Raw genomic sequence first — 60,693 nt, 5'->3', positions numbered from 1 at the left:
TTAGCTTGCTTGCTCTTTAGTATTATATCATGATTATTGATTATTAGAAAAGCAAATTACGGACTCCTCTTTAAATCTGCGTATTCCTTCAAAGCTCAGTTGTCCTGAGTCTGCACAACTCTGCCAGGACCTAGGATCAAGAGAGACGCTCAAGTGTTTTAGTACTATATCTCTTGACACAATGATGAAAATAATCATGGCCTCTAAACCTTCTAGCTGCATACTGGACCCTATTCCAACTAAACTACTGAAAGAGCTGCTTCCTGTGCTTGGCCCTCCTATGTTGAACATAATAAACGGCTCTCTATCCACCGGATGTGTATCAAACTCACTAAAAGTGGCAGTAATAAAGCCTCTCTTGAAAAAGCCAAACCTTGACCCAGAAAATATAAAAAACTATCGGCCTATATCAAATCTTCCATTCCTCTCAATAATATTAGAAAAGGCTGTTGCGCAGCAACTCACTGCCTTCCCGAAGACAAACAATGTATATGAAATGCTTCAGTCTGGTTTTAGGCCCCATCATAGCACTGAGACTGCACTTGTGAAGGTGGTAAATGACCTTCTAATGGCATCAGACCGAGGCTCTGCATCTGTCCTCGTGCTCCTAGACCTTAGTGCTGCTATTGATGCCATCGATCACCACATTCTTTTGGAGAGATTGGAAACCCAAATTGGTCTCCACGGAAATGTTCTGGCCTGGTTTAGATCTTATCTGTCGGAAAGATATCAGTTTGTCTCTGTGAATGGTTTGTCCTCTGACAAATCAACTGTAAATTTCGGTGTTCCTCAAGGTTCTGTTTTAGGACCACTATTGTTTTCACTATATATTTTACCTCTTGGGGATGTCATTCGAAAAACATAATGTTAACTTTCACTGCTATGCGGATGACACACAGCTGTACATTTCAATGAAACATGGTGAAGCCCCAAAATTGCCCTCGCTAGAAGCATGTGTTTCAGACATAAGGAAGTGGATGGCTGCAAACTTTCTACTTTTAAACTCGGACAAAACAGAGATGCTTGTTCTAGGTCCCAAGAAACAAAGAGATCTTCTGTTGAATCTGAAAATTAATCTTAATGGTTGTACAGTCATCTAAAATAAAACTGTAAAGGACCTCGGCGTTACTCTGGACCCCGATCTCTCTTTTGAAGAACATATCAAGACCATTTCAAGGACAGCTATTTTCCATCTACGTAATATTGCAAAAATCAGAAACTTTCTGTCCAAAAATGATGCAGAAAAATTAATCCATGCTTTTGTCACTTCTAGGTTAGACTACTGCAATGCTCTACTTTCCGGCTACCCGGATAAAGCACTAAATAAACTTCAGTTAGTGCTAAATACGGCTGCTAGAATCCTGACTAGAACCAAAAAATTTGATCATATTACTCCAGTGCTAGCATCCCTACACTGGCTTCCTGTCAAGGCAAGGGCTGATTTCAAGGTTTTACTGCTAACCTACAAAGCATTAAATGGGCTTGCTCCTACCTATCTCTCTGATTTGGTCCTGCCGTACATACCTACACGTACGCTACGGTCACAAGACGCAGGCCTCCTAATTGCCCCTAGAATTTCTAAGCAAACAGCTGGAGGCAGGGCTTTCTCCTATAGAGCTCCATTTTTATGGAATGGTCTGCCTACCCATGTAAGAGACGCAAACTCGGTCTCAACCTTTAAGTCTTTACTGATGACTCATCTCTTCAGTGGGTCATATGATTGAGTGTAGTCTGGCCCAGGAGTGTGAAGGTGAACGGAAAGGCTCTGGAGCAACGAACCGCCCTTGCTGTCTCTGCCTGGCCGGTTCCCCTCTTTCCACTGGGATTCTCTGCCTCTTACCCTATTACAGGGGCTGAGTCACTGGCTTACTGGGGCTCTTTCATACCGTCCCTAGGAGGGGTGCGTCACTTGAGTGGGTTGAGTCACTGATGTGATATTCCTGTCTGGGTTGGCCCCCCCCCCTTGGGTTGTGCCGTGGCGGAGATCTTTGTGGGCTATACTCGGCCTTGTCTCAGGATGGTAAGTAAATTGGTGGTTGAAGATATCCCTCTAGTGGTATGGGGGCTGTGCTTTGGCAAAGTGGGTGGGGTTATATCCTTCCTGTTTGGCCCTGTCCGGGGGTGTCCTCGGAGGGGGCCACAGTGTCTCCTGACCCCTCCTGTCTCAGCCTCCAGTATTTATGCTGCAGTAGTTTATGTGTCGGGGGCAGTTAGGGTCAGTTTGTTATATCTGGAGTACTTCTCCTGTCCTATTCGGTGTCCTGTGTGAATTTAAGTGTGCTCTCTCTAATTCTCTCTTTCTTTCTCTCTCTCGGAGGACCTGAGCCCTAGGACCATGCCTCAGGACTACCTGACATGATGACTCCTTGCTGTCCCCAGTCCACCTGGCTGTGCTGCTGCTCCAGTTTCAACTGTTCTGCCTTATTATTTTTTGACCATGCTGGTCATTTATGAACATTTGAACATCTTGGCCATGTTCTGTTATAATCTCCACCCGGCACAGCCAGAAGAGGACTGGCCACCCCACATAGCCTGGTTCCTCTCGAGGTTTCTTCCTAGGTTTTGGCCTTTCTAGGGAGTTTTCCCTAGCCACCGTGCTTCTACACCTGCATTGCTTGCTGTCTGGGGTTTTAGGCTGGGTTTCTGTACAGCACTTTGAGATATCAGCTGATGTACGAAGGGCTTTATAAATACATTTGATTTGATTTGATATTATAGAAACCCTTTGTTGGCACATTTAGCTACTGTATACTAAATATTGCAGAACTTTAACTTTTATTTGTCAGTTATGTCTATCCTAAATAGCACTTGATATAACCTGAATATACAAAACATCATGGCATAGATTGACCAGGTAAATCCAGGTGAATCCAGGTGAAAGCTATGATCCCTTGTTGATGTCACTTGTTAAATCCACTTCAATCAGTGTAGATTGAAGTGGATTCCCCTTGGTCATTCATGTGAAGAGGAACCCCTATGCGTCCCTTGTGTCACGGACCTCCCCAACTGGAGAGTAACGGGGTGCTTCTGACAATGTCAGTTTACTGTACCTATGGGTGGTGTACCCCTAACCCGGCCCAAACTCTTCAGCCATCAGCTCCCTCTGGTGTTGGTCCACCCACACTGCAGCCTCTGGGAGTAGATTCTCCGCGATCCTGCTGCAGTTTTAATTCTGCCACTTCTTCTCACATTGTTATTACTATTGTAAATGGTGCATCAGCTCTGTAATGCTGAGCTTGTTGTGAAGGCGAGGGTGGACTGGGAGCCCTCAGCAAGGCCTCACGGGGTGATTGTCAGCGACACGGTGTACCAGAGAGACACGGCCCTGCCCGCAACACACCGCTTCCTGTATGACCCAGAACACAGCGCCTTCTCTGGCCGCTCCACCACACTGCAGGAGCTCACATCCTACCACAGGTCAGTCACACTAACTAACTGACATCTAACCTCTAGCCACAGGTACACAGAGAGAGAGAGATGTTTAGAAACCCTTTATTGGAACATTTAGCTACAGTACATACACAGCTAAATCAAGAGAGAGGGGCACAGAGAGAGAGGGAGGAACAGAGAGAGGGGCACCGAGAGAGGGGCACAGAGAGAGAGAGAGAGAGAGAGAGAGAGAGAGAGAGAGAGATAGAGAGAGAGAGAGAGGTGATGGAGGGGAACAAAGAGAAAGAAAGGAGTTATGGAGAGGAGGGAAGGAGGGAAGGAGAAAGAGAAAATTCGGGATAGAGTTAGACAACAGGGGGACCTGAATAAGTCAAAGGGAGGGAGGGAGGGAGGGAGGGAGGGAGGGAGGGATTCAACCTTGAGGGAGGGGTCTTGTCTCCATCTCTCTTTCCCTGTCCCAGACAAAGGCAGTCGGTCAGACAGAGGGCTCTGTGTGTGTTGTGAGTGTGAGCATGGGAGCGTGTGTGTGCGCACTCATGTGTGTGTGCGTGTGTGTGTAAGGTGAAATACTGATAAGAGCCAGATAATAAAAGCTCATCAGCTTTATCATCTACAGATCATCAGCACGCCTCTCCGCTGACCTTCTCCCTATTCTACTCCTCTCTCTCTCTCTCTCTACCTCTCTCTCTCTCTCCCTCCTTTCTTTTCCTATTTCCCTCTCTCTAAAAGCACTGCATGACAAATACAGAATGACAACATTTATGAGGAAATATGTGTAATATTGAAATATTGAATAATGTGTCATAATTAAGGGTGTGTGTGAGTGTGTATATCTCTGTGTATCTGTTTTTCTATATCAGGTATGAGGTGAGAGTGGAGGCGTGTACAGAGTTGGGCTGTGCCTCTAGTGACTGGGTCTCAGTGCTTCTGGTTAGACCATGTCTTCCTACTCTCCTGGTCCCCCCCGGCTCAGCCGAATGGTAGAGTCCTGCACAATGAGGTCTATAGAAGTACGGGTCAGAACACTGAGGTCCGCGGGGTGTGTAGGAATGTAGGAGTGCTGATGTGTAGGAATGCATCCACAACGTGTCGTGATGCCAGTCTCCTGCCCTACACTGATTACCAATCAGTACCAGGTACAGATAATACACAGTCTGTCCAGCACAGGGGTGGGGAACCACAGTCCATCCAGCACAGGGGTGGGGAACCACTGTCTGTCCAGCACAGGGGTGGGGAACCACAGTCTGTCCAGCACAGGGGTGGGGAACCACAGTCTATCCAGCACAGGGGTGGGGAACCACAGTCTATCCAGCACAGGGGTGGGGAACCACAGTCTGTCCAGCACAGGGGTGGGGAATCACAGTCTATCCAGCACAGGGGTGGGGAACCACAGTCTGTCCAGCACAGGGGTGGGGAACCACAGTCTGTCCAGCACAGGGGTGGGGAACCACAGTCTGTCCAGCACAGGGGTGGGGAACCACAGTCTGTCCAGCACAGAGGTGGGGAACCACCGTCTGCATTGTGTGTACATTTTTAATCCAGCCCACCACTAACAGAATCAGACTGGTAAAAGCTCTGTACATTCTATCGGTACTAAAGTTGTTATTGCTCATCCTCTCACACTCAAACGTACACACCCACGCACCACACACACACACACACACACACACACACACACACACACACACACACACACACACACACACACACACACACACACACACACACACACACACACACACACACACACACACACTGTACTTTACACACACCAACATATACATTACTTTAGACACACACACACCTCCCTCACACTCAGACCCAATCAGACAGGTGTTGTAATGCTAGTCAATATTAATGTGGTGGTTTGTGTGTTGTCGGTAATTGACAGGCTACCCTTTAGAGCACAATAACATTAGCATCCTGCCTGTCAGCTACGCTAGGCGAGGGCAAAGCCACGCTCTAATTGATTGAGTTTGCCTGATTGTTCCGTCTTATTTACCAGCCGTTATTTATGACGGGGGGAGGTGGGGCTGAGAGATGACGGGCGGGCGACAAAGCCATTAATCATTGGCAGACAGAGTGCCCCGTCATTACCATCCGGCCAATCGAATTAACCACTTACACCCCGTATACAGACTTGTATCAGAAAGACCTTTTAATGTGTGGGTCCACAAGGGAGTTGGGGGGGGGAAGGGGTGAGAGAGATTGGGGGTGCTTCTACACTAAAGTTGATGTTGTGTGTTTCACTACTAGCCTATATGAAGTGTTTATGTTCATGTACAAATACTGTTTGTGCGTAATCCCCATTCATCAAATGAGAGAGGAGAGAGAGTGTGAGAGGTAATTTCTCCCCAGCAACACAAGGAAGGGCAGAGTCCCACCACAGTACAGAGGGAGATCAAATTAGCTTAATTAGCCAGGGTCTTCACGTTATATTGACAGGTTTATGCCAGCCTTTAATTACCGCCCACTTTCACACAACTTACCCTCCGACCCCCGTCTCTACAACGATGACACATCTCCGATAGCCAATCGGAAGAGCTCGAACCGAGTCCGTCTGGCGCCACGCTTCAGCTGACCAATCAGAGGACTCGGACCGAGTCCACGCGGCTCGGGTAGATTTTTTGTTGCCATGGCCCCAAAGATGCCATATCTTCTCTGTAATAACCTGGACTAGATATCTCAGTATGCACGCGGTGTGGAGGCCGTAAAATGTCTGTCGCTCACACAAGGACACACAGATATATCTCTCAAGGCAAGACCTCGCTTGTCTGTATCGGGGTGGAAATGGCCTATTGAAGACACACAGTGGCAGAGAAGTTGCTTTGATCTCTGATCGCATGTACATCTCAACAGTGCTCGTCTTCTTGTCATGTGTTATTAAATGCAAACACACGGCACCGGTGAAAGGATGTTGGATGTGTGTTACGCTACCTGGAACTAAAGAAAGTGGCCACAACACGGCGCGTTAACAAAGGCACAGCTGATTTCATCCCTCATGTTAAAGAGGCAGGTCGGCAATTGCCACATCCATTTTTTTTTTTTTTTACGTTTAAATTGGCGATTTACACCGACTGTACGAAACAGGATCACCTTCCTAGTATTGAGTTGCGCCCCTTTTGCCCTGAGAACAGCCTTAATTAGTTGGGGTATGGACTCCACAAGGTGTCGAAAGCGTTCCACAGGGATGCCGGCCCATGTTGACTCCAATGCTTCCCACAGTTGTGTCAAGTTGACTTGTTGTCTTTCAGGTAGTGGGCCATTCTTGATACACACAGGAAACAGTTGAGCCTGTAAAACCCAGCAGCGTTGCAGTTCTTGATACACCCAAACCGCTGTGCCTGGCACCTAATACCCTGTTCAAAGGCACTTCAATCTTTTGTCTGGTCCATTCACCCTCTGAATGGCACACATACACAATTCATGTCTCAATTGCCTCAAGGCTTAAAAATCATTCTTTAACCCGTCTCCTCCCCTTCATCTACAATGACTGAAGTGCATTTAACAAGTGACATCAACAAGGGATCATAGCTTTCACCTGGATTCACCTGGTCAGTCTACGTCATGGAAAGAGCAGGTGTTCTTAATGTTCCTGATGTTTTGTACACATAACCCATTGATTCTTGAAGACCATAACTTAGAAATGTCTCATGTGGACACACCTTTAAGTTTTGCATGTGAGTTATGTTAGTTATGACAGAAACCTCATATCCATGTTACACACAGCAATCCCCCCACCACCCCCTTGACCTTTTCTCCATCTAGGTGACAGGATGACCTTTGACAGAGCCCCCCACCCTCACCCACCCACCCCTCCTCTCTCCTTCCAGGATGCTGACACTCAGGGAATGGTGTGCGTTGGAATTTGAAATGCGTGTGATCCTCTCTTCTGCTATCCTTTCTCAGTCCGCCTGCATCTCCTCTCAGATCTATCATCCTGATTGATCACGGGGTAATTGGCTATTATTGAGGCTAATTTAACCCTCTCCGCCGCAGCATCCATCTGCCACCTCCACTGCTCCTGACAATCTACAAATGACTTACCCATGCAAATCTCCACCTGCCTGACCCTGAGCTGTGTTCCCCTGTAATTACACTAACACTGCCAGGGAAACAAGATTAGCCTGGTGTGTGAGAGTGTGTGTTGTGTTGTGTTGTGTTGTTTTTTGTGTGTGTGTGTGTGTGTGTTGCTCCTTGATGAAGGTGAAATGTAATTGTCATGTAGATGCGTAGAGAGAGGCTGCGTTGGTGAGTACTGAGGTTTGTCTCATTACTGACGACTTTGACTGATGGATGGATCTTGGTTAGAGAGAGGGACGGACAGAGAGGGGGGATAGAGGGTAGTGAGGAGGGAGAGAGTTCTTTTGAAACTTTTGTGAGTGTAATGTTCACTGTTTATTTCTGATTGTTCGTTTCACTTTTGTTTCTGATCTATTTCACTTGCTTTGGCAATGTTAACATACACTATATATACAAAAGTATGTGAACACCCCTTCAAATCAGTGGGTTTGGCGATTTCAGCCACACCCGTTGGTGATAGGTGTATAAAATTGAACACACCACCATGCCATCTCCATAGACAAACATTGACAGTAGAATGGCCTCACTGAAGAGCTCCGTGACTTTCAATGTGGCACTGTCACAAGTCAGTTCACCGTCATTGAACTCTGGAGCAGTGGAAACAACAGGTAGCCTAGTGGTTAGAGCGTTGGACCAATAACTGAAAGGTTGCTCGATCGAATCCCCGAGCTGACAAGGTAAAAATCTGTCGTTCTGCCCCTGAACAAGGCAGTTAACCCACTGTTCCGAGGCCTTCATTGTAAATAAGAATTTGTTCTTAACTGACTTGCCTAGGTAAATAAAACATGTTCTCTGTAGTGATGAATCACGCTTCACCATCTGGCAGTCGGAAGGATGAATCTGGGTTTGGCGGATGCCAGAATGCTACCTGCCCTAATGCATAGTGCCAGCTGTAAAGTTTGGTGGAGGAGGAGTCTAGACAATTCTGTGTTTCCAACTGTGTGGCAACATGAACATGCCCCTGTACACGAAGCGAGGTCCATACAGAAATTGGTTTGTTGAGATCAGTGTGGAAGAACTTGACTGGCCTGCACAGATCCCGGACTTCAACCCCATCGGGATGAATTGGAATGCTGCCTGTAAAAGCCAGGCCTAATCGCCCGACCTCACTAATGCTTTTGTGGCTGAATGGAAGCAAGTCCCTGCAGCAATGTTCCAGTATCTAGTAGAAATCATTCCCAGAATAGTGGAGGCTGTTATAGCAGCAAAGGGGGGACCAACTTCATATCAATGCCCATGATTTTGGAATGAGATGTTGGTTGAGCAGGAGGTGTAGTGTATGTTTCCCAAGCCAATTTCTCTTTTCTCTACACCAGCATTCACAGCTACCTTTATATACCATGCACCTCAGTGAAGAGTAACCCCCCCCGGTGACTGCCCACAGGGAATGATGCAGTCTGGCAGCGTGGTGGAACCGTTGAGAAGAGCATGTAATGGCTTTGTTTGGTGAGAGCACATGGCCAAAATGGAGTTGGAATGGTGAAATAGAAGGCATGAAGAAATGCTTGCCTGCCTGCTGGACTGTGTTGCTTCCTGCGACCCTTTTTGTTTGGCTAGTTGTATTTTAAATGGGTTGTAAAACTTAAAGTGTTAAATGATACGAAGTCTCAATGACTTGCAGAACTGAAATACGAATGTGAACCAAGAATGTGCTTGAACTTTGATTTCAACTTGTGGAGAGAGCCATGTCTTCAGGGAAATAAATGTGAACTGTCCTCTTGTCCTCTTCACTCCTGCCTGTTCAAACCAGACCTAGGACCTGTCACTATACACCCCGTGACAGACTCAAACCAGACCTAGGACCTGTCACTTTACACCCCGTGACAGACTCAAACCAGACCTAGGACCTGTCACTTTACACCCCGTGACAGACTCAAACCAGACCTAGGACCTGTCACTTTACACCCCGTGACAGACTCAAACCAGACCTAGGACCTGTCACTTTACACCCCGTGACAGACTCAAACCAGACCTAGGACCTGTCACTTTACACCCCGTGACAGACTCAAACCAGACCTAGGACCTGTCACTTTACACCCAGTGACAGACTCAAACCAGACCTAGGACCTGTCACTTTACACCCAGTGACAGACTCAAACCAGACCTAGGACCTGTCACTTTACACCCCGTGACACACTTAACACCTGTAACTCCACCTCAGGTGTAAGTCGCCACGCACACCTTTAGTTTGGGTTTCAGATATCTACCCCAAGCTACACACCTCCACACACTCCTTTCTTGTACTGTAATTTTGTTCTGTTGCACTTTAGTCTCGTGGCAAGTGGAGAAGTCCCATGTATGTACTGATGCCCTCTGACTTTGAAAAGCTTTTATGGGAAACTGCTACCCGAGTCACTGTTTCTGTACATGTGATATCTGGTTGACTCAATGTTTCCTGGTCATTTCAACCGAAAAGATCTTGAGATAAATCAACGTAAGGACATTTGGCTTTTTTTTTTCTTCACCCAACTATTTACCTACACTACTGGTCATACGTTTGAGGAGACCGACTCATTCAAGGGTTATTTTTTTACCATCTGTTGTAGAATAATGACATCAACTATGAAATAACACATGGCATTGTATAAACTCAGCAAAAAAAGAAATGTCGCTTTTTCAGGACCCTGTCTTTCAAAGATAATTTGTACAACTTCACAGATCTTCATTGTAAAGGGTTTAAACACTGTCCCATGCTTGTTCAATAAACCATAAACAATTAATGAACATGCACCTGTGGAATGGTCAATAAGAAAATAACAGCTTACAGACGGTAGGCAATTAAGGTCACAGTTATGAAAACTTAGGACACTAAAGAGGCCCTTCTACTGACTCCTCTGAAAAACACCAAAAGAAAGATGCCCAGAGTCCCTGCTCATCTGTGTGAATGTGCCTTAGGCATGCTGCAAGGAGGCATGAGGACTGCAGATGTGGCCAGGGCAATAAATTGCAATGTCCGTACTGTGAGACACCTAAGACAGCGCTCCAGGGAAACAGGACAGACAGCTGTCTCCATGTAGACCATGTGTAACAACACCTGCACAGGATCGGTACATCTGAACATCACACCTACAGGACAGGTACAGGATGGCAACAACAACTGCCCGAGTTACACCAGGAATGCACAATCCCTCCATCAGTACTCAGACTGTCCTCAATTGGCTGAAAGAGGTTGGACTGAGGGCTTGTTGTAAGGGAGATCCTCACCAGACATCACCGGCAACATTGCCTATGGGCACAAACCCACCGTCACTGGACCAGACAGGACTGGCAAAAAGTGCTCTTCACTGACGAGTCGCGGTTTTGTCACACTAGGGGTGATGGTCGGATTTGCGTTTATTGTCAAAGGAATGAGCGTTACACTGAGGCCTCTGGAGCGGGATTGATTTGGAGGTGGAGGGTCCATCATGGTCTGGGGTAGTGTGTGTCAGCATCATCGGACTGAGCTTATTGTCATTGCAGCCAATCTTAACGCTGTGCGTTACAGGGAAGACATCCTCCTCCCTCATGTTATACCCTTCCTGCGTGCTCATCCTGACATGACCCTCCAGCATGGCAATGCCACCAGCCATACTACTCGTTCTGTGCGTGATTTCCTGCAAGACAGGAATGTCAGTGTTCTGCCATGGCCAGCGAAGAGCCCGGATCTCAATCCCATTGAGCACGTCTGGGACCTGTTGGATCAGAGGGTGGAGGCGAGGGCCATTCCCCCCAGAAATGGGGTAACATCTCACAGCAAGAACTGGCAAATCAGGTGCAGTCCATGAGGAGGAAATGCACTGCAGAATTTAATGCAGCTGGTGGCCACACCAGATACTGACTGTTACTTTTGATTTTGACCCCCCTTTGTTCAGGGACACATTATTCCATTTATCTTAGTCACGTGTCTGTGGAACTTGTTCAGTTTGTCTCAGTTGTGGAATCTTATGTTGATACAAATATTTACACATGTTAAGTTTGCTGAAAATAAGTTTAGTAACCAAAAGTGTTAAACAAATCAAAATATCTTTGAGATTCTTCAAAGTAGCCACCCTTTGCCTTGACAGCTTTACACACTCTTGGCATTCTCTCAACCAGCTTCATGAGGAATGCTTTTTCAACAGTCTTGAAGGAGTTCACTGATTTTCCTTCACTCTGCGGTGCGACTCATCCCAAACCATCTCAATTTGGTTGAGGTCGGGGGATTGTGGAGGCCTGGTCATCTGATGCAGCACTCACTCTCCTTCTAGGTAAAATAGCCCTTACACAGCGTCTCACAAAGACACAGCGGTTGGAACCAAATATCTCCCATTTGGACTCCAGACCCAAGGACGGATATCCACCGGTCTAATGTCCATTGTTTGTGTTTCTTGGCCCAAGCAAGTCTCTTCTTATTATTTATGTCCTTTAGTAGTGATTTCTTTGCAGCAATTTGACAATGAAGGCCTGATTCACACAGTCTTATCTGAACAGTTGATGTTGAGATGTGTCTGTTACTTGAACTCTGAAGCATTTATTTGGGCTGCAATTTCTGAGGCTGGTAACTAATGAACTTATCCTCTGCAGCAGGTAACTCTAGGTCTTCCATTTCTGTGGCCGTTCTCAGGAGAGCCAGTTTCATCATAGCGCTTGATGGTTTTTGCAACTGTACTTGAAGAAACTTTAAAAGTTCTTCACATTTTCCGGATTGTGTGACATTCATGTCTAAAGCAATGATGGACTGTTGTTTCTCTTTGCTTATTTGAGCTGTTCTTGCCATAATATAGACTTAGTCTTTTACGAAATAGGGCTATCTTCTGCATTACCACCCCTACCTTGTCACAACACAACTGATTGGTTCAAACACATTAAGAAGGAAAGAAACTCCACAAATTAACTTTTAAGATGACACACCTGTTAATTGAAATGCATTCCAGGTGACTACCTCATGATGCTGCTTGAGAGAATGCCAAGAGTGTGCAAAGCTGTCAAGGCAAAGGGTGGCTATTTGAAGAATCTTTGGTTATTACAGTGCCTTGCGAAAGTATTCGGCCCCCTTGAACTTTGCGACCTTTTGCCACATTTCAGGCTTCAAACATAAAGATATAAAACTGTATTTTTTTGTGAAGAATCAACAACAAGTGGGACACAATCATGAAGTGGAACGACATTTATTGGATATTTTAAACTTTTTTAACAAATCAAAAACTGAAAAATTGGGCGTGCAAAATTATTCAGCCCCCTTAAGTTAATACTTTGTAGCACCACCTTTTGCTGCGATTACAGCTGTAAGTCGCTTGGGGTATGTCTCTATCAGTTTTACACATCGAGAGACTGAAATTATTTCCCAATCCTCCTTGCAAAACAGCTCGAGCTCAGTGAGGTTGGATGGAACAGCAGTTTTCAGTTCTTTCCACAGATTCTCGATTGGATTCAGGTCTGGACTTTGACTTGGCCATTCTAACACCTGGATATGTTTATTTTTGAACCATTCCATTGTAGAGTTTGCTTTATGTTTTGGATCATTGTCTTGTTGGAAGTCAAATCTCTGTCCCAGTCTCAGGTCTTTTGCAGACTCCATCAGGTTTTCTTCCAGAATGGTCCTCCATCCATCTTCCCATCAATTTTAACCATCTTCCCTGTCCCTGCTGAAGAAAAGCAGGCCCAAAACATGATGCTGCCACCACCATGCTTGACAGTGGGTATGGTGTGTTCAGGGTGATGAGCTGTGTTGCCAAAAAGTTCAATTTTGGTTTCATCTGACCAGAGCACCTTCTTCCACATGTTTGGTGTGTCTCCCAGGTGGCTTGTGGCAAACTTTAAACAACACTTTTTATTGATATCTTTAAGAAATGGCTTTCTTCTTGCCACTCTTTCATAAAGGTCAGATTTGTGCAATATACGACTGATTGTTGTCCTATGGACAGAGTCTCCCACCTCAGCTGTAGATCTCTGCAGTTCATCCAGAGTGATCATGGGCCTCTTGGCTGCATCTCTGATCAGTCTTCTCCTTGTATGAGCTGAAAGTTTAGAGGGACGGCCAGGTCTTGGTAGATTTGCAGTGGTCTGATACTCCTTCCATTTCAATATTATCGCTTGCACAGTGCTCCTTGGGATGTTTAAAGCTTGGGAAATCTTTTTGTATCCAAATCCGGCGTTAAACTTCTTCACAACAGTATCTCGGACCTGCCTGGTGTGTTCCTTGTTCTTCATGATGCTCTCTGCGCTTTTAACGGACCTCTGAGACTATCACTGTGCAGGTGCATTTATACGGAGACTTGAATACACACAGGTGGATTGTATTTATCATCATTAGTCATTTAGGTCAACATTGGATCATTCAGAGATTCTCACTGAACTTCTGGAGAGAGTTTGCTGCACTGAAAGTAAAGTTGCTGAATAATTTTTCACGCCCAATTTTTCAGTTTTTGATTTGTTAAAAAAGTTTGAAATATCCAACAAATGTCGTTCCACTTCATGATAGTGTCCCACTTGTTGATTCTTCACAAATAATACAGTGTTATATCTTTATGTTTGAAGCCTGAAATGTGGCAAAAGGTCGCAAAGCTCAAGGGGGCCGAATACTTTCGCAAGGCACTGTATATCTCCACTGTTGAAAACCTCATGTCAGTCTAAAAGAAATGTGAATTCATGTCTAGATGCTTGTTATAGTGGAGATCAAGTTTATAAATGACTTGGCTGATGACACAGTGGAGTGCGCAGTCATAGGATTTAGCTGGTGGGAACTTGTGGAATAGACACCGGCTGGAATGCTGTTTTGACCAGCATTCAGCATTCGACCCACCCGTTGTATAATCATGAATGTAAAGAGTATTCTATATAGCTTAGACTTTTGTTTGTATGTGATCTGGCCTATGTTAATGCAAATGTTTCATTGCTGTGTTATGTATCTCCATCTCCTTCATCATCAACTCAGCTGTTTAGCCAAGACAACAATCCTTAGTCCAGAGTACAACAGTTGATTTTAGAAGACATTCCCTAGAGATATAAGAGACTATAAATAGCAAATAGTTGGATGATCAGTGTAGACGTAGCTGAAGAGAGACAGTCCACTCTAAGTGTATCCTCGTTTCGACTCCTCTCACTCTCCCCTTATTCTGCCCCTCGGCTGCTCCTGGCCCGGTTAGAACAGAAGACAGGGTCCGTTTGAATAAAACTCGTTGACTCTTCTTGTGCAGCTTTGTGTAGAGAGCTGGACATCAATGGTTTATCAAAATTATAGGTATTGGAATGCTTTTTTCCCTTTTTCCATGATAAGACACGTCAAATTGTATTGAAATTGTCTAATTAACCAATAAGGCACGAGGGGGTGTGGTATATGGCCAAGATACCACAGCTAAGGGCTGTTCTTATACACGACGCAAAGCAGTGGCTCGATACAGCCCGTAGCCGTGGTATATTGGCTATATACCACAAACCCCCGAGATGCCTTATTGCTATTATAAACTGGTTATCAACCTAATTAGAGCAGTAAAAATGGTGTTTTTGTCATACCCGTGGTATACAGTCTGAAATACCACGGCCTTCAGCCAGTCAGCATTTCAGGGCTCGAACCACCCAGTTTACAAATTGTGTTTTTGTATGTCTCCGAAAATGAATGTACTTGGGAAATAAAGGAAAAATATGCCGCGGTTGTTGGCTGGAACAAAGACCAGAGGGCGGCACATCCACACACTCCATAATATACACATACAACCAACAAGACTGGAGTGAGGCATTGAACAAGTGTGATGGCGTGTCCCAGTTGTGCTTGGTGTTTGAGGACAAAGAATAAAGAGACAAGCTGACACACTGGGTTATTGTGTTTTACTCCCATCAGTACAGACATGGAGACGTCAGAGAGAGGACAGACACAGCAGCTAGTGACAGAACACACACACACACACACACACACAAAGTACCTGTTTCATCTCAACGCTGTTTAACACAATTCCTATGAAGGGTCGATGTGATCCATTACACTGAAAAAGTCATCATTAGCAACAGATAAACAGTATGCTTTTGTCATAAACAGGATTCTGTGGCACTCCTAACCAATGTTAAAGCCACACTAAACTGTATGAAGACCCCATATGTGTAGTCAGTATATATTCATTGATTTATTCAGCGTCAACCAGCATTAACCTGGAACTTGATTTTACACACATCCACAGTGCCCTCTAGTGGATTCACATTGTAGTACCTTACCAAGGACACCCAGACCCATCCACCAAATGGTAGGGATGGAGCTGCGTAACTATGGCCTGCCATTCAACTAGTATTAGGTCCTCCGTGTCCACCAAATCACGTCACGGGCACAACCAAAAGTATGTGGACACCTGCTCGTCAAACACATGGGCATTAATATGGAGTAGGTCCCCCCTTTGCTGCTATAACTGGACACACACACACACACACACACACACACACACACACACACACACACACACACACACACACACACACACCTATGGGGACGGTATTGTAGCCGTCAGTTTTGTTTTTGTCTTTTAAAAAGGGACACACCAAACTGGCAGTTACGACTGTGTCCCAACTCAAGGACACCATTTTGACAAGGGCATAGTAGCTGCACGTTCACAGCTATTGTCAAAGTAAAAAAAATAAAAGTTTTCTAAAGTAACAACAGAGTGATTGTAGCAGACAGTGTGGCCCTTGGCAGCTCACACATTCAGAAGCAGCAACACCACTTTATTACGCTCATAAATCACACAGCTATCAAACACCATTTTCAGCTCACAAAGTTGCTAACTTTTCTAAAAGGGAAGGTTACACTGCTGAGAGCCCAGCGCTGCTTCGGACGGACACACACACACACACACACACACACACACACACACACACACACACACACACACACACACACACACACACACACACACACTTTGACAAGAGTATCCACACTAACCTGGTGCTCCCTCCTTGCACTGTCACCCACTGAGAGAGAGAGAGACATAAGACACATTGATCCCATGATAAGACACTACAGCCGAAGACTTTTGAGTAGTGCTTGGATGGAGCAAAAGCCTGCATGCCCTGCAACCCTATTACACCCAACGTTACAATGCACGGCTACCAGGTTTGTGTGACTACTGCTTGTCAGATAAACCCAAGCTGAACTAAAGAGTTAGAAAAACAGGTCCTGTGTCAGTCTATAGGGCTCTATTCAATCCGTATCGTTCAGTTTTACAGCGCGATTGAAATTTAAAAGGCAAAATGTTCCCGCGTTATAGCGGAGACTGCGCTCACGGTAAACGCTGCACATGTCGGCTCAATCGGAAAGGACCTTTTACATTTCTATGGCGCAATCTGCAGCACTTCAGCGATACAGATTGAATCGAGCAACCAAGACGTCATCCTACATCCTATACGTCTAGCCAGCTCAACGACAATGGCAATTCAGTGCTAACACGTGCGTAATAGGCTAGAATCATAGTAGACGAGCAAGCACGAATACATAGGGACGTAATAATGCGTTGGGACATACATGTTATACAAAATGTTATAACGAGCGGCATCGATAGGTCTATTCCTTTTTAGTATCCGTCTGAGGTGAAAGTGTAAAACACAGCCAGAGAAGAGATATAGTTTGGGCCTAGATTTAATCCGATCGGCCATTTTCGGGCCGGCTATGCACCTTTTTAAAGGCAATGTTGCCGCGTTCGCATTCACGGTAAATGCTGCTTACCGTGTCGGCTCAATCAGGTGGATCTGACACGGATCAGGATAAATCCAGGCCTTAGACACGCAGAGATATAGAGGGATAGGCATTATTCCTCAACGGGCTGAATGTTATCTCAACCAAAATAAAGTGTTACTTCATCACTTAGTCGCCGTAGTGCGAGTGCAAATGCAATTTAGGTACGATACAATACTATTAATATGAATAGCTTATATGAGAAGACAGATGTCACAAACAACAGCAAATATGTAGACACACATCCTACACACATTTAAATGCATCAGCATGGTTAAATATTATATTGATTTGATTATGTAGATATATTCTCCATATATAATCAGATTGCATATTATTGAGATTTACATCTTTGTACATGTTGAACCCTCAGCTTGGTCTCATTCCATCTTTTACTAAACAGCTGGGTATAAGACAGACCTGGGTCAAATACTGTACTTTCAGAGACAATGGGTGCGCTTGATTTAGTTTGGTGGGACTATTCCACTGGCTGCATTGTACTGGACAAGCTAAATTAAGTGCACCTCAAGTTGTACGTATTTGACCCAGGTCTCGTCTAGTGATGGGGCGGAGGGAGGATGGGCCCCACTGACTACTCTCTCTCTCTCTCTCCTCGCCCTCCATCTGAAAGCTACTGTTGGGTGACAGGAGTGACGATAATAGCAGCTGTCCAACCTGTGACGTCACTGGGCAGTGAGAACAACACACTGCATAGACTATAGACAGATATCCTCCATTCAACCTTTGGTCTACTTCCTCTCTGCATCATTGAAAGGACAGGTGGATGTTTAAACTATGGCTAATGTTAAAAAAAGGCACTAAGCATGATTCCTTACATTTAAAATAACATAGAATGCCACGCAAAGTCACTAGGACCTTCAGCATGAGATGTCGGTCTGTTTGAGACGAAGAAGAAAAAAGAGAAATAAGAAGATTTACTGTGTAGCGTAGAATTCAGGCAGGTCTAAAACACGACACGCACGCCTACTGGCTGGTTGAACAGCATGACTGTGTGTTGTGTGGAGGTTCACAACCTGTGTTGTGCGTGTGAAAGTGACGACAACCACGAGGGGGGAAATAAACACATCTAGCACTTTGTGTTAATAGTCGATAAACTATAGTATGTAACACAAAGTCCTACTGATATCATGAGTGGACTTTTGGAAAAAACATTGATGGAAAACCATTTGTGCAGCTACCAGATTTACTGCCATGATGGAGAGATCCGAAGGGTTAAAGTCATACTCGGAACTAGAAGATCACCCTTAGGCTAGTTAGCGACTTCCAGCAGGCGTCAAGTTTCTTCTCTTGACTGAGAATGACAGGCTTTCTTTTGAGATGTCATACTGTGGTAGTCTAGAACATTGCCTGTGAGTTGAAGTTGCTCCCAAACATTGATCTAAGGTCAGTTTAGTGTGTTTTACTCCTAATGGTTAAGGTTAGAATTTGGGGAGGGTAGGCTGGTCCTAGATCAGTGGATAGGGGAGTAACTTCTCCCTAGAGCTGTTGACTGACTGACACCAGGGGCGTGTCGGCGTCAGAGCTGTCCGTAACTCACAGGCTGCTGTCCTGATTGGCCGGCTCACTGCACTTCCTGTGCCGGGGGGAAATGGAAGCCAGCTGGGTGGGGGAGGGGGAGGCAGTGGAGGAGGAGTCACTGCCTCCCCCCTCAGACCCCACCGAGGGGAGCGAGGTAAGCTGGGGGACTGGAGGTGCTCTCTTTCTGCCCAGAAATACTACCCCCTCAAACCCTCCCTTCCTTCTCACCTCAGACCGAGCCTCTGCCACTGATCCTAACCCCGCCCCCTCCTCTTCCAATTGGACCCTTCGCCAAGCGTCTCCTCCAGGACTGTCGGGGGGTTGCCGTGGCGATATAAAAACGCCCTCTTCGGCAGTGGCACCACCTGTGACCACGGAAGCATTAGCAACGACATCAGCATTAGCGGCGTTAGCGCTTCGACTAGCCCAGAGCTCCATGGCCGAGCCCCTCCGCTCGCCCTCCTCTCCCCCAGCCTCGCACAGTGACCGGGTTCGGGCCTCTGTACCTAGGCCTGCCCCCTGTCCTGGAGCCTGTCCGGGGCTCTCCAGCAGACCGGTCACCAGGGAGAAGTTCTGGAAGTCTCTGTAGCTGTGGAAGGACTCTGTGCGGCGGGCGTGGGCCAGCAGGGGGCTCTCTCTGTAGGGTCGCAGGGCTCCATAGGTAGCAGTCTCTGGGATGGGCTCCTGGGCCTGCAGCTGGAGGCTGGGACACACAGAAAGAAAATGGGGATCAGATAAATAGATATAGATGCCATGAAAAAGACACGTATATAGACAAACGTTGACAACATGAAGAGTCAGAAACAGACTACGGTCTGTAACTGACCTGGAGCAGGACTCTCGGAGGCGGCTGTGCTGCAGCACCGAAGGGGCGGGGCTGATGTTGGGCGTGGCACAGCGGGAGGTGCTGAGGTCACACTGGTCCAATAGCTGCAGCAGCTCCTCCTCTGTTGGTCCGCCCACCTCTGTCAATCAAACACATTATGACACTATACAAGCCATGGATATGTGCAATGCCCTCGGAAGCATCTGTTCCTATACAAACAATGTATTATCACTCCTCACCGTCAGTCTTCTTCTCCTCTCCCTTGTTGGCGGTGTCCATAGCGGTGGTGAGGTCCCACATCTGAATGCTGCCGTTGCCATGCCCAGTAAAGAGGTACCTCCTTGGTCTAGAACCCATCCTGCTAGAACCCTCACACTCCCTCACCGTGAAACACGAGATGGTGGTCCCATCTACTGCCGCCACCTCACAGATCCTAGCAGGGACAACCAGGACAGACCACATCAGACCGGAACGAACTGCATTCAGACAAGAACAGAGCAACCACAGTTCTGGTAGTTTAGTGTGTTTGAGCATAGTGCTAGCAGCACTTCGGTTAAAAGGTTGTATGCCCATATTTGATGAATTTAAGTGTGTTTACTGTGAGCTGGATGAAAGTGCTAAAAGGACCATGTTTATCAGACAAGACAATCATAACATAATGATGTGAACACACTCTCCGTAGCCCATGTGAGTAAGACCTTTAAACAGGTCAACATTCACAGGTCACAGGGCCAGACAGATTACCAGGACACGTACTCAGAGCATGAGCTGACCAGCTGGCAAGTGTTTTCACTGACATTTTCAACCTCACCCTGACCCAGTCTGTATACCTACATGCTTCAAACAGACCACCACAGTCCCTGTGCCCAAGAACGCCAAGGTAACCTGTCTAAATGACTACCGACCCGTAGCACTCACGCTTGTTGCCATGAAGTGCTTTGAAAGGCTGGTCATGGCTCACATCAACACCATCATCCCAGAAACCCATGATCCCTCCAATTCGCATACCGCCTCAACAGATCCACAGATGACGCAATCTGTATTGCACTCCACACTGCCCTTTCCCACCCGGACAAAGGGAACACCTATGTGAGAATTCTGTTCATTCACTACAACTCAGTGTTTAACACTATAGTGCCCTCCAAGCTCATCACTAAGTTAAGGACCCTGGTACTGAACACCTCCCTCTGCAACTGGATCCTGGACATCCTGACAGGCCGCCCCCAGGTGGTGCACGGGGGTCTCTCATGAGTCTTAGTCCCCTCCTGTACTCCCTGTTCACCCACGACTCCAACACCATCATAACGTTTGCCGACGACACAACGCTGGTAGCCCTGATCACAGACGACGATGAGACCGTCTACAGGGAGGAGGTCAGAGACCTGGCAGTGTGTTACCAGGACAACAACCTCTCCCTCAACGTGAGCAAGACAAAGGAGCTGATTGTGGACTACAGGAAAAGGAGGACCGAGCACAAACCCATTCACATCAACGGGGCTGTAGTGGAGCAGAGCGAGAGCTTCAGGTTCCTCGCTGTCGACATCACTAAGAACCTATCATGGTCCAAACACACCAAGACAGTCGTGAAGAGGGCACGAGAACGCCTATTCCCCCTCAGGAGGCTGAAAATAGTGCAGCTGTAGAGTGGGCTCCCGAGTGGCGCAGGGACTGGATCTCAATGCTAGAGGCGTCACTACAGACCCTGGTTAGATTCCAGGCTGTATCACAACCGGTCGTGATTGGGAGTCCCATAGGGCGGCGCACAATTGGCCCAGCATCGTCCAGGTTAGGGGTGAGTTTGGCCAGGGTAGGCTGTCATTGTAAATAAGAATTTGTTCTTAACGGACTTGCCTAGTTAAATTAAAAAATTAAAAAGAGCATCACCGCTTGTAAACTGCTCGGGATCCGACTGCAAGGCGCTACAGAGGGTAGTGCTTACAGCTCAGTACATCACTGGGGCAGAGCTCCCTGCCATCCAGGACCTCTATACCAGGCAGTATCAGAGGAAGGCCCTATAAATTGTCAATGACTACAGCCACCCAAGTCAGGCCAGACTGTTCTCTCAACTACCGCACGGCAAGAGGTACCGGAGCGCCAAGACGGAGACCAAAAGACTCTGTAACAGCTTCCACCCCCAAGCCATAAGACTGCTGAACAGATAGGAAACTGTCTCCCTGGACTATTTACATTGACCCCCTTGTTTTATTATTATTTATGTTTTCACAGGTTCACTCACTAGACTCTAACCACACACACACACTACACTCCAACACACAAACACACTCATATTCCTTCACATGCGCTGCTGCTACTCTGTTTATTATCGATGCGGTCACTTTACCCCTACACACATTTACATATTACCTCGACTAACCAGTACCCCTTCACATTGATTTGGTACCGGTACCCATTGTATATAGCCTAATTATTATTACTTGTATTTACTATTTTTTATTTGTTTATTTTGCAAATGTTTCTTACTTTTTTAAAACTCTGCATTGTTGGTTAAGGGCTCGTAAGTAAGCGTTGTGTTCGGCACATGTGACAAATACAATTTGATTTGGGTAGATGTTGTGTGAGAATAACTGATGCCCTGCACCTTTTCCCGGTGGAGGAGAGGCGAACAAACAGCTTGTTGGTGACGGGGATGACCTTCTGAATGAACACCTGCTGGTCATCTCTCTCCCCAAACGGACCTGAGAGGAAGCCAGACCACACTGGTTAGATTGGGCTCTAGAACAACTGCTAGGAACCTTTTCACACTATCATGCCCACCCAAGCCAAACGGTGTTGGCTCAGATATTTTCTTTTCACATTGTCCTTTTCAGCACGGTTTCAGCAACTATGGGGGATGCATAAGCAGGCCGGCTCAGTACAGCTTGGTTTGGCTCACATCGGTTCAGCTCAGAAATGTGAAAAAGCCCTTCATTGAAGGAGATGACGCCAGTCTTACTGGGATTTTAGACCCACACGAACACTAGGCTTCAGAATAGGGGTGTCAAACTAATTTTGTCCCAGGGGGTCGCACTGAAAATTGGTTGTATTTCCTTGCCGTCAACATTTGACGGAAATTGTCCTCGATCTACCGTTTTGGGAATTTTCATTGCTCCCTGACTGTTCAGCTTTCATTTGGGTGACTATTAGCGAGCTGGAAACAGTCAAGAAACTGTATAAAGGTAGATCCATTATCATTTCTACATAGTTTGGATTTAGTTTTAGTGATTTTAAAGTATAGTGTGTTTGTTTTTTCCCCCCCAACAACATTTTTGGGGTATTCATTATTTTTACTTAATTCACCCGTGGGTTTTATGTTTGACACCCCTGCTCTAGACCCTTTCTAGATAAAATACAAATGTTATCCATCCCTTCCATTTACTCTACACAGTGGGGCAAAAAAGTATTTCGTCAGCCACCAATTGTGCAAGTTCTCCCACTTAAAAAGATGAGAGGCCTGTAATTTTCATCATAGTTGAAGTGTACCTATGACAGACAAAATGAGAAGAAAAAAAATCCAGGAATCACATTGTAGGATTTTTAATGAATTTATTTGCAAATTATGGTGGAAAATAAGTATTTGGTCAATAATAAAAGTTTATCTCAATACTTTGTTATATACCCTTTGTTGGCAATGACAGAGGTCAAACGTTTTCTGTAAGTCTTCACAAGGTTTTCACACACTGTTGTTGGTATTTTGGCCCATTCCTCCATGCAGATCTCCTCTAGAGCAGTGATGTTTTGGGGCTGTTGCTGGGCAACACGGACTTTCAACTCCCTCCAAAGATTTTCTATGGGGTTGAGATCTGGAGACTGGCTAGGTCACTCCAGGACCTTGGAATGGTTCTTACGAAGCCACTCCTTCGTTGCCCGGGCGGTGTGTTTGGGATCATTGTCATGCTGAAAGACCCAGCCACGTTTCATCTTTAATGCCCTTGCTGATGGAAGGAGATGTTCACTCAAAATCTCACGATACATGGCCCCATTCATTCTTTCCTTTACGCGGCTCAGTCGTCCTGGTCCCTTTGCAGACAAAACAGCCCCAAAGCATGATGTTTCCACCTCCATGCTTCACAGTAGGTATGGTGATTTTTGGATGCAACTCAGCATTCTTTGTCCTCCAAACACAACGAGTTGAGTTTTTACCAAAAAGTAATATTTTGGTTTCATCTGACCATATTACATTCTCCCAATCTTCTTCTGGATCATCCAAATGCTCTCTAGCAAACTTCAGACGGGCCTGGACATGTGTCCCCCTGCTTAAGCCAGTACGTCTGGCATTGCAGGATTTGAGTCCCTGGCGGCGTAGTGTGTTACTGATGGTAGGCTATGTTACTTTGGTCCCAGCTCTCTGCAGGTCATTCACTAGGTCCCCCCGTGTGGTTCTGGGATTTTTGCTCACCGTTCTTGTGATCATTTTGACCCCACGGGGTGAGATCTTGCGTGGAGCCCCAGATCGAGGGAGATTATCAGTGGTCTTGTATGTCTTCCATTTCCTAATAATTGCTCCCACAGTTGATTTCTTCAAACCAAGCTGCTTACCTATTGCAGATTCAGTCTTCCCAGCCTGGTGCAGGTCTACAATTTTGTTTCTGGTGTCCTTTGACAGCTCTTTGGTCTTGGCCATAGTGGAGTTTGGAGTGTGACTGTTTGAGGTTGTGGACAGGTGTCTTTTATACTGATAACAAGTTCAAACAGGTACCATTAAAAACAGGTAACGAGTGGAGGACAGAGAAGCCTCTTAAAGAAGAAGTTACAGGTCTGTGAGAGCCAGAAATCTTACTTGTTTGTAGGTGACCAAACACTTATTTTCCACCGTAATTCATTAAAAATCCTACAATGTGATTTTCTGGATTTAAAAAAAATTGTCTGTCATAGTTGAAGTGTACCTATGATGAAAATTACAGGCCTCTCTCATCTTTTTAAGTAGGAGAACTTGCACAATTGGTGGCTGACTAAATACTTTTTTGCCCCACTGTATACAGTTGAAGTTTACATACACCTTAGCCAAATACATTTAAACTCAATATTTCACAATTCCTGAAATTTAATCCTAGTAAAAATGCCCTGTTTTAGGTCAGTTAGGATCCCAACTATTTTTTAAGAATGTGAAATGTCAGAATAATAGTAGATAATTATTTATTTCAGCTTTTATTTCTTTCATCACATTCCCAGTGTGTCAGAAGTTTTCATACACTCAATTAGTATTTGGTAGCATTGCCTTTAAATTGTTTAACTTGGGTCAAACGTTTTGGGTAGCCTTTCACAAGCTTCCCACAATAAGTTGGGTGAATTTTGGCCCATTCCTCCTGACAGAGCTGGTGTAACTGAGTCAGGTTTGTAGGCCTCCTTGCTCGCACTGGCTTTTTCAGTTCTGCCCACAAATGTTCTATGGGATTGAGGTCAGGTCTTTGTGATGGCCACTCCAATACCTCGACTTTGTTGTCCTTAAGCCATGTTGCCACAACTGTGGAAGTATTCTTGGGGTCATTGTCCATTTGCGTCCAAACTTTAACTTCCTGACTGATGTCTTGAGATGTTGCTTCAATATATCCACATCCTTCTCCTACCTCATGATGCCATCAATTTTGTGAAGTGCACCAGTCCCTCCTGCAGCAAAGCACCCCCACAACATGGTGCTGCCACCCCCGTGCTTCACGGTTGGGATGGTGTTCTTCGGCTAGCAAGCATCCCCCCCTTTTCCTCCATACATAACGATGGTCATTATGGCCAAACAGTTCTGTTTTTGTTTCATCAGACCAGAGGACATTTCTCCAAAAAAGTACAATCTTTGTCTCCATGTACAGTTGCAAACCAGGCTTTTTTATGGCGGTTTTAGAGCAGTGGCTTCTTCCTTGCTGAGCGGCCTTTCAGGTTATGTCGATATAGGACTCGTTTTACTGTGGATATAGATACTTTTGTACCTGTTTCCTCCAACATCTTCACAAGGTCCTTTGCTGTTGTTCTGGGATTGATTTGCACCTTTCGCACCAAAGTACGTTCATCTCTAGGAGACAGAACACGTCTCCTTCCTGAGCGGTATGAAGGCTGCGTGGTCCCATGGTGTTTATTCTTACGTACTATTGTTTGTACAGATGAACGTGGTACCTTCAGGCGTTTGGAAATTGCTCCTAAGGATGAATCAGACTTGTGGGGGTCTACAATTTTTTGCTGAGGTCTTGGCTGATTTCTTTTGATTTTCCCATGATGTCAAGCAAAGAGGCACTGAGTTTGAAGGTCGGCCTTGAAATACATCCACAGGTACACGTCCAATTGACTCAAATGATATCAATTAGCCTATCAGAAGTTTCTAAAGCCATGACATAATTTTCTGGAATTTTCCAAACTGTTTAAAGGCACAGTCAACTTAGTGCATGTACATTTCTGACCAACTGGAATTGTGATACAGTGAATTATAAGTGAAATAAATCTGTCTGTAAACAATTGTTGGAAAAATTACTTGTGTAATGCACAAAGTAGATGTCTTAACCAACTTGCCAAAACTATAGTTTGTTAACAAGACAATTGTGGAGTGGTTGAAAAACGAGTTAATGACTTCAACCTTCCGACTTCAACTGTATGTCCCTTTCTCCTTTCCTAACTCTCCCCAACCCTCTACCCATCCTCCTCCTCTCTCTCTCACCGATGTCGTTGCCTGATGAGTAGCTGCCGTGGCTCTCCGTCTCCTCCAATGAGAGGATCTTAAAGGAGGCCAGGGGGGTGGAGCCAGGCTGCGTGGAAATCATGCCTCGGAAGCGCGTCACTGTCCACGTCCGCACGTGGTTGTTGTCCGCACACACTAAAGGACACGCACACGGACAAACAGACAGACAGACGGTGACACACAATGTACAGTAGCAGTCAAAAGTTTGGACACACCGACAGTACTCATTCCAGGGTTTTTATTTATGTATACTATTTTTCTACATTGTACAATAATAGTGAAGATATCAAAACTATGAAATAACACATATGGAATCATGTAGTAACCAACAAAATACAAGTGTTAAGCAAATCAAAATATAGTATATATTTGAGATTCTTCAAAGTAGCCACCCTTTGCCTTGATGACAGCTTTGCACAGTCTTGGCATTCTCTCAACCAGCTTCATGAGGTAGTCACCTGGAATGCATTTCCATTAACAAGCGGGCCTTGTTAAAAAGTGAATTTGTGGAATTTCTTTCCTTCTTAATGCGTTTGAGCCAATCAGTTGTGTTCTGACAAGGTAGGGGTGGTATACAGAAGATAGCCCTATTTGGTAAAAGACTAAATCCATATTATGGCAAGAACAGCTCAAATAAGCAAAGAGAAACAACAGTGCATCATTATTTTAAGACATGAAGGTTAGTCAAGTGCAGTCGCAAAAACCATCAAGCATCAACTGTTCAGAATCAGGCCTTCATGGTCAAATTGCGGCAAAGAAACCACTACTAAAGGACACCAATAATAAGAAGAGTCTTGAGTGGGCCAAGAAACACGAGCAATGGACATTACACCGGTGGAAATCTGTCATTTGGCCGAATGAGTCCAAATTTGAGATTTGAGATTTTTGGTTCCAACCGCCATGTCTTTGTGAGACACAGAGTAGGTGAACAGATGATCTTCGCATGTGTGGTTCCCACAGTGAAGCATGGAGGTCAATTTAGAATTCAAGGCACACTTAACCAGCATGGCTACCATTCTGCAGCAATACACACAGCCAACTGGTTTGCGCTTAGTGGGACTATCATTTGTTTTTCAGCAGAACAATGACCCAACACACCTCCAGGCTCTGTAAGGACTATTTGACCAAGAATGAGAGTGATGGAGTGCTGCTTCAGATGATCTGGCCTCCACAATCACCTGACCTCAACCCAATGAGATGGTTTGGGAAGAGTTGGACCGCAGAGTGAAGGAAAAGCAGCCAAAAAGTGCCCAGCAGAAGTGGGAACTCCCTCTAGACTGTTGGAAAAGCATTCCTCGTGAAGCTGGTTGAGAGAATGCCAAGCGTGTGCACAGCTGGCATCAAGGCAAAGGGTAGCTACTTTGAAGAATCTCACATATAAAATATATTTTGTTTTGTTTAACACTTTTTTTGGTTACTACATGATTCCATATGTGTTATTTCAAAGTTTTGATGTCTTCACTATTATTCTACAATTTAGAAAATAGTAAAAATAAAGAAAAGCCCTTGAATGAGTAGGGTTCCAAACTTTCACTGGTACTGTATATGAAGCACAGCCATTAAAATACAGATATTTAGACACAGAAATCATTAGCATACCTATTATTTTCTTATCCTGATTACACAACGCTCAAACCTGTCCCAAAACCCCCTCCTCCCCTTCTTACCTGAGACCAGGTGTTTCTCCGAGAGCATGATCTTAGTGACAGGGGAGCGGTGGACAGTAAAAGTTTGGAAGAGCTGAGGTCCAGAGCCTACTGTCTCAGGGTGTTGAACTATGACCCGGACTGCTCCAGAACTGGTTCCATACGCTATCTCTATCCAGTTACCACTCACACCTCGAGAGAAAAATAGAGAGATAAGATTTCACAAAAGATAATTGTTCAGAAAGGCTGAACCCCAATGAAGATGGAAATACATGATTTGCGTGTGAGTGTGCGCATGCATGTACACGTAGGTATGTGTTCGAGAGCGTGTGTGCAAGAGCGTGCGTGTGTGTGTGTGTGTGTGTGGACTCACTGGTCTTGGGTGTGAGGTAGACACTGAGGGCAGTGATGGCGTCATTAGACGGGTCGTGGTACAGCTCTGTCACCAACAGATCATTATCCTTCATCCTCAGAGGAAACTTCTGCATGTCTGAGAGAGAGAACCAAGAAGGCTTCGGGTCAATTCCATTTCAGTCAACGAAGGAAGTAAACAAAAAAACAAAACTCGAATTCCACTTCCTGAATTAAGCGTGTGTGTACCTATGTAGTAGATGGATCCGTTGTTGCAGCCCAGCAGCAGAAAGGAGCCTGCCGTGTCACAGCTAGTGATGGGAACTACATCCTGTACCTGATGCAGAGGAGAGAAAATAAAGGGTTCAAATGAAACCTCTCCCTCTCTGTGTGTGTTCCAGGGTGGCCAACGTCACGCAGGGCTCACACAACACTACGATTCTTTTCTCTGATGTTCATGGCTACTGCTGTGCATCAAACAGTGGTGGGGAAAGTACTCAATTGTCATACTTGAGTAAAAGTAAAAGATACCTTAATAGAGAATGACTCAAGTGAAAGTCACACAGTAAAAATACTGCTTGAGTAAAAGTATTTGGTTTTAAATATACTTAAGTATCAAAAGTAATTTTATTTTGATTGACAGATAGCCAGGGGGCACACTCCAACACTCAGACATCATTTACAAACAAAGCATTTGTGTTTAATGAGTCTTCCAGATCAGAGGCAGTAGTGTGAATGGGACCATTTTCCTGTGAAAACGAGTACATTTGGGTGTCAGGGAAAATGTACAGAGCAAAAAGTACATTATTTTCTTCAGGAAGGCAGTGAAGTAAAAGTTGGCAAAAATAGAAATAGTAAAGCTCAGATACCCCCAAAAACTGCTTAAGTAGGACTTTACACCACTGCCATAAAAAAAAGGCACAAAATTATGTTCACGGCACACATGTATGAACCTTAAAACGTTCTTCTTCTCTAAGCCCTGTTCCCATCTCTCTCCCTCCCCCTCTATCTATCCATCCAGACACACACCCTATGTTATCCTACCTGCCAGTGCTGTGTGACAGCGTTCCAGACTCCCACCTTCCCAGTGTGACTGGTGGCCACCAGCTGGTTCCCGATGAAGAACAGATGATCTACGGGTACACCCAGACTAAACACACCTAGAGAGCGAGAGGAGAGAGAAACAATCAAACGCCTCACCCTTCCCAAAACACACACACACACACACCTACCGATCTCATTGCCACTCCCTCCGTCTTGGATGCTCCAGAGGATGATGTTGCTATTGGAGGCAGCTGCCACCATCTTGTCCTTATCACCATGGGGACCACCCACCACCTGTACAACAATAAACTTGATTGATAAAGCACCTTTCGGACAATACATTGTGATTCAGTGATGCGCAGTCCTGGCAGTGTAACCTTGGCGTTAAGGGCGACTCTCTCGATGGACCAGCCCAGATAGGGGCTAGAAAACACCTGCTGCCACCCCGACGACTCTTTTATCCTGAAGAAAACATACACGTTAATACACACACACACACTCAAGATGTATGTACAATCTGCACAATCTATAAATAATATCAACTCGGAGTGGATGAATCCGACTACAAATGCCAGTGTTACCTGTAGCAGATGACAAAGTGTGCATAAGCCACTACGATCCAGTTATGATGTCCAGCTACAATCAGCACCTTCCTAGGGTCCACCACAGCACCTGGACACATAACAAGGCACTTTACCTAATAACCTGGAAACATAACATTTTACCTTACAACCGGGAAACACACACAGTGCTGTACGCAATGGTCCGCCTACCCATATTGTTAGCTACTTTTTACTGTATACTGAGCATGCTCTGTACATTATCATGATCGCGCTGAAGTGCTTACAAATGCAACGTTATTACAAAATGTATGTACACGACCATGCACAACGTATTTGGGTCAGGGTGTCAACAAAATGACATTTGATCGTCAATATTACTTATAGGATCATTCGGCTGTGTTTTAAGTATGTGCGTAGTACAGTGAACCCCAGCTCAAACCAGCTCTGATTCTAACACTCACAGCCCAGAACGAATTGAAGTGTGAACTTTTAACTTTGGTGCTTTTTACCCGACGTCAGGTCATGTTAGCTCCAGCTGTAACGCAGCCACACAAACGCCATCTCCTGACCAGCGGTAGGACTGAGGATTACTCAGATTGGTCGTTAAACAGGCACACAGTGTTCTGAGGAGACTGGGGAGTAGACCACCACAGAACCTGCTCCACGCCTCATTACACAAACATCCTCGCCCCAACCCTTGTTATTTTTTTTACCCTGCCCTCCTGCTCACCCAGTCTGTGTGGTCCCTCGGCTCCAGGGGGTCCGGGGAGTGAGGGGTGTGGGGGACAGGAATGGGGAACCCCCCTCTGCTCCGATAGGACCAGGCCGATCCTCAGGGGCAGGGCCCGAGGCTGCAGGGGTGGAGCTGAACTTACGGGCTGGGAGAGCTGTGGGAGAAACACATTAGTCAAGCGATCAACCAACAAACTAAGAAAATAACAACTATAATTCTACATGACGGACACATTTTATGAACGTCAAAAATACCAAAAGTTCAAAGACCAAAATGAACACTAGAAAGAGCGTCACTAGAGCGCTCACCTTTCCCTTGTAAGCAGACAGAGAGATAGAGGGATATGATAGATGGAGGGAGAATACAATGATGTCCTGTAGTTTACCTGTGCCAGAGGACAGACTTCCAGGTAAGAGGAGTTGTGGGAACACAGTACCTGGAGGGGGAAGGTATCCATGGAACAGAACACTGCCACAGGACGAACGTTCTATCTCCTCACACAGCAGCAACCTCCTCACTGAAGACAACCACGGCAACACAAGAGGAAAAAGTCTGAAACACTGTAGAAACTTGATATATAAGCCACTAAATCAGCATTTGACAGCATGCAATGTGATGTACACAGTTGCTTGGTATTATGCAGTAGATAAGTGTACTGAAAACTACTTGGGAAGTTGACACGGTCAAACTATTAAGTGATGGTTAAATAACAATGTAATACCATGTTAGAAGCACAGTAACTACTCAGGCTAGTGCAACGAGGTCATACCTAACGGCGTTATCCCATAAAACTCAGCTTCATGGCGGAGAATGTTAATGTTTACCCCCCTATGAAGAGAAGAGAACATCCATTCTAAGACATTATAACCTGGACCAATATGCTTCTGCTAATATTTAAAGGATACGGATCCTGTGTGTGGAGAGGGTCAGGAGCTCTTACCGCAAGTCTAACTCTTTGGTTCGAAGAAAATTCAAAATGGACGCAAAGGCTGTCGGATCCCTGTCAATAAATATCTGGAGGACAAGAGGCACATTTCGAAACGTAACACAGAAATATCATTATGTTACAGTTTAATATCACCGTGCGAGAGTACACGAGAGAATATTTGTGAAACGTGTGGCCAACGCTCTCACCAGACGCCCCCCCCCCCAATAATATGTTTGCCTGTCGCATAGAAGAATGTACTCACGGCTCCAGTTTCATCACGTAGAGTTGATATTCTCCCACTCAGCAAACTGAAACACACATACACACACACATAACCTCATGTTCTAGTTAGCCCATAACAAGCTCCTCTCAGCTTTCATTCTGGCTTTATGTCAAATGTGGGCCAGACTAGTCCTAACACTGTTTTTTGATACATTATCAAGACTGAATCCTTGGGAGATCAACCTTGAAGTGAACTAGGTGACCTTTCCAGAGCTGACGCCAGATCACATCTTAGCAGACACGTGAAGAGAACAAGTACAGAGGGATGCAGACCCCACCTTGAGAAGAAAGAGTCTGGGATCCACATGAGAGTCTGTCTAGAGGTGCTGAACCTGAGAGGGAGGAGAGGATATACCTTAGATCAGACCAAGGATATAAGACATACTGTATCATGACGCAATGGATTGTACTGTACAATAATACATACAAATGGTCATGAATTCTCATGGGTTTTCATGTATTCCTCCAAAGAGGGATACATAGAAATACATACAAGTGATGATATGGCCTATGTCCAAGGTGGAGTCATGTTACATACACACTTAATACATTATGGAAAGTATTTGCTGTGAGATACATGTATCATGATTGGGTAATGCTCCTGCAGTCTGGTCTCAGGGTTGTGTTCGATTTCTCCTCATGGACACAATGCAACTGCAACTTGTAACATATCATACCAATTGTAAAACATAACATACGACATGGATGATGGACATCCACAAATTAATACATACCATAAGGACACGTAACATATCATACTAATTGGAGTGTGCCGGAATTAAGTTTACTATGTTACGTCTACCCTCGAGTCTGTGGCTACTTGGAACACAGTCAATAATACAGGCAATCTACTACACATTCTCCAGACATAGCCATAGTTAACTATATAAGCCTATATCCTATGTGACAGAACATGGCCATTCGCTGCGGAACACCAAGTGATGTTGATACGATGTAAACACGCCTTGATAATACGAGCGCTTGTGTTGCGTGCTTTTCGTGCATTTTATCGCAGCTCCAATTCCATGTTCTCGTCTGCGACAGCATGCCGTTGCCGACCTAAAAAGAAACGACCATTGCAACATGTCGAGTCTGTCAATACCGTCCTCCATGAGCGCACATTGACAGTTCGATAGACTGTGGGGCTATTTAGGCGCTGTAATACCTTGTCCCACCGACGTTCAGTTGAATAATTTCTCCCATCCCAGATGTTAAATTGACATTCGCGGCCATGTTTCCACCCCGTCCCGTGCGTGTGGGTCACTCGTAGCCAGCAGAATGTATCCAATGTTCCCAGTTTGGTGTGTCGATCTTCAGTTTACCCCCTTCTGCTCCTCGCTCCCCTACGTCTCCAAGCCTCCATAAAATGTTAGACTTCCACACAGCGATAGTTCCCGAATTCATAGGCTATGGTTGTGTGTAGCCTTTAGGCAATGGCCAGGCGAGTCTAATTTACCAAAGTTAGCCGATATACACGTTCATATGCATCCATGTGAGTTTGTAATATCGAGTATTTTAGGGTCTTCGAGCTGCTTTCTGTGTCGTGACGACTGTCGACGATGTGGTCTGGTCGGATGAACCGCTGCCTCTCCCACTACGGTCACTACGTCATCCCATATCTGGAGGCCGTAGCCAGTCTATCCATATTGAACCACTTGGGTCACTTCTCTGAATCGAATGAATATATTTACTATTATAATACTTATTTATGCATATACTTGAAAACAAAATGTCTAAATCATTCACATGTCAATTGAGGAATGAAGAATGTTGACATTCGTGAAATGGGCATGTGAAATATTGCGATGTCAAATATTGATGTGTTTTATTTGATTTATTTTAAACTATAAGGTCTACATTTCCAAATGTATCCGTAGAAAATGAAGCCAAGTCATCATGCGGGTAAGAGAAATCAGTGTGCGTTTTGATATAAAGTTGCTACGTTTACACTTGTAACCCCATATACGGGAGGCAGCCCGGCTGCAAAATTAAGCCCGGGCCAGATAATCGAATCCCCTTATTCCATTGAAGTACTTCTGAAATGTTGAATGGCGTCCTTGTCATGTCTAGCTAGCGACTACTAGTAGCTAATTTACGCACTGCGAGGGGATTTACAAGCAACACATGTTACTTTTTTCCAAGTAAGTAGCTTAACTTTACCATGTTTGTTAGCAATAGAGCGCATAACTGGGTAACAAAAGGGGGGTATTGCTGACTAGTTTATTAGTTTAAGAGTTACGCTAGCTAACGTTACTGTAGCTAGTTAACTTAATCAACTGTTTGATTAAGAACATATCTTACTAGGCTAGCTGATAACGTTAGCTAGCTAACTACGGTTTTCAGCTAGCTAACTGGTTCTTATCGGAGTTCGTGCTAGACATATTTTCTGAATGTGTAACTTCACAGTATGTTAACTGGAAAATGCTGTTAGCTAGCTGTGACCACATGACTTTGTTTAACGTTGTCGAAGTGAAAGTTGGTCAATTAGCTAGCCAGTTCTAGGTAGTTATCTAACTTTGATGCCCTACGTTTGGGATAGAGAGGTGCACATTTGGTTAGCTAAATATCGTTCGATAGGTAACTAACTTTAGAAGCTAACTAGCTAGCTAACGTTACAAGTGAAACATAACTAACAATGCCAGCTACTGTACAATGTCAGTCCACCGCATAAGTGCGTAGTAAGTAGGCCTAAGCTACTTTTCTACAGTTATGCTAGTCAATTTATGGCAGATACTTTGTCTTTGCAATCCTCACTGGCAACCATAGACTTGAAGTGACGTAGCCAGTCCCAACCTAGCAAAATTTATTTTTTTCATAAGAAAAACTTTCATTTCATAGTACAGAAAGTATTGATAACTATGAGTAGTCGGTGTGCTCCGAACTCGGAGAGAAATAATAATGGTGTCTCTTTTGCCAACGGTGCATCATAGTCCTTGGGGTGTGTGAGTGGAAGGGGGTGCGGCTGCCACAGTTCCAGAAGTGGGAGAGAGAAAGGCCTTTGAACCCCAGAGAGGCACAATCTGCCGCATAGACCGGTATTATCGTGATGTCAGAGGAAGACGGTAAACCCGGCCAGGCTCTGGAGGCCAAGGCAGAGCCAGTGGCACCCAGTGGCCAGGGACCTGCGTCCGTGTCCACAACTGTGTCGGGGCCCCCTACCCCCACTGAGGATGAGGATGAGAGCGAAGACGAGTCTGAGATCCTGGAGGAGAGCCCTTGCGGTCGCTGGCAGAAACGCAGAGAGGAGGTGAGACGGAGACACATTGGATTGTCCATGAACTTATTGCAACAGTGTGAACCATGTTTCTGCCTCTGTTTTCTCCCCCCCCCAGGTGAACCAGCGGAACGTCCCAGGGATAGACGCTGCCTACCTGGCCATGGACACGGAGGAGGGGGTGGAAGTGGTCTGGAACGAGGTCATGTTCTCTGAGAGGAAAAACTTCAAGCTGCAGGAGGTAAAGTATGTCTGGCTGCTTCACCAACATCGCCCCCTTGTCTATCTGTCCTTGTCTAGTGGAGTTATAACAGTTGATCCCATCTCTATGGAGACTGTTTAGTTAAATGCTGTCCCCATGTTGTCCCTATTCCTCTTTGAACAGGAGAAGGTGAAGTCTGTGTTTGACAACTTGATTCAGCTGGAGCATCTCAACATTGTCAAGTTTCACAAGTACTGGGCTGACATCAATGACATCAACCGTGCCAGGGTGAGTTCTGACTCGTCTATGCGAGGGAAGACTTGTTTCTATCACATGGTCTGGTTGCTATAGTCAGGACTAAATGTGAGGAGTCAGTGAAATGGTGGAACAATGTAACACATTTCAATGATTCTTCTTCCTAACTGATAAGTTGCGGTCTTCACCTCAGGTGATTTTCATCACAGAGTACATGTCCTCAGGAAGTCTGAAGCAGTTTCTGAAGAAGACTAAGAAGAACCACAAGACCATGAATGAAAAGGTGCAAATATCATAATACAATTTGCCCTGCCCACCATGTCACCGATAACACAGTTGCACATCAAATGATGTTTAGCTTTGCAGATAAGACTTTCATTACTCTACATGTAACAGAATGTATCATTTGTTTGTCTAGGCCTGGAAGAGATGGTGCACCCAGATCCTCTCAGCGCTCAGGTCAGTTTCTCTCACTCATACAGACCAACTCTGATTTCCGCAACACTAATAACAGGGCCCCATATTTAATAAAAACAGGTCATCGGGGTCATGTGCGGTAGGCACGAAACAGGAGAAAATGTGTGAAACATGGATGTACTACCTCAACTGAACTAATAAGAACAAGCATTTTGTTGAGGTGCCTTACGGTACACAAACCTGGTTTACTATGACGGACAAAAACAACTGTGGGGTTGACTAACTCCTATGGTCTCCGATGAGCCTCTGTTAGTTACCTCCACTCCTGTGAGCCGGCCATCATTCACGGGAACCTGACCTGTGACACAATCTTCATCCAGCACAATGGACTCATCAAGATAGGATCAGGTAGTGCTCCAGTCCTGAACAGCACCACACCAGCCCTGTGTGGGTTTAGCTCCAGTTTATAAGATTATAAGGCTGTGTTTACAGGCAGCCCAATTCTGATCTTTTTGTCACTCATTGGTCTTTTGACCAATCAGATCAGCTCTGGAGAAGAAAAAAAATCTAATGTGGAAAGATTGGTCAAAAGATCCGTTTTGGGCTGCCTTTCTAACCACAGCCAAACAGACTGACTGTCTAATCCAGTGTCTGTTGTCCCCCAGTGGCTCCAGACACCATCAACAACCATGTGAAGACCTGCAGAGAGGAACAGAAGAACCTGCACTTCTTCGCTCCTGAATATGGAGGTAAAGGCTCTGAATGACATGGATAGGTCAAATATAGGATCTTCTCAGGAAAGGTCTTTCACTAAAACCATTGCCTCACATATCTTCTCCCTGACCCCTGTAGCTGTTGCAGATGTCACTACTGCAGTGGATATCTATTCCTTTGGGATGTGTGCTCTGGAGGTGAGCTGGCACTCAAGTCGAAATGCGTTTAAAATTGACGTCATCTCCGTGTGTCAGAATTTGTGATGTCATCTCCGTATCGGGTTTATCTGATCTCTGCTGCGCTGACGCTTGTGTTGGGTGGATGGTGGTGATATCATTGTCTGTTGTATAGATGGCAGTGTTGGAGATCCAGGGGAATGGAGAATCTTCCTACGTCTCTCAGGAGGCCATCAACAATGCCATACAGTCACTGGAAGACCCACTGCAGAGGGTAAGAGTGTGTGTAATGTGGTTGTGTGTGTACTATAATGGAGGGGGGGTAATATTGTTGGTGTGTGTGAGATACCCGTGTGTGTGTGTGCCCTGCAGGAGTTTATTCAGAAGTGTCTGGAGGCTGACATGTTTAAGAGGCCTACAGCCAGAGAGCTGCTGTTCCACCAGGCTCTGTTTGAGGTGCCCCTGTTGAAGCTGCTAGCTGCACACTGCATCGTCAGCCACCAGCGTGAGTGTCTCTCGCACACAAACACTTTGCCACCAGATTGAGTCTTCACGCGCAAACAAACACACGCTCACTCATTCTCACACGCAAACATTTGAACCCCAGAGGGGTCATTGTCAGCCACCAGCTTGAGTATCTTCTCCATACCTATATCAGATATGATCCCTGAGAATGCCTTAGAGGAGATCACGAAGAACATGGACCCCAACCTCATCATCGCTGAGATAAAGGAGGGCGTGCAGCTCAAGTAAGTTAAACTGTTTGTGCCTCATCTTCAGCTGAGTACGCTTTAGAACAAGATATATTCTTCAGAGTCCTGTGCTGATCCTGTTTTTCTCATCAGGCTGTCTCAGTTTCCTGCCCTGGAGCTGGATAAGTTCCTGGAGGATGTGAGGTAAGGAACTCCCCATCAGCTACTGAACAGGACCAGGAAGCTGTCCAGCCTATGACATATTTCCACCACTAGAGGGTGTAGCTGAATCAGATGGCTCAGACTTCTTTCTAGTTACTACTTTATTAGAGAAGCATCTTGTAAAACAATATCTGAGGTGGCAGTATTTAGCATTTGACTATTGTGCTTTGCCAACATCTGAAATATAAGGTGTTTCTCCAGCCCTTCCTCTGTTCATACTTTTTGTTGAAGTAAAATGCTAAAATCTGTGTGGCTCAGTGTATGAGAATACCTGCAATCTCAAGATTTGCTCCCAGAGTTTTGACGTAAGCTTTTGACCATCGTGGGTCTACACTTTAGCCTTAATGACATGTGTATAATTTACCTGTGCAATCATGAAATGAATGTAACTCCTCTTCCCTCCCTAACAGGAACGGTATCTACCCTCTAACAGCGTTCGGTCTGCCCTCTCGCCAGCAGCCCCAGCAATCCCCTGTCAAATCCCCCATTGTCACCCCCTCTGTAAAATCCCCTACCCCAGAACCTTCGGAACTGGAGACACGCAAGGTGAGGGAGAGTAGAGAACGGGAAGAGTGTATCTATCCCATCAATTACTTCACAATAGCAATATTTTATTTGTTGGACACCTTTCTGAACACCTACATTTCTCACCTTCTGCAGGTTGTTCAGATGCAGTGTAATATTGAGCCAGTGGAGGAGGGTGCAAAACATCATGTAAGTAGCTTTAATCTCATTGTTTTCAGTTCAGTGACTAAAAGTTAGATGACGTCGACGAGCATGTTCTCGAGGCCAGTCTCTGAATGTGTAACCATCTCCTCCTCCTCCCTCCACAGCTGACACTACTGTTGAAGCTGGAGGACAAACTGAACAGACACTTAAGCTGTGACTTGTTACCCAGTAAGAACAACAGAAACAAAAAGACATGTCATTGAGCTGGGCAGGCAGGAGATCAAAGTGTATGTTCAGTTAAATGGATACTGATTGCATACTGGGATCTATGCTATTTGCTAACCCAGTGTGTTTTTATTAGACAGCACTTGGACCATTAGGATTTCTATAAAAATAACACTACAATCTGCAGCCACTATACTGCTCCCGAGGGGGCCAATAGGATCTAGTCTTACTGGACTGTCCTCTCCTAATGACAAATGGAACACAGGTGCACAGGCCAGACGGACCACAAGTCTTGATCAAACTATGCAGCCAGTCTCAAACTGTTATAGACAGGTGTTTGGGTAAGATAACATAGCCACACAGCATTCCTTTTAACATTGTCAGGTTTCACAAGGGAAGGGATTTGCAGAGATTTCAGCTCTTGTCTGACCCAGCTTGTTGTGTATGTTGTCTGGGAATGGCAGGACTTTGGCCACGAAGCCAGTCTGGGTGTGTTTTATCTTTAACTCCAGACACTGGCCCTGCCCTAGTGTACGGTAACCCCAGCCTCATCCACGTCGTTGGGGCTGCTCCCATTGAACTCATCACTGGCATGATCAGACAGTTTGTGTGCATGTGTGCGCCTTGTATGTGAGATACCAGTGGATCTGGAGTGCAGATGAGCTGGAATTGGGTGGAGGGGGACAATGCACAAAAGGCCATATGAGGGATCCTTAGACGGTACAAACACAGTATTATATTGTACCCCATAGGGAATACAGTTCTAAGTTGGGCATCTACGTTGAACATGAGTCTTCACATAGCCAGGAGGGTGTGTTCGAATGACCCTGCCACTCCCCCACACACACATGACAGGCGTGTCTAGTGTTGCGTGCGCGTGTGTTGAGAATGTCAGGCGTGTGTGGCTGTTGCTGGCAGCTGCTCCATCTCTGGGGAGGGCTTTGGCACTGACACACCCTGCAGGGCATACAAATGAATACAGATATACACTCAGAGATTTGCCTGCGTGTACAGAAACGCATACTCTCTCCCATGCATAGTCCTTCACTACCTGTCTTCCCACATCATACCTCCCATCAATACTTAAGCTGCTCCTATCATAGAGATGGGGAGGTTAAATCAGACAAAAGTCCATTAAGTCTGTTGGGTTTCTACCACATTTAATATTGCACTTAAGATTGCGTAGGAACAAACGTGTATGTATGCTAACACTGACCCTACGGTTTCTGTTCCAGGTGAGAATGTAAAGGAACTGGCTGTTGAGCTGGTCCAACTGGGCTTTATCAGCGAGGTAAGTTTGTGTAGGTGTTCTGTGGCAGAGCAGTGTAAGTGTTGTATATGGCAGAGGAGAGGCAGTGAGAGTGGATTCGTGTCCATGATGAGCATCCCGCTCTAGCTCTGCTTGACCCCTATAAACACACACAATCACAGGCAGTGTGTGCACATGTCAGATTGCAGCTCCTGCCCTCTACTCTACGGATAGGGCTGTCTTTTTTTATTTTTTATAGATTCTCTCACTATGTAGCTATAGCTCTGGAGTACGGCGTACATAATATATTCTACCCCCCCAGCTCTTGACTCTTCTGTGTGGGCTCCCTCTATACGTAATGTGATTGATTGTCCTTACAGGTGGACCAAAGCAGGATGGCCACTGTCCTAGAAGAGGCCTTCACCAAGTTCTTCAGCAGGAACGATTCCCTCAACCCCGTCACTGTGTCCTCATAACAGGATCACCCCCCCGGACCCCAACTCCAGTACCTCTATATATGCCTACAGGTACCTCCGTAGGTGGTTTGAAATCGGATACAAATCTAATTTCTAGCTGTGCGACTTGTCTGAACAGTCAAATCTGATTTATTTTCCCTCATAGTTTTTACTGTTATTTGGCTTATGTTGTTGCTTGATAGCTTCTCTATTGACAGTTTGACAAGAACATGTGGTAGCTACCTAGCTTTTGTTAATTGTTTACAAACGATTGGGTGTGCTAGAGAGCTAAACTGCTAGCTAGTTGATTGATTGCTGTGGCTAGCCAAAACAGCACTCGTTTTGAAAGTTTGGTCATCTCATCCTTTTGAGGCTTTAAAAGTGTTTCTTAATGAACTCTGATTTTGAACATTTAAAGCAACCGGGAAATGTCTATGCCAGGCATTGTTATCTTAGCTAACTACATAAGTGATAGGGAGCACAGCCACCAACCAGCTTACACCACACCACCGTCGTTAATGACAACTAGTGTAGCCCTGTCAGAAATGACTGCTGTCTGAACACCCAAATCATTTCTGATTTGGTCACTTTTTGTTTGGACAGTCAAAACCAGTTAAAAACCAAAACAGATTTTAGCATTAAAGATGCACCATGTAGCAATCGCCCCACCATTTTCTGGTTGCTAAAATTCAAATAGTTTGCCTGATTCCAGTTTGTGACAAAACCAGCAAGTATAGTGTAGGGAATAATTGTCCCATCTAAACACTTGGAAGGATCTTTTACATAATCAACAAGATTGTTTGAAGCTGGTGTACAAAACTGAAAGTAAGACGCTAAAACGGATCTACCTTACCTCTTCTTAGACTTGCTTTCAATCAAATGTATTTATAAAGCCCTTCTTACATCTGCTGATGTCACAAAGTGCTCGTCAGCCTTAAACCCCAAACAGCAAGCAATGCAAGTGTAGAAGCACGATTGCTAGGAAAAACTCCCTAGAAAGGCCAGAACCTAGGAAGAAACCTAGAGAGGAACCAGGCTGTGAGGGGTGGCCAGTCCTCTTCTGGCTGTGCCGGGTGGAGATTATAACAGAACATGGCCAAGATGTTCATAGATAATCAGCATGGTCAAATAATAATAATAATCACAGTGGTTGTAGAGGGTGCTACAGGTCAGCACCTCAGGAGTAAATGTTAGTTGGCTTTTCATAGCCGATGATTCAGAGTATCTCTACCGCTCCTGCTGTCTCTAGAGTTTAAAACGTCAGGTCTAGGACAAGGTAACACATCCGGTGTATAGGCAATGGTTCCATAGCCGCAGGTAGAACAGTTGAAACTGGAGCAGCAGCATGACCAGGTGGACTTGGGACAGCAAGGAGTCATCAGGCCAGGTAGTCCTGAGGCATGGTCCTAGAGCTCAGGTCCTCTGAGAGAATTAGAGGGAGCATACTTAAATTCACACTGGACATTGGATAAGACAGGAGAAATACTCCAGATATAGCAGACCCTAGCCCCCCGACAAACTATTGCAGCATAAATACTGGAGGCTGGGCCGGGAGACACTGGCCCCATCCAACGATACCCCCGGACAGGGCCAAACTGGCAGGATATAACCCCACCCACTTTGCCAAAGCACAACCCCCAACTTACTATCCCGAGACGAGGCTGAGTAAAGCCCATGAAGATTTCCCCCTTGGCACGAACCCAGACAGGAAGATCACGTCAGTGACTCAACCCACTCAAGTGATGCACCCCTCCTAGGGATGGCATGGAAGAGCACCAGTAAGCCAGTGACTCAGCCCCTGTAATAGAGTTAGAGGCAGAGAATCCCAGTGGAGAGGGGAACTGGCCAGGCAGAGACCGCAAGGGCGGTTCGTTGCGCCAGTGTCTTTCCGTTCACCTTCACACTCCTGGGCCAGACTACACTCAATCATAGGACCTACTGAAGAGATGAGTCTTCAATTAAGACTTAAAGGTTGAGACTGAGTCTCTCACATGGGTAGGCAGACCATTCCATACAAATGGAGCTCTATAGGAGAAAGCCCTGCCTCCAGCTGTTTGCTTAGAAATTCTAGGGACAGTAAGGAGGCTTGTGACCGTAGCGTACGTGTAGGTATGTACGGCAGGACCAAATCGGAAAGATAGGAAAGAGCAAGCCCATGTAATGCTTTGTAGGTTAATAGTAAAACCTTAATCATCCCTAGCCTTAACAGGAAGCCAGTGTAGAGAGGCTAGCACTGGAGTAATATGATCACATTTTTTGGTCAAGATTCTAGCAGTCGCGTTTAGTACTAAACTGAAGTTTATTTAGTGCTTTATCCGGGTTGCCGGAAAGTAGATCATTGCAGTCGTCTAACCTAGAATTGACAAAAGCATTGATCAATGAGAATGAATGTGATGTTGGTCGGGTCGCCCAAAAAGTAACATTGCAGCTCTAAGGTCTGCAGTGTGAATAAGGCTTAAATCTATGGGGGACCATATAGCCTTGCAGGGCTGCCCGAGTCAGTCCCCCTCTGTTTACTTTTCTCTTTATAGTAGCAACTTGTTTTGGGAGAGGAAGCCAACAGTTATCACATGTCAGTATTACTTGTTTGTGCTTTAGAAATGCATTTAATGTCTTTGCCATTAGCCCTTTTTTGTGGCTGTATACAAGCACACCTGCTCTCCGCCTTAAAGTTCTCTGCCTCTGTGTGGTCACTACGGCTATGCATGAATGTCTGCGGTGAACTTTGCTCTCTTTCTGAATGCTATAAGTGAGCCTTGTATACATGTATGAGTGGGGTAGGGGGAGTTGAGAGTATTAATGTTACAAATGTGTCATATCTTCACTTTTTTAACAAACTGAAATGTTTACTGTGGTCTTAACTGATTGTGCCACACCCCCATGGAGTCTGAGCCAATAGTCTGGGAGGGATGGGATTTACTGCCTGTCAATCAAAGCAAATTTACAGGAGATGTCCAATGACTGGAGCTGAAGTTAAGGTGGCTGACCGGTGAACACCGTATTCATACCTCTGCTTGGCTAACTCAACTTTATATAGTCTGTTAAAAATATATATACTGTACTTATTCTGGATAATTTAATGGTTTCCTTTGAATATTCTGGCCGTCAAGTTTTTAATTTTTTTTAATTTTTGATTTTCTTGTGAACAGGTAATGATTTACTTTACTGTACAACCCAAAGAGGAGTTGAAGTCCAAATATGAAATGAGAATATGAGTGGACAAACTGTTAATCTAGTGGCCTGGCTCTAACTCGTACTGCTTCAACTAAGCTGTTTATGTCTTGGCAATGCCAGTGCTGTTGAGTGCAGAAACGGTTAGGTGATCTGGTTCAGTAGGGCACAACGTTGTGGAAGTTTGACATCAGAAAGTATTCAGACCCCTCAACTTTTTCCACATTTTGTTACCTTACAGCCTTATTCTAAAATTCATTAGATGTGTTTTTTCTTTCTTGTCAATCTACACACGATACCCCATAATGACGAAGCAAAAAGGTTTAGACATTTTTGCAAATTTATACAAAAAGAAATTCACATTTACATAAGTATTCAGATCCTTTACTCAGTACTTTGTTGAAGCACCTTTGGCAGTGAGTACAGCCTCGAGTCTTCTTGGGTATGACAGTACAAGCTTGGCACACCTTTAGTTGGGGAGTTTCTCCCATTCTTCAGAACCTCTCAAGCTCTGTCAGGTTGGATAGGGAGCGTTGCTGCACAGCTATTTTCAGGTCTCTCCAGAGATGTTTGATCGGGTTCAAGCGCAAGGACATTCAGAGACTTGTCCCGAAGCCACTCCTGTGTTGTCATGGCTGTGTGCTTAGGGTCGTTGTTCTGTTGGAAGGTGAACCGTTGCCCCAGTTGGAGTTCCTGAGCGCTCTGGAGCAGATTTTCACCAAGAATCTGTTCTTTGCGCCATCTTTTGCCTCGATCCTGACTATTCTCCTAGTCCCTTCCTCTGAAAAACATCCCCACAGCATGCTGCAGCCACCACGCTTCACCGTAGGGATGGTGCCAGGTTTCTTCCAGACGTGATGCTTTGCATTCAGGCCAAAGAGTTCAATCTTGGTTTTATCAGACCAGAGAATATTGTTTCTCATGGTCTGAGTCCTTTAGGTACCTTTTTTTTTTTTTTGCGAACTCCAAGTGACCTCTCATGTGCCTTTTTACTGAGGAGTGGCTTCTGTCTGGCCACTACCACAAAGGCCTGAGTGGTGGAGTGCTGCAGAGATGGGAGAACCTTCCAGAAGGACAACCATCTCCACAGAGGAGCTCTGTCAGAGTGACCATTGGTTCTTGGTCAACCTCCCTGACCAATGCCCTGATTGCTCAGTTTGTCTGGGCAGCCAACTCTAGGAAGAGTCTTGGTGGTTCTAAACTTCCATTTAAGAATGATGAAGGTCCCTGTTTTCTTGGACCTTCAATGCTGCAGAAATATTTTGGTACCCTTCCCCAGATCTGTGCCTCGACACAATCCTGTCTCGGAACTCTACGGACAATTCCTTCGACCTCTGCTCTGACATGCACTGTCAACTGTGGGACCTTATAGGCAGGTGTGTGTGTCTTTCCAAATCATGTCCAATCAATTGAATTTATCACCGGTGGACTCCAATCGAGGTGTAGAAACATCACAAGGATGATCAATGAAAACAGGATGCACCTGAGTTCAATTTCAAGTATTTTTATTTATTTTGTTTTCACCTTTATTTAACCAGGTAGGCAAGTTGAGAACAAGTTCTCATTTACAATTGCGACCTCGCCAAGATGAAGCAAAGCAGTTCGACACATACAACATCACAGAGTTACACATGGAGTAAAACAAACAAAGTCAATAATACAGTATAAACAAGTCTATATACGATGTGAGCAAATGAGGTAAAGGCAAAAAAAGGCCATAGTGGCAAAGTAAATACAATATACCAAGTAAAACACTGGAATGGTAGATTTGCAGTAGAAGAATGTGCAAAGTAGAAATAAAAATAATGGGGTGCAAAGGAGCAAAATAAATAAATGAATTAAATACAGTAGGGAAAGAGGTAGTTGTTTGGGCTAAATTATAGGTGGGCTATGTACAGGTGCAGTAATCTGTGAGCTGCTCTGACAGTTGGTGCTTAAAGCTAGTGAGGGAGATAAGTGTTTCCAGTTTCAGAGATTTTTGTAGTTCGTTCCAGTCATTGGCAGCAGAGAACTGGAAGGAGAGGCGGCCAAAGAAAGAATTGGTTTTGGGGGTGACCAGAGAGATATACCCGCTGGAGCGTGTGCTACAGGTGGTAGATGCTATGGTGACCAGCAAGCTGAGATAAGGGGACTTTACCTAGCAGGGTCTTGTAGATGACATGGAGCCAGTGGGTTTGGAGACGAGTATGAAGCGAGGGCCAGCCAACGAGAGCGTACAGGTCGCAATGGTGGGTAGTATATGGGGCTTTGGTGACAAAACGGATTGCACTGTGATAGACTGCCTCCAATTTGTTGAGTAGGGTATTGGAGGCTATTTTGAGTCTCATTATAAAGGTTCTGAATACTTATGTTAAGGTTTTTGTTTTTAATAAATTTGCAAAATAATCAAACATGTTTTCTCTTTGTCATTGTGTGGATTGCTGAGGAATCTTTTGTATTTAATCCATTTTAGAAGGCAATATCATAACAATGTGGAAAAAATCAAGGGGTCTGAGTACTTTCTGAAGGCACTGTGTAGAACTGTCACACCTCTTATGAACCCTGTTAGCCGTCTTCATTGCTTTTCTATCTGCAGTGTTCAGTACGTTGCACCCTCCTAAACGCAACCCAATTTACAGAATGATGCACTTTCCTTAAATGTACTCAACAGCCTCTTTCCCCAAAGCTGGATTATTCGCCTATAAGAACGGCAACCGCTGTAGTTTGACTGGTTAGCTGGATCACGTGTCTGGTACGCAGAAATGTTTGTCCACTGTGACAATCTGTCTGGAAAAACTGCAACAGCAAAGCCCTCAACTAGATCCAACCTCAATCATAACATTTGTTTTACAGTTACTGTATTCACAATCTGCATTTTTCTTTATACTGTATCTTTTACTTTGTGAGGAGCACTTGGGCAGCGCATTTAGTGATTGAGAAATAAGTGGATTGCTGAGTGGGTTTGTGGTAGTGTGCGTGCGTATGTGTGCCTTCTGAGAGCCTTTGCAATGTATGATTCGTTCATGTTCCTTTTTATTAAATTGTTTGGTATTCTGTATGATTAAATATGTAGCCATCACCTCTCCCTAAATGTCTCAGTCATTAGTTCCTGAATCTACTTTCAACTGGGATGTTTTAACAGACACGAACAGTAGCTCGGTGAATATCTCCACCTCGTCAGCTGTTGTCCTGGTGTGAAAGTCTATAATCCTCACCAAAAATGCAGCCCCATGCTTAACTCCTGTGTACACACAGAGCGTATGCTGTGGAATAGTAATAGTGTCGTAGTCATTTACAATTTTATGAATTTATTTTTGAAACGTAAAAGGCAAATTGTAGTACAGTAACATAAATATATCCCTCTACCAATACACAACTAAGCTCGGGGCCCTGGGTCTGAACATCACCCTGTGTAACTGGAGCCTGGACTTCCTGATGGGCAGACCCCAGGTGGTGAAGGTAGGAAACAAGACCTCTGCTACGCTGATCTTCAACACGGGTCCCACAAGGGTGTGTGCTCAGCACCCTCCTGTACTCCCCGTTCACCCAAGACTGCCATGCACGTATCCAACTCAATTCAAGTTTGCAGAAGACAACTGTGGTAGGCCTGATTTACCTACGATGAGACACTTCCCTGTAGACAGGAAAATATCTTCAATGTTGACCAAACGAAGGAGCTGATCGTGGATTTCAGGAGATACTGTAGCAGAGGGAGCACACCCTCATTGACAGGGCCGCAGTGGAGACGAAGTTCCTCAGCATGCACAAAACAAGAAATGGTCCATCCCAACAGACACTGGCGAAGAAGGCGCAACAGTGCCTCTTCAATCTCAGGAGGCTGAAGAAATGTGCCTTGGCCCCGCAGAGACCGTACAGGTGCATCAAAGCTGGGATCGAGAGATAGAAGCTGTTTTTTTTTTCAATTTGCTCTAGCAGTTGTCTGTGCAGTTTGTCCTTCTGCTGTTTGAAAATTTAGCCAAAATATCCGCAGAGTCGTGTTAAGAACCTTTTTGTTGTGTACCTTTTTTTATTTTCAATACTGACGCAAAATCTAACTTAACACTTGCACAGTATGGCCGAGCCTAATTGAACCACAGCCCAAATGGCTTTAACGTCCAGCTGATTTGCGAGGAAACGAAATTTGGTCAACTACTTTGGTTATGTTCTGCTATTGTGTACATATTGTGCATCGTGCAATAAGTCAAGAGATTGAAAATACAAGTGACAGAACCTACCGGCCCTCAAAAAGTAGGGGGAACAACACTTTCCTGAGGATACCCTATTTCCACCTACCACCAAAAGGACCAACAGCACGTACAACCGCTACCTCAAATATCATTTTATTCAACATTCTGTCTTGTAGACTATTGTATCTTTTTTTTTACAGTGACTTCTTTCAGACTGATATCATGGAGTAACCATGGTAACAGTCTGATGTTTAGGGAACTGCCCTATGTACATAGTCATTGAATACTGGTCATTTTAATAATGTTTACATAGCGTTTTACTCACTTATGTAAATACCGTATTCTAGTCAAGGCTCATCTTAGATACACCTTCTCTATACTGTCCATAATGTCTATACACACAATTTATATAGGCTACAGATATTTATATTCCGGACTCTGACATTGCTCTTTTTAATATTAATATATTTCTTCATATTTTTGGGGATTTGTGTGTATTGTTTGGTATTACTGCACTGTTGGAGCTAGGAACACAAGCGTTTCCGATTAACATCTGCAAAATATGTGTAACCGGCCAATAGTATTTTATTTGATACACACATAGACATCTAGCTGACTCTTTTACCCCCAACCACTTCACACACACGCTGAGATTGAGAGAAAATGTAACCCGCTCACCCACCCTAATCTAATTTGCATACAGAAACTAACCTTTGTCCTCCAGTGAATGCCCAGCTTCCGCTTGACAGGTAAATCCCCTGACGACTCCAACTCCAGAGGACCTTTTTCATGAAAATACAAAATAAAGACGTAGGCCTGTCTGTTATCCTCTCAGAAATAGCCTATATCTGGACAAATATACTGCAACAGTATGTGTGCTTTCGGTAAGTGAACTTTAAATAACTTTTCTTGTACCGGAGAAAGCTACCTTTTGATTTGCACAGGTAAATTCTTGTTTTCACTTTGGCAAGGCAACCATTCTGTCACCCGATTTTTAATTTGCCCTTTGTCTTGAGTCTCAGCTCCATTACATTGCACATACAGTGCCTTCAGAAAGTATTCACACCCTTTGACTTTTTCCACATTTTGTTATGTGACAAAATGGGATTAAAATTATTTTTTTATGATCAACGATCTACACAAAATACTCAGCAATGTAAAGGGGAAGTAAAATTCTGTAAAAAAATATGTAAAAAAAATCAAATATATATGAAAAATACAACACTATCTTGATCAGATAAGTATTTAGCCCTGTGAGTCAATACATGTTAGAATCACCTTTGGCAGCAATAACAGCTGTGAGTATTTCTAAGAGCATTTCACACCTATATTGTGCAACATTTGGCCATTATTGTTTTCTAAATTCTTCAACTCTGTCAAATTGGTTGTTGATCATTGCTAGATAATCATTTTCAGGCCTTGGCTTAGATTTATAGATTCGGCCTGGTGTTGTAGGTTATTGTCCTGCTGAAAAGTGAATTCCTCTCCCTGTGTGTGGTGGAAAGCAGACTGAACAAAGTTTCTCTGATTTTGCCTGTGCTGAGCTGCATTCAGTTTCTTTATTTTTTTTCCTGAAAAACTTTGCAGTCTATAATGATTACAAGCATACCCCTTTTTTTTGTTTAATATATATATATATTTTTTCAATTTATTTATTTTTTAAACTTTATTTAACTCGGCAAATCATTTAAGAACAAATTCTTATTTACAACAATCTACACCGGCCATACCGGATGATGCTGGGCCAATTGGGCGCCGCCCTATGGGACTCCCAATCACGGCCGGTTGTGATATACAGCCTGGAATTGAACCAGGGTGTCTGTAGTGACACCTCAATCACTGAGATGCAGTGCCTTAGACCGATGTGCACCTCGGGAGCCCCCCTAACATGATGCAGCCACCACTATGCTTGAGAATCTGGAGAGTGGTACTCAGTATTGTTTTCTATTGAATTTGCCCCAAACTTAATAACACCTTGTATTCAAGAAAAAAAGTGAATTGCTTTGCCACTTTTTTTCAGTATTAATTTAGTGCCTTGTTGCAACAGGATGCATGTTTTGGAATATTTATATTCTGTACAAGCTTCATTCTTTTCACTCTGTCATTTAGGTTAGTATTGTGGAGTAACTATAATGTTGTTGATTCATCTATCACAGCCATTAAACTCTGTAACTGTTTGAAAGTCACCATTGGCCTCATGGTGAAATCCTTGAGCAGTTTCCTTCCTCTCCGGCAACTGAGTTAGGAAGGACGCCTGTGTCTTTGTAGTAACTTGGTGTATTGATACACCCTCCAAAGTATAATAACTTCACCATGCTCAAAGGGATATTTAATGTCTGTTTTTTTTACACATCTACCAATGGGTTCCCTTCTTTGTGAGGCATTGGAAAACCTGGCTGGTCTTTGGTTGAATCTGTGTTTGAAATTCACTGCTCGACTGAAGGACCTTACAATTATCTGTATGTGTGGGGTAGAGAGAAGAGGTAGTCATTCAAAAATCATGTTAAACTATTATTGCACACAGCGTGAGTCCCTGCAATTTATTATTTGACTTGTTAAGCACATTTTTACTCCTGTACTTATTCAGGCTTGCCATAACAAAGTGATTGAATACTTATTGACCAAAGACATTTCAGCTGTTTTTTTTAAACACATTTCCACTTTGACATTATGGGGTATTGTGTGTAGGCCAGTGACACAAAATCTCCATTGAAATTCAGGCTGTAACACAACAAAATGTGGAAAGGAAATGGGTGTGAATATGTTCAGAAGGCTCTGTAGAGTCATTAGACAAAGGCGTCTTCTGTACAGCGGGATTTTTGTTAAGGGCCCCGAGCTCTGTCTGAGCATTAACATCCATTACGCTTTTGAAAGCATGGGGACCTTGTCTTTCATATCAGCAAAAAATAATTGATACACACCTTTTTATAGGGTTAGATTTCCCACACGGCCGTATCTCCATGTTTCAGCGTGTGCTTGCGGAAGACGGACATAAGACAGAGGGACCACCTGTACTAATTAGCTATCTCGCATGCTCCAAAAACCTGTGGGTAATAGAAGGCCGCCAGAAACGGGTTGTCACTGAACAATTCTGTCGGCTGCAACTGTGATAAAGCCAGTTAAAATAGTGTACAGTAAGTGTTTATTTTGCATTTGTGAAATTATTTTGATGTGATATGAATGTAAAGGGCGTTTATGTTTCTAGAACCATGTCGCAATTGAGAATCGATTTGTGTTTAGATGGAGTTTTTGGCTGCCAGAACCAGTCTACCTCTGAAAATAACATACACAGTCCTTCGACCATGAGTAATAACGTTACGGTAGGCTCCTTGAGAGTTCATCTTGAGATACCATTCTGTCTAGCCTACCCTGCACAGGTGTTCGTTTGCGTATTTCGAAAGTAAACTGATAATCTACTGCTAATGCTTTGAACACTTGCTCTAACGTTTCAGATGCACAGAGTCTAGAGTGACACATTCAGTAGGCTATACGGTCTTCAGTATTGTGAACGTTTCTCAACAAATAAGTCGAAGTTGGAGAGGCTTGCTGACTTTTGTATGTTAACTCTGGAGAATGACATAGTGTTAACTGTGTGTGGTGTGTACAATCACCAACGTGTCTGTGTGTCAGATGAGGAGAAGGGTCCGGGGTGGCTGATGAAGAAGGGGTTTACTCTGATCCTAGTGGGCCACATCAACTTCATCCTGGGAGCCATCGTTCACGGTAGCGTCTTGCGTCACATCTCCAAACCCAACGACCAGATCACCACCGAGTTCACCGCAGCCAACATCATCTCTGTCACTTCTGGACTGCTGGTCAGTCAGAACTATATATTATGGGTTACTGTAGTAATAACTAATAACGTGATGTTATAGATAAAAAATAAATAAATAACTTACGTTTTCTTTCCATTTTCAGAGCATTGCAACAGGAATCATTGCCATATTGGTGTCAAGAAATCTGCCAGTTTGGAAACTGGTAAGACCATCACCATCCATAACAATAACATATTTGTAAGCCATTAAGACTGCAACCATCACCCCACTGATCTCCCATGACTCCTACTTCTAGTCTTTTTAAGAAATATTTGTGTGTTGAAAATGCCTATCCACATACACTTCAAACAGACAGACATACACCACCAGATACACCCCAGGGCTTCTTCACTGTACCCAAAACCAAAAACAGATTTCATGTGTCGCTCAGTTATGTGTAGAGACATGTTACCGTGGAATGCTCTGCTCCAAGAGGTTACCCAGGCAAAAAGCAAGTTTACCTAAATACAATATATATATTTTTTTACAGGGACTCTCCTCCTCTAAAGAGCTAGTTTAACTGTATATATGAATAGTGTGTAAATAGTATTTTTCTTGTCTCTTGGTGACTTTGCAATTTAACTCTATATATATATATATATTTGTTTTATGTAATGTTTTTAATGTACTTGTCTATAACTGTTCTGTACTTTGTCATGTATTTGTACTTTTTATGTGGACCTCAGGAAGAGTAGCTGCTGCATGTGCAGTAGCTAATGGGGATGCTAATAAACTAAACTTGACTTCACCCCTCCTTTCTTCTCCGCCTATGCCCCCTCCTCTCTCGCTCTCTCCTCTCCTTCTCTCCCCCAACTCCAGCACATAGGTCTTCTGATTAGTTCCTTCCTGAATGCCCTACTCTCTGCGGCCTGCGGCGTTGGGCTCCTATTGGCTATTAGCCTCACAATTACCAATGAGGGGCGGGGCCTCATGATGGGCTGCAACTTCACTGACCAGCCAATCAACGCCCGCTCGCCAGTCAACGCGGACTGCCCCTTCGACGACACACGGATATATGTACGTCTCTACCACTCTCTCTACCACTCTCTCTACCACTCTCTCTCTACCACTCTCTCTCTACCACTCTCTCTCTACCACTCTCTCTCTACCACTCTCTCTCTACCACTCTCTCTCTACCACTCTCTCTCTACCACTCTCTCTCTACCACTCTCTCTCTACCACTCTCTCTGCTCCTTTGACACCACACCAATATACTTATGTATTAAGTCTCTCTACCTCTCTCTCTACCTCTACCTCTCTCTTCAGGACACTACCCTGTCTCTGTGGTTCCCATGTGTTCTGCTAGCAGGACTGGAAACAGGACTGTCCATCTGGTGCTTCATAGTGGGACTGGTACTGAGGGGTCTAGGACCCTGCTCGCACGCATACCTCAAAGAACAGGTAAAACACACACACATACAGTGCATTTGGAAAGTATTCAGACCCCTTGACTTTTTCCACATTTTCTTATGTTACAGCGTTGTTCTAAAATTGATGAGAGAAAAACAACAAGAATTTAATCAATCTACACACAATACCCCATAATGACAAAGATTTTTTATTTATTTTTGCATATTTATAAAATAAAAAATGAAATATCACATTTCCATATATATATTTCAGACCATTTACTCAGTACTTTCTTGAAGCACCTTTGGCAGCAATTACAGCCTTGAGTCTTCTTAGGTATGCCGCTACAAGCTTGGCACACCTGTATTTGGGGAGTTTTCTCACATTCTTCTCTGCAGATCCTCTCAGAGACTTGTCCTGAAGCCACTCCTGCATTGATTTGGCTGTGTGCTTAGGGTCGTTGTCCTTTTAGACTGGGGCGAAGGTTCACCTTCCGAGATCATGGAGCAGGTTTTCATCAAGGATCTCTCTGTACTTTGCTCCGTTCATCTTTCCCTCGATCCTGACTACTTTCCCAGTCCCTGCCGCTGAAAAAAATCCCCATAGCATGATGCTGCCACCACCATGTTTCACCGTGGGGATGGTGCCAGGTTTGCTCCAGACATGACTCTTGGCATTCAGGCCAAAGAGTTCAATCTTGGTTTCATCAGACCAGATAATCTTGTTTCTCATGGTCTGAGCATCCTTTCGGTGATGGAGGCCACTGTGTTCTTGGGAACCTTCAATGCTGCAGAAATGTTTTTGTACCCTTCCCCAGATACGTGCCTCGGCACAATCCTGTCTCAGAGCTCTGTGGACAATTCCTTCAACCTCATGGCTTGGTTTTTGCACTGACATGCACTGTCAACTGTGGGACCTTATATAGACAGGTGTGCCTTTCCAAATCATGTCCAATCAATTGAATTTAACACAGGTGAACTCCAAAAAAGTTGTAGAAACATCTCAAGGATAATTAATGGAAACAGGATGCACCTGAACTCAATTTCATGTCTCATAGCAGAGGGTCTGAATACTTATGTAAATAAGGTATTTCTATTTTTTATTTGTAATACATTGTTGCTTTGTGATTAAGGGTTATTGTGTGTAGGTTGAGGGGCAAAAAATATTTATAATCCACTTTAGAACAAGGCTGTAACGTAACAAAGTGGGGAAGGGGTCTGAATACTTTCCGAATACACACAAACTCTCCATGAATCCCCATCTCACCTGTCTCTTTTCTCTGTGCCAGCTGGAGGAAGAGGCTCTGACCAATAGGGCAGCAGCAGATCCAGAGTACTCACCCCAAGGCCAAAGCCTGATTGGATAGAGGACTGCCACAGTCATGGAGGTGAGCGATCAGTCCACCGGTGTTTGACCCTTCCCTGAGCCACTACCCCTTTCTCCTTTTCTATTTTATGTTTTTGTTTTAAAATAATCTTAAGTTTTTTCACATTTTACAAACATAATACATTAATATAAATGCTAATATTTTCACATCCATACATGGGTTCATAATTAGGCTTCTTAACATGATTTACATATTTCTCCTTTTCCATTCCTCTAGGTGGTGCCATGGTGCCTAGTGCTACTTGTTTTAGTAAATCTTAAAAAACATGAGTTCATGGGTTATGACTGCGCAGTTACTGTTTTACCATGTCATTTTAAAGTAAATACTGGGTCATTTCTGTACTGTAAACTGAAATGCTAAACATCTAATACATTTTTTTTTTCAGATCTACGGTAGTAACTAATACCTCCTCTCTCTCATGCTCTCTTCCCAACATTTGTTTAATGGCGAAAGTGATGACTGAACCTCGTCCTCTTCAGAGAACCTCCCTGATGCCACTCATACCAAAGACTCCTCTCCCTCTCAGTGAGCGTCTAGACTGTAAGATGACCATGTCTCTGTATTTGTTCACGTCTGCTGAGAATGTCAACCCTCCCCTTGATCCGCCAACAACATTTCACAAATGCCAAATGACAAACGCCTTTAGTGTAGAGGTTATTCATGGGATCAATATCCTCGTTATAGTATTCCGCTATGATCATGGAAATGATTGTATTTAATCACATTTGGCATTTATCAGGCCGTTATGCCTAAAAATCCTAGCTGCATTTTATTCTGATTTATGGGCAATTCACAATATACTTTGTTTTACAATTAAAGGTCAAATGCACTGCATTTCAAACAGTCAGCAAGAATCTAATGTATTCGAGGCTTGTGAAGTTATACCAAGGCTAAATATAAGCCTTCCACAACCACAAGACCCGCTAATATTGTTTAACCTGCTTTTTGCAATAATCACTGATCTGGCTTTGAATATGTCTATGAATATGCCCTTTTTGTTACAGTTAACCCGAACCATGCATAATGCACATTCACTTATAATGACTAACTTCTTGTAGCAGGCATTATAGAAAATTAACACTTGTCTCATAAACAATCTCTCAAGCACAAGCCCACTTGCTACTGAGTAACCAGCTGATCTTTATATTTCAAGTTTAGCCAACTTGGATCTATTTGCTGACAAAGTAGAACAGTTTGTTCTACCTTGTTATGAACACACCCTTCTGTCCATCTCCTAACTTTTTGAACGGCATGCTAGCCTGTCAGATATTGAAATCAAGTGGTCTACCTTATTTCTCAAAATGAGAATGAATATTACTGCACATTTCTGAAACACAGACTAGACAGCTAATATAACAGTCTTTGGCTAAAATGCTGCTAGAAGTACGTGGTACTGCAATGCAGCGCATGACAAACTGAGCATTCATTTTCCAAAATTGATACTCCTGTTTTAGTAGTCTGCTCTCGTGCAATTTGAGGAGTTGAGACTTAAAAGGGTAACTTATCCTCTATTACAGTAAAAAATACTATCTCAATGTCTTTCGGGGGTCCATATGACTGATTCTGTTGGACCAAACCTCAAATGCAAATAGTGACTAGCAAGTTGAAGCCACTTGTCACAGAGTGAATGAAGTGATCTCTTGTCTTTGTTGTTGTGAGTGACTTGGTGTGTGTGTGTAAATGTTAAGGTGCACAGTCACAGCAGAAGGAGCGAAGAAAACGAGACCAAAAAGGCATGAAAACAAGCGGACATAAATGCTCATAAAAACTAAAAATAAACATACTTTTTGCGATACTGGCAATTTGGAATATCGTGCAAAAACTCATTTGAATTAATTCAATATAATCGCCCGGCCCTGCTTGATATATGTAGGAATATAGCAATAGCCTGTCCGAGAAGGGCTCTGTGGTTCAATATCAACTGTCTTGAATTGCATCCTGTCCTATCCCCCAGTTTTTTTTCCTGATGGTGCATATGAAGGAAAGGAAACAGGGAGAGGAAACCACTTTAGAGTACTGAGACGCGTCCTAAGAGTTTGTTTCAGGCGTAGCTGGGGTGGGCTCACATTCCCCAACACCAGGCAGAAGCGATCAGCTCAGCGCTGATGCGGTTAATCTGGTGCTGGGTTAAATCGAGCATGGTGTAATCTTTGCATGCAAGGCTAATCCCCCAAACTGAGGGGAAAATCAATATTGACATAAGGAGGTGACTGACACTATAAAGCGGGTTACCTGTGTGTGCCCGGCTGAAGGTTGTCCCTCCAGGGCTGCTGTATGTTGTTGATACTACAGTAGTAATACTACAATGTGGTTTTGGAGTGATAAATTGATGTAAGGCTACTCATCAAGATGAGCTGGATTTCAGAGTTTAAACCCTGGTGGGTTGTCTGGATTGTGCTCGGAATGTGGTTCATTAATGTTTTGTGTATAAGAGTTGGGTCAATACCCTATTTATTCAGTAAATGAAGTTAATTTCAATTCAGTTTTAATAATTTGTTTTTTAAGCATGAGTGGAATTTCATTTCACCTCCTGAAAAACTGAATTGATCTACATTTAATGATGTAAGGTTGAAGTCTGAAGTTTACATATACCTTAGCCAAATGCATTTAAACTCAGTTTTTCACAATTCCTGACATTTAATCCTAGTAAAAATTCCCTGTCTTAGGCCAGTTAGGATCACCACTTTATTTTAAGAATGTGAAATGTCAAAATAATAGTAGTGAGAATGAATTATTTCAGCTTTTATTTCTCATCACATTCCCAGTGGGTCAGAAGTTTTACATACACTCAATTAGTATTTGGTAGCATTGCCTTTAAATAGTTCAACTTGGGTCAAACGTTTGGCGGTAGCCTTCCACAAGCTTCCCACAATAAGTTGGGTGAATTTTGGCCCATTCCTCCTGACAGAGCTGGTGTAACTGAGTCAGGTTTGTAGGTCTCCTTGCTCGCACGGGCTTTTTCAGTTCTGCCCACATTTTCTATAGGATTGAGGTCAGGTCTTTGTGATGGCCACTAATACCTCGACTTTGTTTTTCTTAAGCCATTTTGCCACAACTTTGTAAGTATGCTTGGGGTCATTGTCCATTTGGAGGACCCATTTGCGACCAAGCTTTAACTTCCTGACTGATGTCTTGATGTTGCTTCAATATATCCACATAATTTTCCTACCTCATGATGCCCTCTATTTTGTGAAGTGCACCAGTCCCTCCTGCAGCAAAGCACCCCCACAACATGATGCTTCCAGCCCCGTGCTTCACGGTTGGGATGGTATTCTTCGGCTTGCAAGCCTCCCTCTTTTCCCTCCAAACATAATGATGGTCATTATGACCAAACAGTTCTATTTGTTTCATCAGACCAGAGGACATTTTTCTAAAAAGTATGATCTTTGTCCCCATGTGCAGTTGCAAACCATAGTCTGGCTTTTTAATTATGGTTTTGGAGCAGTGGCTTCTTTCTTGCTGAGTGGCCTTTCAGGTTTTTTTTTTTTTACCTTTATTTTACTAGGCAAGTCAGTTAAGAACAAATTCTTATTTTCAATGACGGCCTAGGAACAGTGGGTTAACTGCCTGTTCAGGGGCAGAACAACATATTTTGTACCTTGTCAGCTTGGGGATTTGAACTTGCAACCTTTCGGTTACTAGTCCAATGCTCTAACCACTAGGCTACGCTGCCACCCAGAAATTGTTAGGTTATGTCGATATAGGACTTGTTTTACTGTGGATATAGATACTTTTCTACCTGTTTCCTCCAACATCTTCACAAGGTCCTTTGCTATTGTTCTGGGACTGATTTGTGCTTTTCACACCAAAATACATTAATCTCTAGGAGACAGAACGCGTCTCCTTCCTGAGCGGTATGACGGCTGCTTGGTCTCATGGTGTTTATACTGGTGTACTATTGTTTGTACAGATGAACGTGGTACCTTCAGGCGTTTGGAAATTGCTCCCAAGGATGAACCAGACTTGTGGAGGTCTACAATTTATTTCTGAGGTCTTGGCTGATTTCTATTGATTTTTCCATGTCAAGCAAAGAGGCACTGAGTTTGAAGGTAGGCCTTGAAATACATCCACAGGTAAACCTCCAATTGACTCAAATGATGTCAATTAGCCTTTCAGAAGCTTCTAAAGCCATGACATCATTTTCTGGAATTTTCCAAGCTGTTTAAAGGCACAGTCAACTTAGTGTATGTAAACTTCTAACACACTGAAATTGTGATACAGTGAATCATAAGTGAAATAATCTGTCTGTAAACAATTGTTGGAAAAAATACTATTGTCATGCACAAAGTAGATGTCCTAACCAACTTGCCAAAACTATAGTTTAACAAGAAATTTGAGGAGTTGTTGAAAAACGAGATTTAATGACTCCAACCTAAGTGTATGTAAGCTTCCGACTTCAACGGTATGATGGTTTTTGGTTGCCTGAGGAATTTGTACCAGAAGTTGCATCAGCTTTGTTTTTGTTGCTTTTATGTCACACTGATCAATGTGCTCAAAGTTTTTATATATATTAAATCTGCTTCAAATGAATGCTTACTATTTGACTAATCATTGCTATCCTCATATCTTGACTGGGAAGAAATGCACAGCACAATCTCACACACATCACTAGTGCCATTTTTATTTTATTGCTAGTTGGCTATACCCACATCAACTCCAGTATTTTTCATTCATAGCTTTTTCTACATCTTTTTTTTTTTTAAATGGAGCCAATTTGTTTTCAGCACTTTTATTTCCATGACTGATCAACACTTAAATATGACTCTTCTCCCAGACATACGGTGAGCTATATGTTTGGAACATCGAAAAATCATAGTATTGAATCTCAATACATATAGAATCACAATACAAATCATATCGGTACCAAAGTGTCGAGGTCCCTGGCCATTCCCAGCCCTACACATCACGAGTTTCCATCATAGGCTGTACTGCCTATTGTTGAGTAGGCTTACAACTGCAATAAATAAAAACAAATCATATCGTGGGCTTTAGGCCTACTCACATATTTTCCCTTGGGTGTGCTCTCCACAGTACTGTTTGTTTACCATACATGTTGGCATTGGGGTGATGGCTGTAGGGGATGGGAATTGTTATCTATATTCTGCAGCCTATTTTGCAACCATGAATATAACATTGGACATGTTAATTATATTTTTTATTTTTCTATGATATATATATAATCAATTGAACTGATCGATGATAATTTTGCATAATGCAATCAATTGGCTCTTATTGCGCTGCGCGCTCTCACTCAAAGCGCGCGTCCGGGAATAGATAATTGAATGGATTTACAGGCACAGCAGCAGCGCGAGAGAGAGGTGCTTATGTGTGTATTGTAACTGGAATAAACAGCGGCGAAGAGCACTGCATATCAAGCAGAATTCCAATTTAAGGTGAAGTTTAGCCTTTTCTATTTTGTGTGAAAACGGGCTTGAAAAATTACATGTTTCTACGAAGCGTTTGCTCGTGTTATAGCTTGGAAGATTTTGTCACTGACTATTTTATTTTTTTTAATTTTAGAGGTACAGTAGCGAAACGTTTTAATAGCTGCTACGTCACCATATCACGTTTGCGAGTTAGGTTTCGTATACAATGTAAGAATTACGAAAACAATTATTTCATTCCTGTAAAAAAAATGGTAGCGTTAGCTCAGCTCGCTAACGGTAGGTGTTCGACTCCGGACACGTTGTTGAGCGAGCCTTTAGGTCAGGAGATTTGTCAGAATTGTCTTGGGGATGTCTTTGGCTAGATAGAAAAACAATGTTCCACTGTATGGTTGCATTGTATTTTGTAGGTATTAACCGGCGTATCTAACGTTACGTTATTATACAGTCACTGAGGTTGCTGTATAGATATACAGCTTAAATTGCATTTCTTTGCGACACCGGTGACATAGTCATCAACCCGTGATACGTAACATGACGAGAGCATGTTAGTTGCCCGGCCAACCTCACACCACGGTGCGGCTAGGGGTCGGCATCTGTGGTCAGTTTGCAGGGGTTAAATACTATTGAAAAGAGTGGATATTCAAGACGAGGAAACATGCTTTGCTGGGCATAATATATTGACTCGACTGGAAGGGCGTGTGCGCGCAGCTGTTTAGTAGCAAATGAACGCCCCATAAACAAGGTTGTACTGCAAAAATGAATGTAAATTGCTCTGTACAGAAACCACTAGCGACATTGGACGACTGACACCTGCAGGCCTGTATACCTAAGTGTGTGTCATAGACCTATTGGACAGTATCATATTGAACATTTAATTAAGTGACGGTAATCCAATCCTGACAAATGTATTTCCTAATAAAACAGTGTACAAAACATTAACACCTTCCTATTATTGAGTTGCCGTTCTTGACACACACCGGTGTGCCTTGCACCTTCTATCATACCCCTGTCAAAGGCACTTCATTTTTTTTCTCACCTTTATTTAACCAAGTTGGCCAGTTGAGAACAAGTTCTCATTTACAGCTGTGACCTGGCCATGATGAAGCAAAGCAGTGCGACACAGAGTTACACATTGGATAAACAATCATACGGTCAATAACACAATAGAAAATATGTATACAGTGTGTGCAAATGAAGTAAGGAGGTAAGGCAAT

At 44.0% G+C, this 60,693-nt stretch overlaps 3 protein-coding genes across 6 annotated transcripts; 2 read left to right on the top strand and 1 right to left on the bottom strand.

Annotated features, from left to right (window-relative positions):
- Window positions 1-15,238: 15,238 nt before the first annotated feature.
- kctd3 (potassium channel tetramerization domain containing 3) lies at window positions 15,239-33,323 on the bottom strand. Its single transcript, XM_064954054.1, is given in 20 exon segments — window positions 15,239-19,385; window positions 19,509-19,647; window positions 19,748-19,941; window positions 22,108-22,204; window positions 26,146-26,301; window positions 27,834-28,004; window positions 28,186-28,302; window positions 28,413-28,500; window positions 29,208-29,323; window positions 29,396-29,501; window positions 29,585-29,669; window positions 29,789-29,879; window positions 30,501-30,558; window positions 30,560-30,657; window positions 30,940-31,020; window positions 31,273-31,331; window positions 31,444-31,517; window positions 31,694-31,739; window positions 31,992-32,045; window positions 32,879-33,323. Coding segments are annotated over 20 exon segments (2,586 nt in total). The 5' UTR covers window positions 32,947-33,323; the 3' UTR covers window positions 15,239-18,697.
- A 404-nt stretch (window positions 33,324-33,727) lies between these two features.
- LOC135526028 (nuclear receptor-binding protein-like) lies at window positions 33,728-46,432 on the top strand. Its single transcript, XM_064954049.1, has 18 exons — window positions 33,728-33,854; window positions 34,644-34,960; window positions 35,046-35,168; window positions 35,313-35,417; window positions 35,578-35,667; window positions 35,803-35,843; window positions 36,115-36,209; window positions 36,467-36,550; window positions 36,654-36,712; window positions 36,867-36,965; window positions 37,064-37,196; window positions 37,350-37,440; window positions 37,537-37,587; window positions 38,016-38,151; window positions 38,266-38,319; window positions 38,439-38,502; window positions 39,735-39,790; window positions 40,129-46,432. The coding sequence occupies exons 2-18, from the start codon at window positions 34,760-34,762 to the stop codon at window positions 40,222-40,224; spliced, it is 1,578 nt and encodes a 525-aa protein (XP_064810121.1). The 5' UTR covers window positions 33,728-33,854; window positions 34,644-34,759; the 3' UTR covers window positions 40,225-46,432.
- Window positions 46,433-46,559: 127 nt separating this feature from the next.
- LOC135526029 (keratinocyte-associated protein 3-like) lies at window positions 46,560-58,622 on the top strand. Of its 4 annotated transcripts, XM_064954052.1 has the most exons (8): window positions 49,223-50,674; window positions 50,781-50,860; window positions 51,171-51,355; window positions 51,459-51,518; window positions 52,175-52,372; window positions 52,622-52,756; window positions 53,994-54,092; window positions 54,546-58,622. In XM_064954052.1, the coding sequence occupies exons 3-7, from the start codon at window positions 51,197-51,199 to the stop codon at window positions 54,069-54,071; spliced, it is 630 nt and encodes a 209-aa protein (XP_064810124.1). In that variant the 5' UTR covers window positions 49,223-50,674; window positions 50,781-50,860; window positions 51,171-51,196; the 3' UTR covers window positions 54,072-54,092; window positions 54,546-58,622. The 4 variants fall into 4 exon arrangements, with proteins under 4 accessions (XP_064810125.1, XP_064810123.1, XP_064810124.1 ...); XM_064954053.1 differs by lacking the exons at window positions 49,223-50,674; window positions 50,781-50,860 and adding an exon at window positions 46,560-48,424 and having other exon boundaries at window positions 51,225-51,355; XM_064954051.1 differs by lacking the exons at window positions 49,223-50,674; window positions 50,781-50,860 and adding an exon at window positions 46,560-48,424.
- The last annotated feature ends 2,071 nt before the right edge of the window (window positions 58,623-60,693 follow it).

This window comes from Oncorhynchus masou, chromosome 32 (assembly GCF_036934945.1).
Source record: "Oncorhynchus masou masou isolate Uvic2021 chromosome 32, UVic_Omas_1.1, whole genome shotgun sequence".
In the NCBI taxonomy this organism is placed as follows: domain Eukaryota; kingdom Metazoa; phylum Chordata; class Actinopteri; order Salmoniformes; family Salmonidae; genus Oncorhynchus; species Oncorhynchus masou.
The sequence above is the reverse complement of the archived record's forward strand: the minus strand, read 5'-3'. Positions and strand labels throughout refer to the sequence as shown.

Excerpts from the sequence above, each read along its gene's own strand:
- LOC135526028 (XM_064954049.1), top strand. The coding sequence starts at position 34,760 with ATGTCAGAGGAAGACGGTAAACCCGGCCAGGCTCTGGAGGCCAAGGCA. Across the intron at positions 36,713-36,866 it reads TTGGGATGTGTGCTCTGGAG|ATGGCAGTGTTGGAGATCCA; the intron begins GTGAGCTGGCAC and ends TCTGTTGTATAG. Across the intron at positions 37,588-38,015 it reads AAGTTCCTGGAGGATGTGAG|GAACGGTATCTACCCTCTAA; the intron begins GTAAGGAACTCC and ends CCTCCCTAACAG.
- LOC135526029 (XM_064954050.1), top strand. The coding sequence starts at position 51,098 with ATGTTAACTCTGGAGAATGACATAGTGTTAACTGTGTGTGGTGTGTAC. Across the intron at positions 51,519-52,174 it reads ATCTGCCAGTTTGGAAACTG|CACATAGGTCTTCTGATTAG; the intron begins GTAAGACCATCA and ends CCCCAACTCCAG. Across the intron at positions 52,373-52,621 it reads TCGACGACACACGGATATAT|GACACTACCCTGTCTCTGTG; the intron begins GTACGTCTCTAC and ends CTCTCTCTTCAG.